Source organism: Coptis chinensis, chromosome 7, assembly GCF_015680905.1.
Source record: "Coptis chinensis isolate HL-2020 chromosome 7, ASM1568090v1, whole genome shotgun sequence".
NCBI classification, from domain to species: Eukaryota; Viridiplantae; Streptophyta; class Magnoliopsida; order Ranunculales; family Ranunculaceae; genus Coptis; species Coptis chinensis.
Window position 1 is genome coordinate 95,720,237 of NC_141462.1, and position 72,089 is coordinate 95,792,325.

Genomic DNA, 72,089 nt, shown 5'->3' on the forward strand with positions numbered 1-72,089 from the left:
AATGCTTTTGTCTTCTGAATTATTTGTTTACTATGTGGATTTAAAAAATTATGAAGCACAGAAGAAACAAAAGGATCGAGTGCAAACTCGAGATTCCTTTGAAAGGGTGGAAAGAGGGGAGTCGAGGTGTATGTTGTGCAAAGTAGTTCTTGATAGGGTGATTCATCACCTGCTCTAAGAAACTCATCGAATTCCTCATCTAGATTGGTCATATCCTCGTTACTATGATAGTCCTCTACATCTTTGAGAAAGTCATCTATCTCATCCTCATCCGTAATATGTGTATCGACTAGTGTAGGGATGGAAATGTTGGAGTCTGAACTTCCAAAGGAAAGAAATTTGGGCATATAATTATCATGGAACGTGTTGTTGAAATAATCTCGAGAAAAGCTCTCGATCATGCTAACCTCTCCATCCATAGACGAATCGGGTAACTGTGTCTTTGTTTTAAAACATTGACTTCAATAGCAAGATGGCCAAAAGACATGGACATTGAACCATGTGGCAATTAATGAGCGCATTGGCGGTTGCCGGGGAAAGGATGCCCTAAGATGATCGGACAGAGTCGTTAGCGACTTACGTATCGAGGATGACAAAATCAATGGGATAGTAAAAATCTCGAACTTTTACGAGAACATTTTCGGCGACGTACCACTTAAGATACTTAATAGACCCGATCGGCTAATTGCAACGCGTCATTTTAGTGGGTTGCATCTCGTCTAGACCTATTTGTCTATACAAATAAAGCGGGAGTAAGTTAACACTAGCCCCCAAGTCTAATAACGTGGTCGTCAGATAAGAATCTCCTAAGGTGCATTTATGATCTGGGGCGACCCGGGGTCTTTGTACTTAACAATTCCATTATGTTCGGATAGAGTTGGGAATTGTTCGTTAAAAGGTGTCTTTTGGTATATTGGTCTTACGCCTAGTAGTACACAACTCCTTAAGAAACTTAGCATGGTGTGGTAGCTTTTTAATAGCTTCGAGAAAGGGAAGGTTTATAGTTAGATTCTTGAAAACGTCCCTAATCTCCTCATAATTAGTATCCCTAGTTAACACGGCTAATTTTTGTGGAAACGGTGGTTTCTTTCTATATTTAGCAATAGTATCACCTGGATGTTTAACCGTGGCTTTCTGTTTCTTAGGTTGTGTTGTAACTAGTACCTCTACGGTGGTAGGCTCTTGATTTCTATTTCGATTATCTAGTAAAATAGCAGGTGTAGGGCTCTTGGTGGGGTACCTATAGGTATAGTTACTTTGTTATCAACCACTCTGCGAGCGTAAGAGTGGTGATGGCCTTTAGCTCACCTACATTTTCATATTCATTACTAGTATTATCGGTTACCTCAAAGGTCTGTACTTGTTGTTTTAGGATTAGGTATTTTCGTGACACGGAAACACACCTTTGGGTTGGGCTTTATCTTGAGCCAAATGTTGTTGGGTTAAATTATTAACGGATTGTAGAAATTTGTTGGTTAGATTGAGCCATGGTTTGGAAAAGTTTTGGCTCACTTGTATGAAGGTGTCAAGGCGATCCGTTGCCAGGCGTAGTAGTCACGGGTGGTGTGGTGGAACTATTTCACGTGAATTATTTATGGGTGGATTTTGGTAGTTATTATTTATTTAGGAACGATACCTCTATTAGCATTATAATTATTATAACTACCTTGACTTTGTGCTTGACCTTGTCGAGGTTGCACTTGGTTGCTATAATTATTAAAATTACCCTGACCCTGTCCGTGTCGTGGTGGAGCTTGATTAAAACTTTGTGTTGGCCTAACATATTGATTATTGTACCTTGGAGGTGTGACGTGTTGGTTATTTCTCCAACCAAAGTTGGGATTTTGTCTCTAAGGGGCGTTAGGTTCACTATTAATGGAACAAGCCTGTTCATAGGCTATAGGACAGTGGAAGTCGGGATGCTCAAGGCTCCAACAGAAACTACATGGATTTGAATTTACATTCATGACGGGAATAGGCTTTTGTTGAACCGAAATGGCCTCTACCTTTTTAGTGAGTGATTCAATTAAAGTTTTAAGCTCGAGATCGTGTTTAATTTCAAACATACCAGCGGCTTTAACTGTATTTGATGAACTAGCGGAGCGGTGGATATCGTCACTACCTGTAAGCACAAAAATGTGTACCTAAGTCTATGCAATTGCTTTTAGAGTCGCCACTAACTTTATTAAGGAAAAGTTGAGTAAAACCTATGTGAAGGACTAGCCCTCGAAACTAGATGATTATTGGGTTCGGGAGTCAAGGTACGATGTGGGAAGGTGTTAGGCACCCACAATCGCCTGGTAAAAACCAGCCTTACTTCTATTGAGGTGTAACGTGTTAAGATAGGCGCAACGAAGAAAGCTTGAAAAAATTAATCTATCAAGTTGGATGATCCTCACTAAATTATAAAAAACTAATAACTATATGCTATAATAAAAAAAAAAAAAATAACCTAATATGCAATGCTAAAGGAAATAAAAGAAAAAGGAAAGATGTCACCTGGTTTGGAATGTTGCCTCATACTTGATTGTAGATTGATTGATTGATTGATGATAAACTTCATCTTGAATTGACAACTGTGATTTTTGGATTGAAACAGGTGATTTGAGGAAAAAAACAACTTTTGGTGAAAAGAAGTTTCTACTCAAGATCGACAAGAAGAAAAAGAAGGATAAAATGAAGAACTAGAAGAAAAAAATGAAGAACACTAAAGAGAAAGGCTATTAGCTCTGAATAACTAGGTCCAGATTATTAACTCCGAATTCCTAGCTCTAGCTTGCTCTAGATTGATTTTTTATGGGTGAATGAGACCCATATTTATAGCTTTTTGGGATGGATTTCAATATGGTAATGAGTTTGATCCAATGGTCGAAAGTGTTGATGAAGAAAAATCCAATGGCTTGATCTCTTTACGGTTGCACCTCTCCTAAATCGGCCCTTGATTCAAGAGGTGGGATAAGGGTGCGATCTTGGCCCTTGGTTTTGGATATTTCAGATGGATTAGGGCAAAAAATCAAGCCCTACACGTCCTTAATGAGCCCATAATCGGGGTTTCCAAACTTGGCTCCAAAATGGCATATTCTCAGAATATTCTTGATTTTAGGGATCAAATCAAATCAAACAATTAAGGAAGGTTCTCTAGGTTTTGGAGGCTTGAAAATGGGCTAGAAACCCTAATAAAAGGTCCAACTCGAGCTGGATCCACAGTCCATGAGCACGGGTCCAAAATCCACAAAAGGCCCACTTTGACCATATTTTCAAAATCTGCAAATTCCCTTTTTGACGGGTCAAAATTAGGCAAACTCTTCTTCACAAAAATTGTTAACTAATCCATTAGGAAGGTCCATGAACTCTTAAAAATACCCTTGGGTCGAAATCTTACTCCAAAAAACGTTGCACTCAACAAAGTCGAACAAACAATGAAAAGCGGGATATGGCAAGATTAGGGTTTCCAAAATCCAAAAGGAACCTAGGCAAGCTTGTACTCATTTCGAAGGATTTTTCAAGGGGAATTCAAATATGAAATAATCTCATCCAAGAAAAAGAGGAAAAAAACGAGATTTGGGCTCCAAAGGGTTCGGGGGCATTTTGGTCATTTTCAACTCAAAACTTCTAAAGCAACGAAACTTGACCATAGCTAGAACATGATGAGGAGAGTCTAAAGACGCTAAAAGAAGATGAAAAGAAAGAAGTTTGATATAGAAATGAAGACTCTAGAAAGCAAATCACCTTATATGATCAAATTTAATTCAAGGCAAAATCGTGAATGAATTATGCCTGAGGTGCAAAAATGGGGTGTCTACAGTTGCCCCTCTTTGGCGGAGGTTGCTTGCAACTGAACGGCAAAGCCATGGAGACAAAACATTTTTGCCAAGCTCCAGCCAAAAGATCTCATGCAATTTTTGAAAATTCATTTGAAAAAAATATTTTTGAAATAGGGCTTTTCCCTAGATATTTGAAATCCTTGATTTTTTCAAGTTGTTTGTGAGGGCTTTAAAAATGATTGAATGTTGGTGGATGCATCGAACGGACTTATACCACGCAACATGGCAACTGGATTATCTGTGGAAGCATCGGACGGACTTATACCACAAGACAAAATATCAATGCTAGCGGAAGCATCGGACGGACTTACACCGCGTAACATGATATTGGTTGATTGAAAAATATTTTCTGAAAATGATGAACAACTTTTTTGAAATTAAGGGGCAATTTTTTTTTTAAAATCTAATATTTTCAAATTCATTTTGGAAAACTGGTGAAATTAAATGGATAGATCAATTCATTCATGATTTTGACTTGGATTAAAGATTCTCATATAATGGTGATAACCAAACACTGACGAAAGGAAAGACTCACCGGGGAGAGCAAGAAGATCCATTTGGGGATAGGAGATTCTAAAGAAGATGGGCGAAGACTAACACGAACAACTGGAAGGGAAGATAAGAGATGTGCTGGAGATGAAAGATGGATGCTGGGGATGATGATATTCAAGTTCAATCAATCAATCAATCAATTACGTTCAAGTACACTTGGGTTGGAAAAGACTGTCACTATGAGTTCAGGCTGATCCATCCGTGAAGGTCGATAAAACTAACATTGTTTACCATGAACAATTTTAATGTTGCACAAATGGAATTACCGAAATGATATTAATGATCAAGTGGTTGCCAATAGTGCGGTGGAAAAAAAGAGGTTTGATGAATATTTTCTCATACTGGAGGGTAAGAACCCCATGGTACTAATATTTATCATTTTTTATTTTGAAAAGTTTTTGGTTTTTTTTTTTTTTTCAAACTTGGTCAACTGTCAAAACTGGTCAAAATCGGGTCAACTGGTGAGAACCGGGTCAAACAGTTCAAACCCGGGTCAGTCTAGACCAACCGGGTCAACCTGGGCCAACCGGATCAAACGGGTCCAAAACTGGTTGAACAGGACCGAATGATGAAAAAAGGTAAGGGGCACCGACTTCCAATTCTGATGCTTGCACCGAATCATTTGATTTAGAAAAGCTGTTTCAAAAAAGGGAAGGAATCTTTATACGGTCAAACAACTTTGTCTTTTTCCAAAAACAAACATTTCTACTTAGTAAACCAAATGCGGACAAAACGAACAGTTTCACTTTTTGTAAACAAAATCCACCGACTTCTTAAACAAACAAGATCACATGTTATTTCTTATTGGATGGTCCAACCAAACCTATATAAACAGGACCAAAGGAGGAATAAACATACCTTGCCACCGTCCAGTGAAGAATAAAGTGATGGGAGAGCCGTACCTTAGATGTCCAGGAGAGAAGAAGCGATGGCACGCCACACCAGTAACCGTGCTAATGACATAACTCCAATGCACAAACCACGCCATGCTATGGTAACGCATTTTTTCTTTTCCTTTCGAACTAACAGTGATTCTTTGGGGCAACCTATAATGGAATCTCACTTACCTTATTCATCAATGGCAGCCTTGGCAGCCTTGCTCTCACGTGTTCTTGGCATTTAGCAACTGTAAACCTTGGAGACACTTTCTCGGCAAAGGTTAGACAATTTATTTCTCACTACACATATTACAATGGAGTGAAATATACATGATATGCATGAAGACAAATGCAACCATATTAGCGTGAATATGCATGAGTGGTTAGATTATGATGGATGTGCAGACCAAATTATTTGAATGCTATGTTAGTACAAAAAGTACATGGTTCAGTTACGATATATTGGCTTCAGAATTTTCTACGTGCTTGAAATCCTAGATTTTTCATCATAAGTCATCCAAAGCAAACCAAGTTTTTGAAAACAAATCATTTTTTTTTTTTTTTTTTTTGAAAACAATTTGGAAAACAATGGAAAACAAAACAATTTTTTATCCATAGAACAAGAAATACCACAAAATGATTAAATAACAAATGAAGGTGGGGAATGAATTACCGACAAGAAGATGAGCATGAAGGCGACCATTGGATAGAAGTCACGATCAAACTTGGCACCTATGAAGTAGATGATATTCTTGTCCCTTTGATTGCTTGACCTTCACAACAAAAACTTTCTTGAGCGACACCCAAACTTTCTTCCAAAATAGATTTTTTTTTTTTTGCCTTGAGTACTTCTCAACTAGGAGATATAGTGGACTTAGAGATCAAGAGTGGACTTTCATAGGACTATAATGTAGGCTTAGGTGATGGGCTCAGAAAGAAAGGATAGGATCAAAAAATTATTTTTGGAGTAGAACTTGTCATATAAAGGGAGGAGTAATTGGAATGATAGTAGTGAGATGATGATACGGATCCCAAATCTCAAATGACGCTGCCCCTTGTTTAGGTTTCCCATTTTGGACTAGTGTCGATCATTTTGTACAACTCTAAGCATTTTGAGCTATAACGGGGTTTTTTTTTTTTTTTTTTTAACCCCTTGCACTAGGAGTTTTTTTTTTTCTTCTATTTTTTTCGACACCTTCTTGGGATAAATAACATGGGGATAATTGTTTCGTAATCAAAGATGGATGGAATGATGCCCCTGGAATATGACAAGTTCTATAAAAATAGGTATGGGTAATCTATGGGTAGGCTAAAGATTTATTAGGCTTCCTAAAGGATATGGGCTTGTATTGTGGGAAGTAAAAGAATAGGCTAAGGCTCAAATGGGCTTCTGATGGTAGCATATGACATTAGGTGGGCTTATGAGGCTAAAAACAAAACGATCAAAGATGGCCGGTTCCATCGTCTCTCTAAGATTTCCACTATACTCTTCGTCTTAAAATAACCAAAGTTGGGTAAAAAGTAGTACCTCTTTAATTGGTCGGCATTGGTAGGATTTTCCATGTAGAATCTTCATAGTGAATTCACTGTTAGGTTCGAACTTTCTGGTTCATTGATTCCACTCTAGTCTGGATTCGCTTGCTCAGCTTTACTTGCAACAATCTGTCTCCATTGGTATCTAAGTCCCAGTAGAACATCAATGCTCTCCTTCATATATCTCGGCTCTCAAAAATGTTGATCGTAGATGAACTCCTCTTAGCATTTCGCTCGTTGATGTAGTCAGATTCGAGTCAGCTGACTTCTTTGATAGATAGCTCTCATGTTTTGATGGATGCAAATGGATGCTAATTATGCAATATAGAGTTTGCCCTCTCCACGGTAGGGTAGCTGGTTGGTTGATTGGCTAAGTAGCCGATTGATTGATGGAATGCGAGAATATTTCCCTTTTTGATAGGATAGTTGATCAAATGATGTTGTGGAGCTTTGTCCCTCCACAAGGGTAAATGCATAATATCTTGAATCTTGATGTTGATGTTGGTGATCTTAGACATTTGAAAAATCTTCTCAAACATAACCATTTGAACTTTCTTCCTCCTCAATTTCTCCTTCTCGGTGAGTGATTCTCTCATCTTCAAACAATGAAAATCATGCACCACCCTAAGATAATAGATTGTCATAGGTATGATCAACACTTCTATAGATTCCTTGTAATTTGATCGGGCTTCAACTTCGAGAGGGATCAAGGTTATACCAATCGCACATAATGTGGTCCATCCGTGGTGCCAAGGTTGATGGTCTTTGTCTCACACAATGACTAGTGTCAATCAATCCTCGATGCTCATGAGAAAGAATGGACTCAGCAGCCTTCATTGTCCATTCCTTCTTCATCATCGGGAGGGATCATAATAATCGCCACAAGTCATTCAATCATCTTGCACTAAGGTAAGTGGGTAAATTATATTATGTGGGATTTTGAAAACTTTTTAATTTTTTTTTGTTTTTTGAAATATCTGGATTTTTTTAGATTTTTGAAATATTTGATTTTTTTGGATTTTTTTGAAATATTTTTTTTTTTTTTTTTTTTTTTTTTTTTTTTTTTTTTTTTTTTTTTTTTTTTTTTTTATAAAAGAATAAAGCAAACTAATTGAGAGTAGAAAACTTATCTGTGCTAAGCAGCGGACCGGGATCAAATATAGGAGAGAAATTGATTCGGAACCCATCAACCAATGTTGTAGCTCCATGTATGAGTGATGAATTTTCTGAATGATGTGATTTCTCCATGAGCAACATATCAAACCTCGGACGTTATGTGATTTGTACGCCACACCCCTTGAGAAGTCAAGTTTCCATCCTGGGTCTAGTGCATGAATGTCATCAAAAACACATGAGTGCCTAGACGTGCCCCTAGCTTGAAAGTGATTGTGGTGGTTGAATGGCCATTTCATATGATCATGGTTGGTGGTGTTTCCCAACCTCTCCATTGTCAACTTACTTTGGGTTTGATGGCAGCTAGATCTTGAAGAGACAAACATAGAGTAGTCCCATTCACCAAATACCAATAAGGTCATTAGAAGAATAACCTGCCAGAATATTGCAATGGCAAATGACTTCGATTTTCTTGAGCTCGGCATCTGATCTTCCAAGTGTGAGGAAGATGTCAAGTCTTTGAGACTAGTAGTAAGACGCCCAAAATGCCTATCATCGAATCCGACTTAGCCATTATAAACCGGTCTCGAGAGAAAAGTATTGCAAAAGCATCATTATAGTCCTCTTCCTTGCATTCTAGTGAAGTGATCTTGATAGAGAAATGGAATCTTTTTCTTCATAAAAATAGCACAAAACATGTCAAAGAGCTCGATACCATAATCTTCTGAATCATCTATTGGGGATACGTTTTGAGAATCTCGGCCATCCGATTGAACGTAGACTTGGTAGACTTCTCAAGTACCATTTCTTGGACCTTTTTGGTCTTAACAAACTTAACTCACAAACCTTCAACCGTCGGAAAGAAGATGGGGAAGTATATACCTTATCTTTGGGCTTATCAAACTCCTTATCTAGAACATGCAACAAAGGTGGAGCCCGGTAATGGTGCCTTCTTAGTTGGTGATTCAAAGCAAATAGAGGTGCTACTTTTTCATCCAACGATATAGCCTTGGCCTTGGGCCTTGCTTGTTTTTGTGCCTTGTAATCTTTAATTGCATCTTGAAAATTGAACGGCTTGAAAAGCGACATGGCATTAACCTTGGATGCTTGCTCGAGTGGGGTAATGAATGAGGCCGGACTTTTCTTGATTGGGCTCTAATGTGTGAACTTCTCCATTATAGTATGGTAATGGATTTGTCACAACATTTGGAGCACCGAGATGTGATACATCAATTCTCCCTGATTCGATCAAATCTTGTATCGCATGCTTAAGAGCTCCACACTTTTCTGTAGGATGTCCAATAGACTGATGGAAATCACAATGTTTAGAAGCATCATACCAATATGGTGGTGGATTCGGAGGAGGCCTAGGCTGCAATGGTGTAACTAGGCCTTGCTGGATCAAAGCCTTGAGAATGACCGACAATGGGTACGGTAGCTCTGTGAACTGCCTCTGTGGCTTAGGGAACCCTCTATTTTGGTATCCTTGTTGTCTTGGAAGATATGCAATCTGATTGGAAGAAGGATGAGCTGTCACCTCTTCTTGGATCTGTGCGTGTGGTTGAGACTGTACTTGTGTGGCAACAGCGTTGGCTTCTTTGTTGTTCACCGTTACAGTGGGAGGCTTCTTCTTCTGCGGGTTAGATCCTGTAGACATTGAGCTGATGGGAGAAATATTGCCAGATGATAACCCATCTTCTATTTGTGATCCAGCGGCAACTAAGGCTTGATATGTCGGATGATAACTAGCACTTAGCCTGGTCGCATACTCTTGGTTCAAACTCTTCATAACCATCCTAATTTGCTCCTGTTCCGTGGGCCTATCAATGATTTGGGCCGCTTTTGTCCTCCATCTTGTAATGTACTCTGTAAAACTTTCATTCGGACCTTGCTTCAAAGCTTCAAGTTGCCTTCGGCCCATTTGGATGTTAGTGTTGTAAGAGAAGTGAGCACGAAAGCATTTACGGTTCGAGCCAAGTCTTGATTTTTTGCGTTCAAGTATTCATCCACCAAGTAAGGGCTGCACCCTTAAGACTCCTCTGGAATAGTTGAACCATTAGTTCCGCCCGATTCCCATCGGTTGTAGATAACTTGCATACATACGAATGTGGGCCTTTGGACAGCCGGTTCCCTCATATCGCTCCATCTTTGGAAATTCGAATCCATGTGGTACTCTGATCTGTGGATATGGACACAGATTATCAAGGTCCAGGTCTTCACCTTTCATCTTGGTCATTGCTTCTTTCAATTTCTTAATCTCCTCCATTACGGGGTCAACCGGTGGTTGGATTGGGTTTTGCGCTTGGTATTGGGGGTCGTAGTGTAGTGGTGGTTGTGGAGTTTGTGGAAAATAGGTTGGGGTTGGTAACATAAATGGGTTGGACATCATGGTTGTAGTTGGAATTTGGTTTGGGCTTTGAAAAGTTTGATGAGTGAACGGTTGAGGCATGTAGGTTGTGTTATCCTGAGGAAAAAATTGGGACGAAGTATGGGTTGACATGGGAACATGCAATTGGGTTGATCTATGTGTCGCATACGGAGTAGGTAATGAGGTTGGTAGAATGGTAGGGTTAGGACTAACCATGGGAGGTAGTGTGATACCTGGTTGTTGTGGTTGACCCAGACTTGGAGTTATTGCAAACTTTGACATCATCTTGAGAAACATCTTTTCCATCGCCTTCTCCATCAATTCCTCTTGACTGGTAGGGATTGACGATTCACCAGAATTACTTGTATGTGGACTTCGAATTTTCGCTGATAAAATTTGTCCCTCAGCTGGAGGTGCTGGTGGAGAACTTCCTTGTGGCACATACATCTGTGATGAAGATATAGGTGGCAGCGATAACTCTTGAGAAGAACCGTCTGGTAGATTCTCCATTTGAATCAGCGAATTAATGGTTGCACGAGATAACCTTAACCCTGGTCTTCTATTCCAACTAGCTTCTGGATAAGCCTTCTTCTTTCCTATCTTAACTGAAACACCTCAAAGAAAATGTAAGTCTGACTCTCTAGGGATGTCCCCAGCAGAGTCGCCAAAAACTGTAAGCACAAAAATGTGTACCTAAGTCTATGCAATTGCTTTTAGAGTCGCCACTAACTTTATTAAGGAAAAGTTGAGTAAAACCTATGTGAAGGACTAGCCCTCGAAACTAGATGATTATTGGGTTCGGGAGTCAAGGTACGATGTGGGAAGGTGTTAGGCACCCACAATCGCCGGTAAAACCAAAATTTTACTTCTATTGAGGTGTAACGTGTTAAGATAGGCAGACGAAGAAAGCTTGAAAAATTAATCTATCAAGTTGGATGATCCTCACTAAATTATAAAAAAACTAATAACTATATGCTATAATAAAACTAAAAAAATAACCTAATATGCAATGCTAAAGGAAATAAAAGAAAAAGGAAAGATGTCACCTGGTTTGGAATGTTGCCTCATACTTGATTGTAGATTGATTGATTGATTGATGATAAACTTCATCTTGAATTGACAACTGTGATTTTTGGATTGAAACAGGTGATTTGAGGAAAAAAACAACTTTTGGTGAAAAGAAGTTTCTACTCAAGATCGACAAGAAGAAAAGAAGGATAAAATGAAGAACTAGAAGAAAAAAATGAAGAACACTAAAAGAAGAAGGCTATTAGCTGAATAACTAGGTCCAGATTATTAACTCAATTCCTAGCTCTAGCTTGCTCTAGATTGATTTTTATGGGTGAATGAGACCCATATTTATAGCTTTTGGGATGGATTTCAATATGGTAATGAGTTTGATCCAATGGTCGAGTGTTGATGAAGAAAAATCCAATGGCTTGATCTCTTTCGGTTGCACCTCCTAAATCCGCCCTTGATTCAAGAGGTGGGATAAGGGTGCGATCTTGGCCCTTGGTTTTGGATATTTCAGATGGATTAGGCAAAAAAATCAAGCCCTACACGTCCTTAATGAGCCCATAATCGGGGTTTCCAAACTTGGCTCCAAAATGGCATATTCTCAGAATATTCTTGATTTTAGGGATCAAATCAAATCAAACAATTAAGGAAGGTTCTCTAGGTTTTTGGAGGCTTGAAAATGGGCTAGAAACCCTAATAAAAAGGTCCAACTCGAGCTGGATCCACAGTCCATGAGCACGGGTCCAAAATCCACAAAAAAGGCCCACTTTGACCATATTTTCAAATACTGCAAATTTCCTTTGACTGGGTCAAAATTAGGCAAACTCTTCTTCACAAAAATTGTTAACTAATCCATTAGGAAGGTCCATGAACTCTTAAAAATACCCTTGGGTCGAAATCTTACTCCAAAAAAAACGTTGCACTCAACAAAGTCGTAACAACCAATTTGAAAGCGGGATATGGCAAGATTAGGGTTTCCAAAATCCAAAAGGAACCTAGGCAAGCTTGTACTCATTTCGAAGGATTTTTCAAGGGGAATTCAAATATGAAATAATCTCATCCAAAGAAAGAGTGGAAAAACGAGATTTGGGCTCCAAAGGGTTCGCAGGGGCATTTTGGTCATTTTCAACTCAAAACTCAGAAAGCAACGAAACTTCAGCCATAGCTAGAACATGATGAGGAGAGTCTAAAGACGCTAAAAGAAGATGAAAAGAAAGAAGTTTGATATAGAAATGAAGACTCTAGAAAGCAAATCACCTTATATGATCAAATTTAATTCAAGGCAAAATCGTGAATGAATTATGCCTGAGGTGCAAAAATGGGGTGTCTACACTACCCCCAGTTGTTATTTCGCTTTAGTTTGATCCTCTAAAAATTTATAAGCCTCAGGAGGCTCCTTTGCTTAAGAAACTACCCCCATTCATTATATGTCAGGACTTCTTTATGGTGGTGTAGAAGTCCTTTGAAAAAGGCACGAACTAACGTGTCTTTCGCTAAGTTATGATGTGGACACTCTATAAGGAGATCGGTGAAGCGATTCCAAGCCTCACGAAAATGATTCATGAGGATTTTGTCGAAAGAAATGAATCTTGGAAAGCATCTCATCCGTCTTTAGGGGTGGGTAAAATGTTACATAAACGGTGAACAAGTTTAGCCCACGAGTCCACGAATTAGGTGCTTGGGCAAGTTAACCAAGGCGACGCCTTATCGGCTAAGGTGAAAGGGAATACCCTTAGTTTAATTTGTTCCGCACCAACCGTAGGATGGTGGAATGTTGTTAGGACTTGTTCAATCCTACGCGTGCCGATAAGGTTTTTCATGGTCTAATCCATGAAAACGGATAACAAATTAAAATATTTGGGGGATTCGAAATCCCCATCGGTCCGCTAGAACGATGCAAGATTTGGGGCTATCGCTCAAGGCTTTGTAGAAGTCGAGAGAGGAGTCTCTCTTCTTCGGGGCATTGTGTCGTGATGTGTGTGAAATAGTAGCTAGAGGTGTAGTGGGTGGTATACTAGATAGACTTGTTTGTTGACGTTGTTGTGTAATTACGTTCGTGTGTTTTGTTCGGCCGGACCTTAATCTCATACAAGGCTAAGACCAAATTTAGCTAAACACATCAACACTCCAAACAATTTCGATATACTAGTATAAACCTCTAACGAGGAGATCGCGAGGTGTGGAAGAAAGGAATACGATTAGGTCCTTGCTTCGCTTTATGAATAGCGTCTTGTTTACGCGTGTTAGGTGTATATAACAAGTTAGAACACTGAAAAACTTGAAAAATCAAAGTTCGAATCAAAAGCGTAGAAATCGAGGAAAAATCTAGCTTTAGCAGGGCGCGTAGAAGCGAGATGGCGCTCAGGTGTAACTTCAAGTTACGATGATTTAGATTTGGTCGCTCCCACATGGGGCGAAGTCGCACTCGATGTTCCAGCTTATGGGCCAGTGCGCTTCGGTGTAATTTCTCGCGGGACTTTTCAACGATGAAACGGAAACCCACAGTATGAATCAAACAAGGGTGGGTGGGTGAAATTGGACTTTAAGAAAAGTACTTATACTACAAAAACAATGCGAAAGTGAAACTAAGATGGCAGCGGCGCCATTTGATAAATCATAAAATTGAATAGTTTACCTAAGAAATGAACGATGAATTCAAAACGTAAGTAAACTAAAACTATCTTATGAGCCTATATTTATCAAAGTTTCTACTCTCAATCCTATGAGATATAGTGGAGTAGAGTGATTCGTTCCACTCCTAGTCCTTCCGCATGCTGTGTTCTCTACGTATAAGTATTCTTAACTCTAAAGTCTAATGAGAGATTTACGAAATGGCAACTAGACTACGATGCAACTACCCACAAGATGCAACTAGTCAATTATCAGAACAACTATGGGAATGCTACGTTGATTCGATGATAAGGAGTTAGAGGGGGGATTGATTCCACCTTAACTCGACTTAATCCTATTAACGACAGATTAATCGTCAGTAATCGAATTTGAACTACTTGAGAACAATATGGTTTCTCCTAATCCCTAATTACACATGACATTTCTACCAATTCATAACTAGTATGTGAACGATTAAACCCATTCTCATGGTGAACTAATCGTTTCTAGATTGGAAAGGAAATTACGACGACTTTACGATAATTGGAGTCAAGCTTTCATTAAGGCTTCTCAACCCCCTCAATGGAGGTTTAGCCGAGAATCATTACGCAATCATTTCCGATTAAATTAAAACTAAACATAATACAAAGAATTGAAATTTACTAATCTAAATTAAACAATAATTATAATCTAATTAATAACTAATAATTGAATAACAAGTAATAAATGAAATCAGGTCTAACACAATGTAAATGACAAGAATCGAAATTGACAAATAGCTATTTTATTTATCAAACTAATTAAGAACAATTGATTCTAAGAGTTTAATCTAAAACAAGAATTGGATTTGAAACTAAATTTAATTAATTAAAAACAATTAAATCTAGATCTAGAAGCTATTTTAATAGCTACTTTCTATTCTAAGCTACCTTTATTTTCTAACCTAACTATCTACCTTTAACAAAGAGTTAAGCTTTGGTTTTTATACTTTCAGATCCAAAAATTGTGCATGGGCTTGGAGCCATGTTTTGGGCCAGAGAATCAGGCCCAAAACCTAATTCTTTTCAAATCCAAAAAGGCCTCTGGTTGTAGTTGGCTTCAACAGACTTTTCGTCCACTTTTTCTCCTCTGATTGGATCAAGGCTTAGACCATTGGAAAGCTCTTTCCGAGCCGGTCGTTTTGACATAAGGTAGGCCCCATTCCGAGGTCTGAGTCCAAAGATATGGCCTTCGGAAGTTCTCACGACTTGGTCTTTGTTTTGCGCCCGCGTCGACTTTTCAGCTTTTGACCGGGCTTTAGAAAGGCTTTGTCTTCTTGAATCTTGGCCTTTAATCACGGAACTCCTTAGTAATCGACCTTTGCTCCTTTATCTCGCTAAAGTGGCACATATCTGCACATAATGGACTTTGAAGCCTGGAATGCATAAAAACACGTAATAAGTGTTAACTCTTTAACTCTTAATTATTACTCACATAATTGGTCTAAAAGTATTACTGTTACAGGGTTAAAACTACAGTTTTGGGCTCTTATCACTCTCCATTAAAAAAAAACTCACCATTAATAAAACCCTTCAACTTCATTTTGTTGTTTAATAATGAAAGTTTGATTGAAGTTTTGTAAGATTGTCTAATAAGCCACTTGAATAGCAAGGCGTTCCCAATCATACGAAAAAAGATAAGAAAAACACCGTTTTAAATGCAAAACTATACTTATCGAGACATTCTCATAACATATAACATAACTATATTTTAAGATTAGTTCAATGCATTTGCATCCAATTTTTGATTTTATGTTATTTATTTTTTGAGGTTACTTCAATGCAATTGCATCCAGTTTCTGATTTCTTGTTAATTATTTTTTGCAATTAGTTCAATGCATTCCAATTTCCAATTTTATGTTAATTATTCTTTGAAGTCAGTTCAATGCATTTGCATCCAGCATCTGATTTCCCGTTAATTATTCTTTGAAATTAGTTTAATACATTTGCATCCAGTTTATGATTTCTCGTTTATTATTTGATAAGGTTGCATTTGCATCTAGTTTCTGATTTCCCATTAATTATTGTTTGAGGTTAGTTCAATGAATTTGTATCCAATTTCCGATTTTTCGTTAATTATTTCTTGAGGTTAGTTCAATGCATATGCATCTAATTTTTTTTTAGATTAGTTTAGTGTAGTATTGTAGTTGCATCTGGTTTCCGATTTTCAGTTAATTATTTTTTAAGATTAGTTCTACACTTGCATTTGCATCATGTTTCTAATTTATAGTTAATTTTTTTAGGTCAGTTCAATACAGTTGCATCCAGTTTCTAATTTCTCGTTAATTTAATATCTAAGGGTTAGTTCAATGCATTTGCATCCAGTCTCTGATTTCCCCACAATTATTTTTTGATGTCAGTTCGATGTATTTGCATCCAAGTTTTGATTTCACGTTAATTATTATTATTATTTTTTCGATAACCAAACGTTAATTATTCTTTAAAGGTAGTTTAATGCAGTTCTATCCATATTTCGACTGTCCATTAATTACTTTTTAAGATTAGTTTAATGCTTGCATGTGCATCAAATTTTCAATTTTTCGTTAAATATTATTTGAGGTTAGTTCGATGTATTTGCATCTAGTTTTCTGTTTCCAGTTAATTATTCTTTGACGGTAGTTTCATGTAGTATTATATATATTTTAAAATATTTGTCATTATTGGTTTGCCTTTATTTATTTATTTATTTTTATTATATATTTTGTGATGTTATTTTTTGTATAATTTAATTTTCCACATGTATAGTAATTTGTTTTGGTTTGGTATATAATTTATTTAAGCCCAACTTCCACTTTAACTAAATCTATAGTTATATAATTTATTTAAGCCAACGTCCGCTTTAACTAAATCTCGTTATTCCACTAAAATTGGAAATTATAAAATTCATAAATTTAATTGGAATATGTCGTAATTATTGTGGCCGGAATTGTGGTTTTTGAAATTCTTAACTATGACTAAATGTCTAAATCGTACAGTGGATGACACATTAAATTGATCCAACTTTATTTTTTAGGCCCATATATATAATGCATACAATACAATTTTATTTGTCTTGGGTGTACATTGTGACTTATTTTATGATTCGTTGACTTTTTTATTTTTTTTCCAGTCACATGTGTGGTAAATGTTCAAGCAACTCAATTCATTTTAACCTTTGTTCTTTTATAGATTCATTGTCATTTTCTAGAAAGAAACTTTGTTATGTTAAATTTTATCTGAGATTAGTGTGGAAACTATTCTTTGTAGCGTAAGGGTTTTAGAAAAATCGTTTTTGGTTGAAACTACTGTTTTTAGCAATTTAGTTTTCTATCTCAATTTTTTTTCCGTAATTAGCTATATTATTTAGGAAAAGTTAGAGACTCTGTGAAACTTTAGATGAGATTGTTTCTTTATTTATATCCTATTTTTTCGTAATTAGTAATAGAGTTTAGAAAAAACTGGAGTCTCAATCTATGAGTGCTCTAAAAATTAGATTGGTGACGATATAACTATAATTGTTAGAAATTAAACCGATTTGGAGAGAACACCACACTAACTTAACATGTAGATTGAATCAATAAAAGAGAGAGAGAGAGAGAGAATTCTTATTTCTTGAGGTAAAAACTAAATGGGAGGAGGTTACCTTTATATACAACTAGGTAACCTCCTTTCTAAGATAAGGGATTAACGGGATAGGCAAGAAGAATGAGGATGATCATGATAAACATCAAGATAGAAGGTTATCGGGGATAAATACCAAGATAGAGGATTATCGGGATAACACATATCAATGGTGGGCATCCATATAAGCCCATGGATTTCATAACACTCCCCCTTGGATGTCCACCATTCTTGTGGAAATTATGGTGGATGCATCTTTTGTAGCATTCTTCTGGATGCTCTATAACTATCCAATGGCAGTTGCCTCATTAAAACCTTGCTAAGGAAAACCAGAGTGGGAAAAAACCAAAGCTAAGGAAAAAGAGTACAACATTACTTAGAATCATTGTGACTTGCTTAATACTGCCTCATTAAAACCTTTACTAGGAAAACCCAATTGGGATAAAACCTAGATAAGAAAAAAGAGTACAGTGCATATGTCCTGGGACACATTCTTCAGGATGCTCCCCCTGTTCAATTACTCCCTCTGATAAAGACAAGTCTTAATCTGCTTCTATTACTTGCTCGACCTTAATCTGCTTCTTCTTCTTAATCTGATGAGTGTAAAAGAATTTTGGCGCAATGTGTTTTGTCATGTCTCCTTTTATAAATCATTCTTGAATCTGGGCTATACAAGCTGGATTATCCTCATAAATAATGCTGGGAACACCTGTTATAGAAGGCAATTGACAAGAACTACGAATATGCCCAATTAATAACCTTAGCCATACACATTCGACTAGCTTCATGAAGAGCTAAAATTTCAGAGTGGTTAGAGAAAGTTGCCACTAAAGTTTGTTTAGTGCAATGCCAACAAATGGCAAAGATTACCACTAAGAAATACATACCGTTTGGGAGTGACCTTCCGAGGGTCGGATAGATAACCAAAGACTGCATAGCCAACTAGATCATAGTCATTAGTGGAACCATAAGAATAAAATAGTTTCATACAAGTTAATTCATAAAAATATCTCAATATGTGTTAGACATCATTCCGGTGTCTAAGTGTATGTGCACAATTATATCTTGATAAGAAACTAATAGAAAATGCAATGTATGATCTTGTGCACATATTGTGCTAGATACATAAATGCTTCAATATCACTCAAGTAGAGTAGTTTCAAGACCAAGAACTTCCTCATTGTTCTTCCTTTAGTCGAAATGGATTCTTATCCAAATCCAAGTTTCAAGACAACCATGTGCTTTGTCCATTTCATTTCAAAAATCTATAGTCGCTAGTTTTCTCCAATTCCTTAGGAGTCCCAATCAAGTTTGTACCAACCAAACTTGTGCTACTATATTGAATCCAACCTCGGATTTTACTATAAGTCCACACCATATTTTTCAAAGAGTTTAATTATGCTTTTAATAGCAAATTCGGATTGGCCAATCTTTCATTTGTCGACAAAATGTACACGTGGTTCATTTATTTTCATCATTGTCCTTTGATGTTCCAATAGCTATACCATAGCTAAATATGTCATCCATGACAAATGCTTTCCTATCCCACAATTCACCTGAACATGCATGGAATATTGAGATCGATCTCTTTATTTTCAGGTACCTGTGCCTCTCCATGGGCAACCATATATAGGCATTTCAGTGAATTTGGATATTTGCACATTATTTGTTTATGGAGCTCCAGCCATTACCTGGCTATTAGTTGGACAAGATGGTTTCTCAGTTCTCCTCTCCTAGGAGCTTTGGATCCTATAGGTCTACCACGCTTTTAGCGTATAGTAGATTCATTTGCCGCCATGTTTGGACCCCGTCCAAATGGAACATCAATTCTGGCTGGCACATTCATGGTTACTTTTACCATATCATTAAATACTTAGGCATTTTCTTTGCAACCGCTTGCAAGTGTATCATTCTCCTTATCTCTTAATGAGACAGAGGACGTGATCCAAGTTGCTTCACGTCGTTCCTTAGAGCAACCATTGCTCTTCTCCCCCTAACGACGGGAATACTATCTCATTAAATTGACAATTATGTAATACAGACTGTCTAAGTGAGCTTCTGGCTTCCAACGTTAGATATGATACACAATGTCTTTCTCATTTATGGGTATAGTCGACCAGACATATATCCATAATACTTTTCTCCATTTATATATCCATACATTTCAACATAAAGCAAAAGAAATTTGTAAAGATTGATACTAGTGCATTGTGATAGAATAAATTCAAAATAAGGAAATTCAAAATATTAACGACAGTCAAGGCTAGAGAAATTGATACTAGTGCATTGTGATAGAATAAATTAACGTAATTAGAGAATCACAGAATAATAACTAATACTGTCTAATTCCAATTCAAAATAATATTAGGAAAACAATAGTGACCATTACCTAATGAGGAAAAATCAAACTTAAAAACAAAAATAACTAAGTTGTCTACTAATAATTAGACAATTAATAATAAAATTTAGATCTTCTGGATCTAGTTTGGTAATGGTTTAAACATAGCATCAAATGCTTAATTACTGAGAGGTCGACCATCAACATCCTCGAAGAAATCATTACAATTCAAGGGTGTAATGTCCAATGGTATTCCAGTATCAAATCCTTCCACCACATTTGTCTCCAACTCCATGGCATTAACAGAAGTTCTGTATTTTTCTACTAGATGTGTCGGTGTACGACAAGTACGTGACCAATGCCCAGGTTCTCCACATCTATAGCAAGTGCTCTCGGAGTTCTGAGGATTTGAGTCCCTTTTATGCGGTGGAGCTGGCCACTTGTTCCAATTTCCCTTTTGTTGGTCATTAGTATTCCAATGGTCATTTTTTCTATGACCATTGCCATCTCTATAAGGATGATAACCTCGACCACCTCTCCCAGTATTTCTGCCTCTTCCACGCCCTCTCCCATGTCCTCTACCACGACTACCATTAGCTCGAAAGCTGGCATTGGCTTCTGGAATGGCCATTGACCCAGTTGGTCTGGAGTTGTGGTTCTTGATTAAAAGATTACTATTTTGCTCCCGCAACAAGGAGACATGTGATAAGATCGAATATTTGGAGAATCGCCTCTCTCTCGATATTCTTTGCTGCGGGGAGCACATTCGAGGCATGAAAGGTAGAAAGAGTTTTCTCTAACATCTGCTCATCAGTTACATTTTCACCACACAATTTCAACCGAGAAACTATATTAAACAAAGCAGAGTTGTATTCAGAAACTATTTTATAGTCTTGGAACCTCAGGTTGAGCCATTCATTTTGAGCATTTGGTAGTATGACCATCTTCTGGTGATCATATCTATCCTTCAGGGATTTCCAAAGACCTGCTGGGTCTTCCTCTGTTAGGTGCTCATTCTTTAAGTCATCATGAATATGATGACGTAGGAATATGAGAGCTGTGGCTTTTTCCTCTGGGCTCATTTCATTTCCTTCTTTAATAGCATCACCAAGTTTTTTAGATTGTAAATGGATCTTGGCATCCAACTGCCATGATAAATAATTGTCACCTCTAATTGAAAGAGCTTGAAAATCGAAGTTTAGTAAGATTTGACATCTTTTCGTAATCAGAATATAAATAAAATTTAGGCATTAATAACTAAATAAAGATAACCTCAAGAGTTTCATCATTGGTTTTGCCTTATATGCTTTATGTCTCCTAACTTCAGTAACATCAGTTACTTAACATACTTTAGTATAATTAGACTAACATTCTTTCACACGTACTTCTCCAAACATGCCTACCATACTATGCACAAATATAAATGGTTGACATCAACGATAGGTCATGCAAGTTAGTAAATCAAATCAGTGCATGTTACAAAAATAATCACGTCTGTTATCTTTATATACACGTCTGTTATCTGAAAATGATCACGTCTATTATCAAAGCATACAAGCATTATCATACTGCGGTGATAATCACGTAGCATTCAATCAATTCATATTATCATGGAAATTAAACTAACTTCCCCCTGGCCCTAGGCTAAAAGTGTAGGAGCAAATAAAGCAACATCAAGATCACAACAATTAATAATAAATAAAAAGAAAGACATTATGCACATATTCACTCTGTAACTCAGTAATGCTAATATAATATGGTTTCATAGGTGGATCAGAACCAAAGACTTGAGGTGGATCACGCCATTTCAGAAAAATGTTGCCGCGACAAGTTAGATTATTGATTCCATTAATAATTTTGGTTTCAAAATTAGTTGGATAGTGTATTAATTGCAAATGAATGAGTCAGTGGAAACAAGATCGCCATCCCTTTATACTCTAGATGGGAACACCACAAAGTACACAATGGGCATTCGAAGGATAAATAATGTGTTATGCTGAACGGATCTATATAATTGGGGTCACTAAGAAATCTTTTGTTCCAATATCCTAGGTTATACGTTAATGGTACACATAAAATTGGCACATACCAATGTAGACAAAATAGTAAAGTTAAATTCTACAGTAACGAATTTAATACCAAAATACGAATTTAAATTCAATAGTATCGATTACAATTTATAACAACAAGTTAAACACATACCTTTAATCGTAAGTAAAACACGTACCTTTAATCCAAAGCTAGAGACTATCGTGCTGATAACGTGTTAGAAATTAAACCGATTTGGAGAGAACACCACACTAACTTAACATGTAGATTGAATCAATAAAAGAGAGAGAGAGAGAGAGAATTCTTATTTCTTGAGGTAAAAACTAAATGGGAGGAGGTTACCTTTATATACAACTAGGTAACCTCCTTTCTAAGATAAGGGATTAACAGGATAGACAGTAAGAATGAGGATGATCATGATAAACATCAAGATAGAAGGTTATCAGGATAAATACCAAGATAGAGGATTATCAGGATAACACATATCAATGGTGGGCATCCATATAAGCCCATGGATTTCATAACAATAATATATATCTAAGGATTTGGAATTCTTTTTTTTTTCATAATTAGTCAAAGAGTTTTATAAATATTAGAGTGAATGCTCAAAAAATAGAGCCAATAGTGATATATATCTAAAGATATCTAAGGATTTAAGGATGATTTCAGGCCCTTCAAGTTTGGGCTTCCACGGGCCTCTTATCTGGGCTTGGATCAGAATTTGGGCTTCGGATTGAAACCCATGCAATTTCCTTCTTTCCTTCCATGTTCCTTCCCACTTTGAGTCTTTGACTGATTATCTCCAAATTTTAAAAAAGTAAATTTTGTTAACTGAAGATGAAGTATTTTTATATTCTTTACTTGTTAAAATTCCAAGTTGTGGATCGAAGGTGTTAAAAAATCTGAAAAATAGAATGAATAAAAGCAGTGTAATTATATTTGTGATTATTATATTCGTTGCACAAAGATCTGATGCTTCCTTTCTTTCCAAGATACGGAAAATGGCAGATGTTAATCCACAAGTGAACGAAACACACCAGGTAATTTTATTTATTATTTTAGTCTATACAATTTTCTATTATTTATTAATTTTAGTTATTAGAGAAGTGAGTAAAGTTTTTGTCTTTTTTTTTTTTATAGATTATACCTTCACCAGCGCCGATTGCAGAGAAAGAATTGAATCAGAATGGTATAAATAATAATAATATGACGTTACCTGAGGAGAGTCATGGTAAGGATAAGAATATTAAGGATGGGAATGAGGAAGAAGTCACTAATGAGAAATGTGAGGCTTCATCAATTAGCAGGTGCAGGGTTGAGGGGAAGATGACTGCTTGTGTCAAACGGTATGAAACAGGTGAGTTTCTTATTTTTAGCATTTTTGGTTATTTCTTGTGATTTTGATTAATGTTATTATAGCCAATTGTTTCATATCTTGTGACTATTTGTGAGGTTTATATTAACTATCACCTGCATTGTGGAGATGTTGACGACAAGTGGCACCCCCTTAGACATGTGATGGTGGGAATCTGTAATGGTTCAGCTGCAACGATTTTTTGCACTCCTCCAGATCAGCATTCGTTCCTAAAAATCTTTTCTTTTACGAGCCTTTTGTAAAAACCTAAGTCACATTGAAACTAAAACGAAGAGTAGGACACAGTGACACAACTATTTATAAGGAAACATATTATTCTTTGGTTACACAACTAATTCTTGCGCTCAAGACCTTACAAAGTGCCTCCTTACAAATAGATAACTTTGAAAGTGGCATATCATAGTTGTTTAGGGTATAGAAGAAACCCTATTTAGAAATCGTAAGCACAATGTGTCCGCGTGTCTGTGCGTCAGACACAGATTTTTTAAAGAATATGAAGTGTCCATGTTAGTTAGGTAAGGACCTATTTTGACAAGGGTGCATCGAGTAGGAAACTACGGCTAACCAATCTTGTATGGCTGCAATCAAGGTTGATGTGGTACTTGCCCCTTGTTAAGATTGCAATTTGTCAATTTGTGTACCACTTTCCATGTGTGTATTCTGAGATACTCTTGTATCTAGTTATATTGTATATTTATTCTAATACATACGGAAAAATCTCTAGGATGATGGAAGTTAACAATCCATATAATGTAAGAGTATATGTTACTTATTCAATTACTTGATACATCAAGTTAGTTTATGTTAATGATTTTAAGTCTTATAGTGTAGGATATAATATTTGAGCTCTATGCCATCTCTGTAACTTCATGCGGTTAGATAGAGCATCTTTAGTGAGATGTGGGTATTCAGATTGCATTGACTGGGATAGTCTGAGTCTTTCTGTCTCTTGGAGAGTTTGGACTCTATTCCTCCTGTGAGACCGAGTAGAGATTGTTGTATCTGGGCTATCGACAGTGGTGGGACTTGGGATATACTCCTCTACGTCTTTCCATTTTTCCCTTTGTTCTCACCTTCCAGCCTCACTTCGAGGAAATCCTCTCCCAAACTTTCCTAGCAATTACATTTGGAAATCCAAAGTTCCATCCCAAGTCTCTTTCTTCATGTGGTGTGCCGCTCAAACTAGAATACTTACCGTTGATAATCTTCTTAGGAGAACGAATTTGATCGGTAAGTTCTGTCCTCTTTGCATGTTAGCCGGGGAGCTGATTAGTCATATTATCATCCATTGTCAATATTCTGGGGAGGTGTGGTGTCAATTTGTCCACTTATCTGGGGTGGTGTGGGTAGTGCCTCAGTCGGTCCAGGAGTTGTTAGCTTCATGGGCTTAGAGAGGTCATTCTTCTTAGAGATGTAGATTTGGAGCATTAGATGTTTTGCTATTTTCTGGGGTCTTTGGCTAGAGAGGAATAAAAGACCACTTTAATTTGATGATAGATTTTCATCGATGGAGGAGTTTATTATTTCGATCAAAAGGATATGATAATTCATTGGCCGTAGATTTGGGATGAGTGGTGGATGCATCGTTTGCTTGGTTTGTGTTCCAATTGGAGTTTTTTTTATGAGAACTAGGTGGTGTCTTGCACTGCGTTGTACTTTTTGCTGGCTTCAGTTTAGTTTTCTTGTAGTAATCCTACACACTTCCTTTCCATGTTCTATTTCTTGATTATATGTAATATTTATCGACTTACACCAATAAAAGAAGTGATGCAATTTCTGACACATATACAAGGTATTCAATAAATGTTGTGAGTAGTGAACCTTTACATCCGATATATGTATAATATGCAATTGCATCATAAGTTCATACATCGGGATAAAAGACCTAAATAATTTCCACATCTCATTGCAAAAGGCCTACAGATGCCCTGTATATCCACCACTTAGCTCTTCATCTATTAAATACCAAATGCACAAGTAAGAGCCACTACTCAAATAAAAAATCAAAGGAAACCTCTCTTCAAGGAGTCCCAACTTCAAGAGGCACATCATCTTTATGAAGGCCGCGTCTTCATCTGTTAGAGTCCGGCCTCGAATCTGGCTCATCAAGAGAAAGATTTGCATCCCCAAGAATGTTGGCAACCTCTAGTTGAATCAAATGCATCTCCTCCAGTATCCCCTTTATGTTATGGAGATTAGATTGAATGTACTCCAAATCTTCAGCTTGTTGCAGTGTTGTTTTGATCCTTTTCAATGAATGGATGAAAGAATGTGTGCTCCAATTCCTCGCAAAACATGAGGAACAAGTTTGTCCTGGCAACTTCAAAGCTTATGTTTAGACTCGTCGCATTTGTGTGTCTTTGGTTTCAATGGAAAGAGTGCATATATGCATCCTTGTGTGCTTGATGGCTTTGTACTAGTTCCTGATTTGATTGGAGGACTCGTCGACAACAATGGTCATTGGCAAAAACAACTTGGAGTTAGAAGTTTAGGGTGACAATGGAAGCTCCATTGTACCTGGGCATGTTAAGGGTATTAAAGGATATCTTTGGCTTGTGTCTTCTTCTCTTGTTGTTTCTTTGTAATTGACTATGTTGTATTATTTCCTTGTAATGTAATCACTTACTAGGTACTAGGATAGCCTGGAGAACTTGTAAAGCCTTTAGACTTTGTACTCATCTACTTTAGCCCCTCTCATGATATATTGTGGAATCTGTTTGGGAGGGTTGTAATATTCTGGTAGGGGTTTGCCTAACCCTAAGCTTGATTCAGAAAAAAGAAAAGAAAATTTTAGGCTTGTCTGCATCAAGTATTGTGATACTTAGAAGATTTAAGCTTCTTAAGCATGGCCTCCAAAGCCTGGTTATTTGAGACAAATGGGCTTCCTCTAGAAGGTTGATGTGAAAAAAAAGGTGTTTGCCTAGGACAAAATATTAGCTGATTGTGGCATATGAGTATTTTTCTTAAGAATGATCTGTCCTACATGCATCACTTGACATTTTTGACGATCACCATGTTATGAGCTGTCTAGCAAAGTTCTACTAGGTAAGGATTTAACAGCAAGGGAAGATTCAATTCGAACTCTTTTGGACACATGCAAGTATATTAACCCACTTGTGGACAATTCCAGATCCCAACTAGATCAATCTGAAAGAATATTGTCAAAGGAAAAAGATTTGAGTGGTACATATGTGCTAAACTTGTTGGTTGGTGTGCCTAATACTGGTGCTCCTATCCTTTAAAGATGGATGATTACATCTTCGTTTGGATGAGTAATGATTTGTTGATTGATGATTTATTAGATGAATATCAAGAAATATGGCATGCATGGATGTACTACATCACATATGTGAAACTTTGAAGAAGAATGATACAGAGAACTTCAGGATAAAATCTGACAAGAAGCATTATAGATTTATAGTGAAGAAGGAGAAGTAAAATAGATCATAGATAATCCTAACTTAGTTAGAAACTATTTAGGACTCAAGCAATTAACCACAACTAGAATTGGATATACTTCAGCATGTATGTCCTACATCATGTATGTAAACCCATTTTATATCTTTTTACTTGTTAGCAAGAATTACTGAGCCTGTGTAATGCCTGATATGGCTTAATCATACGGGTGAGATAAGTGGCCCGAATTTGTTTTGCTACGTTGAGGTACAAACACGGGGTTGTCCTTAAATTTGGAACTAGAAAACTGTGTGGTCAGTGTAGCCTTTGCAGTGAGTTTTGGACTGGAAAAGATTGTGTGTGTGTGTGTGTTTTTTTTGGGGTGGGTGGGTGGGTGTCGATAAAGCCCTCAAAAGAAGGCCTTAAACATTTAAGGATCGGGCTGGGCCTCATCAAGCCTTTGAGGGGTGTTTGTGGCCTAGAGGTTGAAGCTTTAACCTGCCCATCAACACTTATCAAGTAGGTTTATATATATTTTTGTAATTTCTCTCATTATACCATTAATACATTAAAGAACACCAGAAAAAACACTTAAATCCCAAGTTTTCCATTGTATTATCAAATGGAATTTGTTGAAAATAATAGATTCATGTGATTTTAATTACTTTTTCAATAACTTATGAAACTTTCATATTTCTTTTGTGGGCTTAAGTAATTTGAGTAGTTTTGTGAAATTTTAATTATGAAGTGACACAAATTTATCATAACTATGTTTTTTTCTCTTTAACTTCATACTATTTAGTACATATTTCAAAAAGAAAATAAGCCCTCCAACCTGGCCCCTCACTCCCTCAGGACCGTCCAAGCCTTGTCAAGAGGGTTGGGGTTTGGGAATTTAAGCGTTGTCCCCGTTCGGCTCATTTAAGACCACTAAGGCCCTAATTTTTGAAGATTAATAACCCAACAAATCGCTTTTCTTTTTTCTGTTCTAACAGGGTCACAGGACTTGATGATTCTCATTCAGAATGATGGAGAAACTGTGTTGAATGTCAGTGTAATAGTCCCAGCATCTGTGGAAGTTTCAACAAAGCTAGTGGTGATTCCACAACACCAAGCCAAAAAGGTCCCTTTCTCTTTTCTTTTTCTTAAAAAAAAAAATTAAGCTGATCTGTTGACATACGTAATTTAGGTTGTGTTTGAATTCAAAAGTCGGATCTTTTAGCAATTCTGCTTGTTTGATTGAATGCACTATATATTTGACTGGTTTTCAAATAATAATAAAGAAAATAAATAAAGAAACACTGACTTGTAATATCAGTTTGCAACAATAATTTGAAGGGTTGTTGATAACTTGATACTCAACTCCCAGCTTTTTAGAAGTCCAACTGCTCACCAATTAAAGTTTCAACTCCTCAAATCATGAGTTGAGATACATAAATATGTGCGGCTCTAAGTTGTGCCGTTTACAAAGGAAGCTGAACGAATTTTCAAGCACAATCCTTGAAAGTTAGGGTTTCTGTTTGAAACGCAACCTTACTTGCATCATTTGTAATTTCTGGGGCAAATGGTAATTGGTGTGGAATCCGTATTCTTAGCATGTTTGGATGTTTTATCATGAAAGAAAATCCATCTCAAATTTTTTGAGAACAATGCCTGTGGGTGGTCTACAGTAAGCCACTTTGTTCAAAGGGATTACCCTTAGTTCATACCAGTGGCCTGTACTCCAGTAACAAGTAACAACAATGCAAAAGAGTATGATTAATCTTTTGGCACTGTCTCCGCAACGTAAAGTATTAACTTTGTTCGCCCCATGTCATCAAAAGGGTCATTAAATTAATTTTTGGTTATCCAGTCATTTCATTATGGTAAAAATTAAAAAATCAAGCTTGGTTTTCTTCTTGTGTTTGTTTTTGCAGATCAATGCTTCTACTACTGTTGGGAAAGCTCAGAAAATTACATTAAATACTAATCCGGGTGGCTGTGTGCTTAACACTGGAGTTATCGTATCTGAAGGTAACTTTTTCCAAAGGATTCCTTCGTATGCCAACCTTGTGACTCCCACGTACGGTGCATACTTCATAATCTTGGTCGCTCTGGTTGTTGGAGGGACGTGGGGTTGCTGCATGCTTAGGAAGAAAAGGCGACGCGGCACTGGTGAAGTTCCATATCAGGAGCTTGAGATGGCATTGCCAGAATCAGCATCAGCAGTCAATGTGGATGCAGCTGAAGGTTGGGATGAGGGTTGGGATGAGGACTGGGATCAGGAGAGGGCGGTTAAGTCACCAGGACATGTAGGGAATCTTTCTGCAAATGGCCTCACTTCAAGGTCCACAAATAGAGATGGGTGGGAAAATGATTGGGATGATTAGACAAGTAGAGAGAAAAGTAAAAAAGAGTTTTGCAGAAATGAAAAAAGAATAAAAGGAAAAATTGAATATAGTATTGGTGGGGGGAGTATTGGCTCCCTGAAAGGGAAGCAATTTAGGGAAAAGAAATTTGTGTAAATAAAAGAGTGCAATGAGTTGCAGGAAGTTAGCGTTTTGTTTTGTAATCTTGTTTTTAGGTATAATATGTGATACCTGATAGAAACAAAGTCGATTTGAGGTTGGTGTTGCCAATGAAGAAATGAGGGGATTTCGTAAAGTGCAAATCTGTAAGTGTGTTTAGAAATGTTTGTTCCCTGCAGTTTTGAGTTTTGAGCTCTTTTTCCGTAGAGGACTAATCACTGTAAACTTTTTGTAGAGCTTGAGTAGATATTCTAAGTATTAGCAGTTTCGAACAATTCCTAATGTGGTTGATGATTCACTCTCTCTATGTTTAGTTCTTTACCTATTCTAGTGCTGCTCAATTATATTTTGTGCATGACTAATAATAGTATGAAGTCAGCAAAATGAAACCGAAATTATGTACTTAAAACGGGTAAATGTATAGTAATCAAAATGCGGAAGAGTCTAAGACCATGTTTGTACGCCTATATGCTATTTTGTCATAACCCTTCTTGTCAACGATTCAGACCAGTTAGGTTAAAATTATATATCATCAAATTGTCATTAGCTGAGTGTTGTTTTACAATTTTAAAATTGTCCTAGTCGCTTCAACTCTTTGATAGAAGCACGAGGTGGTCTAGTCAGGCCTGTTTCAAACAATTCAATCTGCTCTGGTGTAGTGGTGTAATGATTATGATATTTTCTGAGTGTCATGCAACTATATAGAACCACCAACCGATGAATCAAAGCTACATCACTATCCTTGAAATCTTATAAAGCTGCACACTCCACTACTTTCTGCTTTCCTTTCTGTCTGACATGTAGTTTGTATTAGATCAAGTTTGTTTTCTTCCCTTTTCCCCTATGGGGATGGGGATTGCGATGCAGTGTGCAATGTTCCCCATACAATTCCTACATATGCTTCCAGCATGCTGCGTGCTTAGTGAAAGTTGTGAGATATAATTCTGTCTCTCAAAGACCAGCTCGCTTGCATTGCTCTTAATCTATATATTCATGTTTAGGCAAATCTTCATCAATATATTGTTTGATGCGTAAGCTTCAATACTAAATTATTTTATTATTGTTTGATGCGTAAGCTTCAATACTAAATCATGTTATGGATAGTTAATTTTTTTGCAAGAGCAGTTTTCGAAGTTCAAAGTTTGTCCAAGAGCATTATAAAACAAGGTTGTTACTCCAATGATCAAAGACATTTATGTTCTTTTCCTAAAGGCTAAGCTCTTGAGGACCCATGTGCTGATTGATGCCTTGGTCCATTCCTGATTCCTCCATTAATAAGGTTCCTTTGGGCCACGATCATTTTATTTAAAACTTGCCTCTGTAACTGTTATATATCAGTAGATAACTGATTGCAGTGTGTAGGCTATGATACTTCATTGCAGTTTTTATAATGTGAAAATATTCTGAGCCCTGTTCTTAGCAACTGATGATGTTATAGTAAACAATACTGGAGAGCAATTAAGACACTCTTCTCTTCAACGTTATAGGAGAAAGCATAATGAGTAATTAAAGGGATAGAAAAAAGAGCATCATTATCACAGGACATGTGAAGGCAAAATAGCTAACAGAAAAGAATACTTATTTCATTTGCATTCGGTGTTACCTTTTTATTTGCATTCTTTTGCGACAACATCAAATGCTGTAATATTCTATTCTCTTGCCATCACTTTCTTTGATGAAAACAGATTCTTCTTAATATTTTTGTTTGCATTGACCCCCGCCCTTTTAGTATTGTATTCTCACACTCATGTCTGATTGCTTCACTCCGACTGGGCAGCTGAGAATCTCACATTCTTCAAAAACCTTCACTCCCTTTTGACTTAAAAAAAGCATCATATACTCTTTCCTTTGTTTATATACCTGACAGTAAGATATGGAAATAACCTCTTCATCTGATATGTTTTATACATGTGTCTTTTCCTTTTCTTACATGGAATATATATATATATATATATATATATATATATAAATTAATGAAAATATGTCCAAAATGGATTTTTCTCCTTGTTTTACTTTTATTTACATGTGTGTACATGCATGTTTGATGTTTCCTGTCGTAGCTGGGGACAAAAGTTTATGCATAATGCTAATTCAACAAACAACACAATGAGAAACATAGTTTCTTAATTGGTGACAAGAACTGAAAGCTCAAAAAAGAGCTTGCCCATGAATTCTAAGATACGAATAAGCGGTTGGGGACCATCTAATTGATTTTACAGCTGGAAATGTAAATCACTAAATCCTGACTCAACTGTTACATCGAAAGGCACATACAGTTTCATGGAACATTAGTTTTAATAGAGTTCCATGTATTAGCAGAAAATACAGAAATGGTCGAGGAAAATACTGACATAAGTGAAACTTTCGGGCTTTTGATTTGCCGGGTTTCGAAAATGTTTAAGTCATGACCATAAGCAGTTTCTGGTGTAATAGATTGGGCAGAAACAAACAATACTTATAGTCCAAAATCACTCTTTGATTGTGTAATTGTTGGTGGTTTCCTATAAAGGTTTTATTTAAAAAACCTGCATAGTAATGATATGTCCCAATCCAGTTATCCAACAACGATTTTGGTTTTCTCTCCATTTTGCAACTCATAGATGTTCTCCATGTCCAGACATGTAGCTACAATTCCTTTTTCTATAATCCCAACACGAATAACAGTTGTCAATATAGTTGTCTCTCGAGTGAGATAACTACAATGTTTGGTGTGTAAAGGTGTTGTTCAGCAAAAGCGTGCAAGTGAGTGGGGCTAGCACTTCCTGTTCTCTATTCGATCTTTTTATTGTTTTTCTAATATTTTGGGGTGTAAGGATGTGTGGTGAACAATTCATTGCTCTAAAGCATGCCCTGTCTTGTGAAAAGTGTTAATGCTGATTTGAGTGTGAATGAACACTTTGGTAGTGCGACTGTGCCACAAAGTTGAAAGAGATAGAACACCACAACTGTCATACCTGCACTGTGGCCAGTACAGCTGCTTTGTCCATATAATTGTTGTTCCTCGAAGGTAAATACATAAGATGCTGAGAGCCTGGATTGGAGGGTAGGACCCCTAAGACTGGTCCACAATCCTCTTACTTGCAGAGTGGAATTGAAGCACATTTGCAGACATTGGTTGAACTTTGAACGTTAAATCAGGGTGATAACTGATTGCCTTATATGCGTAAAGCCATCTCGGGGATATCACATCCTTGGGGATGAACAGACTTGAGAAAAATACAGTCATCGAGGGTGGAAGTTGATCAAGACCACAGGCTAAAAAGGACACAGTAGCACGTCCAGCTAATAAATCACTTTTAGAGTTTTAGATCACTTTCTGGCATGGGACTCTCTTATGATTGAGTAACGCGTGATGGGCAAGAAGTCCCAACCACCCGTTGCATTTTGTCTAATTATGATGAACCGAAGAATATTTCTTACCAAAAAACAAAAAAAGACTATTTGATACTCACCAGGAACAGTTAAAATTAAACAAACCAACAAAAATTATCAAATGAAGCAAGTCTCGTTCAAAAAGAACATTAGAACTTTTATATGAAAAGGGATCACAAGTTGAAACCCGGTGAAGATGAATCCGGTCATATGACAGTAGCTAAAAAAAAGATGAGCAAAATAAAGCCTACAGACAGAAAGTGGTAAAAGAAAACAAACCTCATAAAAATGGAAGAAAAACAGAAAAAATCGTCAACAATGGAATTTTGTCGTTCTTCCTTGTAAATTAGTGAAAAGAAAACCGGATTCGTCTTCGCCGGAAAGCCGTTAACCTATGCCTTGTCATCTTGTTCTTCCTATAACTTAAAAGCTTAAGTTCATTGCAACTCCTCCTGACCTTCTGAAGGACATCTGATAAGTTCCAATATGTTGACTACCTCTCCCATGTCTGGCCGGTTTGATGGAACTTGAGACGTACAGATTAATCCCAATTTCATCACTGGAATTGCCTCCTCTGCTGGGAAGGTACCCTGGAGCCTAGCATCCACACATTCCTCCACCCTCCCTTCTTCTAAAGCCCCTCTCACCATGTCACAAAGCACCACAACGTCATCCTCCATATACTCCACAGGCCGCTTCCCTGTCACAACTTCTAACACCAAGACACCAAACCCATACACATCACACTTTTCTGTTATTTTCACAGTTCTGCAAGCAAATTCAGGAGCCATGTACCCCAGTGCGCTTTGGATTTTGCTGCTGAGAACATAACGGTCTAGCATCGGAAGTAGTCTTGCCAGGCCGAAATCTCCAACCTTTGGTTCCCCAGAGCTGTCAATCAGGACATTGCTTGATTTAAGATTGTAATGTATTACATTCATTTGGTGCAAGTGAGCCAGGCTCTTTGCTGTCCCAAGAATAATGTTGAATCTGTCATGCCATGAGAGGATATTTTCACTTGGTCCTTCATGGAGATGCTTGTACAAACTCCCACAAGGGACAAATTCATAAATGAGGAGCTGTAATGACTGCGTCCAATAATATCCTTCAAGCATCACCAGATTCCTGTGCCGGATCTTCCCAAGCTTCTTAACCTCTCTCTCAAACTCTTCTTGAGACTTGACCAGACTTGAAACTGTCAGCTTCTTGATAGCAACTGGCTGTCCATCTCGAAGAACGGTTTTGTAAACAGCTCCAAACCCACCACGTCCAAGCTCGCAATCCTTGTTGAGAAGTGCATGAGCCCCAGCACTAAAGTCAGGGTCACCCGAGAACATGACAAGCTTGCCCGAGTTAGCATCAGTAGTAGGAGAACGACTGAAGTCGTCACCACCTGATAATGCAAGAGCTGCGGCAGAGCGGGAAGTGGATGATCGCACATGGAGGTTGAGTACAGTGACAGCAATCACACCGAGAGCAATGACGACAGCAGCACCAATTGCAATTAATGCTGAAATGCTAAATATAATTTTCTTGTGGCGGAGGTTTGGTGAAAAAGAACCAGAACTAGATGAGTCAGACGTGGTATTAGGATCCAGAACAATGGGCTTAGGAAGAACTGCAGGACAAGAACGGTTAGCTACAGATCCACAGAGGGATGGATTATCCGATATAGACGAGGGAGAGATAAGGTTGAAGAACCCGCCAGCAGGTAGTTCGCCTTGGAGGTGGTTGTGGGAGATATTAAAAGAGAGGAGGTGTGGGAGATTGGCTAGTTGTTTCGGTAAGCTTCCACTGAGATTGTTTACGGAGAAGTCTACATATTGGAGGTTGGTCAGGTTTGCAATAGCTGCGGGGATTGGACCTGCAAGTTTATTCTGTGCCAGGATCCTAGTAAACAAAAACGAGAAATTTTGTTAAAATGATTGGGGCTCTTAATTTCCAAGTCAGTGAAATGAAAAACAAATACGAATAAAAAAAACATACGAATATACCCAGTGTATATAAATAAAAGTGAAGGAACTGAGGTTGTCAGTAACTCTATATGGGGGGAAAAAATCTGGTAAACGTTGATAATACTGATGCCAGCATATTAAAAGTCTGATCATTCTCTTGCATATTGGAACGATGCCAGCATGCTGATAAGCTGGTTCAGGTTTCAGTAATTGTTCATACATGTAACGGTCCAATGTTACCCTTTACTCAATTAACGATGATAACATTAGTTTTATCAAATGTTTTAGGTGCATAGTTTAGCTCCAAATAAACCTAAAATACAACCTCAAATGTGATAGCAGTGAGCAGCAAGTAAGTACTAGTATTGCAGCATGAAAGAGAGAAGGGAAGAGAGCTTACAGAGACGTTAGAGATGAGCATTTTCCAATCTGCACAGGAAGATTTCCAGCTAGATGGTTGTTCTGCAATTTAAGCTCCTTTAAGAACACTGCTCCTCCAATTTGTGAAGGGATGCTCCCATTTAATTGATTTTCACTTAAGTCAAGAACATTGACAGCCCTCAGTTCACCTATACTTGTGGGAATAGCACCGCCAAGAGAGTTCCTTGACATATTCAAGGACAACAAGCTGGTAAAAACACCAATATCCCATGGAATTTCACCTAAGATGGCATTGCCAGACAAGTCCAAGACTTGAAGCTTCTGATACGACGCCTTCATTGATGGTGAAGACGGGTTCTCTATGGTCCCACTTAAACTGTTCTCCGACAGTAAAATAGTCTGCAATCCTAGACCGAAAATCCATCCCGGAAGATCACCTGTCAATGAATTCCTGCTAAAATCTACGGCTGAAAGGCTTGGGCAGTTGGTTATCGACTCTGGAAGAACCCCATTAAAAGTGTTCTTAGATAAATTCAAAACCTGAAGTGACTGAAGGTTTCCCATTGTATCTGGAATCTTCCCCAAGAAACCATTGCCTGAAAGATCCAAAATCTGAAGGTTTGTTAGTCCTCCAATCCACGCCGGGAGTTCTCCCACAAGCAAATTCCCATGTAAATCTAGATAACTGCAACTGGAAAGCTTCTGCATTGAATCAGGAAGACTCCCAGACAGTGAATTCTTGCTGAAATCAAGTACTTTCAATAGCGAACAACCTCCAATATCATCTGGCAATGGCCCAGTAAACCGATTCTTCTGCAAACTAATTGCTCTCAAGTTAAGCAAACCTTGAATCCCTTTTGGAATCTCACCATCAAGCATATTATCCGATAAATCAAGTGATCTAAGGCCATTCAAAGACCAGACTCCAGCAGGCAATGGGCCGGATAACTGATTCGATGAAAAATTAACACCAGCAAGTGTTGAGCATGAGCTCAAACTACTCGGGATCTGCCCCGACAACTGGTTTTTCGCAAACGAAACAGCTCTCAAGTACCTACATTGTCTGAAAAACTCATCTGGAATTGTTCCGGACAAGCTATTCTCACTGAGATCAATGACTCTTAGATCCTCCAAGCTAGCAAGCTTTGGATTCACCGTCCCCGTAAAATTGTTCTTAGCTAGTGATAATCTTCTAAGAAACTGTAACTGAATAAGTCCCCTACCGATCCGCCCCGACAACGAAAAGCCATCAAGAACAAGCTCCGAAACACGGTTATTCCTCGGGTTACATTTCACACCAACCCAGTTACATGGATTCTCATCATCCTCATTCCATGAAGTAAGTTTCAAGTTTGGATCTTTAAGGTCAGCTTTAAACACTATTAACCCAAGAACATCATCATTAAGTGCTGAACCCACTGAACTAACTAAACCTGGAGCTAATACAAGTATCACAAATAGACTCATCACAACTAGTTTCCTCATTTCTAGGTGTCACTCAAGAGATTCAAACAAACTGCTTCCCACCCATTTCTATTAATGCCAACTGTTTAGCCTCACAGATCAAAATTTTGGTTTTTTTTGTATACAAGAAGAATAAAGTTACTCCCTTTTTCCAACACTGAGAAAATCAACAAGTTATGAGATGAAAAAAGTATCACATTTGTTAAAAAAAAAAACTCACCTTTGAGAAGAGTATAGCTACCGAGATATAAGATGGTGAAATGCCGGTACAAAAGTTATTGAATCTCGGACTGTCTTCTCATCTCATTAAAGAAAGAGCAGAAGAAGCATTTTGAGTAGTTGTCTGAAAAGAGAGTGAGTGACTTGAGTTTATATTTACAGCGAAACATAATAATCAGGTACATGTGCAGCTTGCTCTCTTTATTGCAATATATATATATATTTTTTTTTATTTTTTTTTTATTTTTTTTGTATACGTGGTATAGTCAAATGGGAATCTGATGTGGATGACAGGTGGAATTTGGACAGTGGTTCTTTTTGACATTTGAGGCAAGGACCGTTATTATGGAGAAAAATGAGTGCGTGAACTACTATATTATACTATATGTCAATACCCCTGGAATTCGTGGAATTTACAGAGTTCATCATTGCAGAAGATGCAAAATTTATTCAGTATTAAGAATAATTTTTGTGTATTCTATATTATTGAACAGCATGATCAAGGCTTCAATGCAAAGATAAAATGATTGATTAAATATGTGGTAAAGTATGTTTAAGGTGTTTACCAACCTTGGAAAAAGAAACGAAAAAAAATGTTTTTCATTATATTGGATATGATGATGGGACAAGGTGGGCCTAAGTAATATTTTTTGATGCATTTTCAAGATACCAGCACCAATTAGTTGCAACAATCGGAATAATTGACACACATGATCGCGTTGTTGACAGTGGACACCTTAAAGGAAATAGTTGGAACTTGGAACTTGCAAGTGTGATAAAGATCTGGTACCGATTATAGTTCGTGATTCCGAACGGAATCTCTCAAATATTTCAATTTTTTAAGAATATATATATTGATATAAGAGCCGAAAAATACAAATTTTTATTTTTGTTCAAAATAGGCCCGAAATTCTAGTTTTTGGAGCTGTTGGAATTCCAACAACTCTGAAAATCCTGTACTATTGGTTGCAATATAGGGGCATCAAAAATTTAGAAAAAATAATAATTAGAATGGAAGTGGCACTCAAGAGGGTATAATGGCAAGTTTGGCAAATGAAGAGAGAGAAAGGGGTGAGTTGAGGAAGATATAAGATGGAAGCTGCAACAGAAATTAATTAAGGAGTGGAAGGTAGGCCGGTAGGGATAATAAAGAAGGAAAAGCAGAGAGAGGTAGTGGCAGTGTGTGCAGAGATACTTTTGCTTTTACTTAAATTCCATTGAATGAGGGACCTGGGACCTTACACAACTCCTTTATTACTTCCTTTTTGCTAGCGCTTGCCTTCTTAAATATATATGCCTTGGTAAATGCAGATTCACTGTTCCCCCAAGTCTCTGCAGCAGTGCAGCCCTCATTCCTTCTCAAATTTGAACTTTTTTTTGGCTCACAATTTAAATTGACTTGGAATTGTGTTACCACTTACCAGGCAAAGCATGAACGACTTGCAGCACTGCAGCTTAGGCTAAAATTGCATTTTGGTGTCGATTACCCGAACTTTTGGCCCTTCAATTGTAAACAAATTGCTGAAACGTATGCATCGGTATACAATGTTAAGTACGTATAAATGTTAAATGAGTACGTTGATACAATCCAATTTGTTTAGCATAGGGCAAATTGGAAGTAACAGACAAGAACAAGGATGACTGAATGAGATATCAATTTCACCATTTGGGGCAATTATATTATACTATTGAAAAAATCAGAAAAACAAACTATAGGATATATTCTAGGACCACCGTTAGATATAATTTGTCCTTCTCTATGGAACTACGCTTGTGACTTGTTCTAGGGGTGTGCATAAAACCATTCAAACCGTCTAAACTGAACCAAATCATATGAGTTGGGTTAGTTATCCGTCTTGATTTGGTTTGGTTTGGTTTAAAAAATTAAAAAACCAACAAAATCAGTTTGGTCGATGGTTTTTAGAATTAAAAACCAAATATAACAGAACCGAACCATAAGATTATCAAAATTATTAAAAAAATATATTTTTACTTATAGTTTATTCTATTATTCTTCAATAATATTCGATCCGGTTACGGTTAATTGAAAAAATAGTGGCTTAGATTGGTTTACGATTTTGCATAAATAAGTCGGTTTGGTTAACCATAGTGTAATGGTTCGGTTTTTATAACACCTAACCCGATAAGTTCAGTTCAAATATCAGTTTCAAACCAAAACCAAAACCAAACCGACCCGACCCAGGCACACCCCTAACTTGTTATATTCCAGTTGTCTAATGTGAAATCTCCCTTTCTCTCATATCATTGGGTTTGACTTCTTATTAGTTCTCAAATACGTACTTCAAGGAGTTCAAGCTCACAGCCTTTGTAATGTCAATTTTCCCGAACGGCCATCCTGCTAAACTTTGAACGTTAACCATGTGCCTCCACCTACTATGCGGATTGCCAAGTTATAACTTCTTGGTCCTCTGATCTATGGGCCAGAGCGTCTCTTTTTGGGACCATTGATGTTATTATTTTTTATTTATATATATATAGATATTGATGTTATTATTAGTTTCTCATTCTACACCACCAAAGTCCAAAAAATTCCCGATATTTCGTTGAGCAAGTGTTATACTGTTATGTGTTGTACGTTTTGAACCTATCTCCTTTCTTCATTTTGCCTCTGAACCTAAACAAATAAACAATGTCTTCATAATTTGCAATATATATGAAATTTATGAATATATCAACAATTAATATTAGAAAACCAGGATTCTGATATATTTTATCGAAAAAAATGACTCCGATATATCAGTAGAAATCTATATTTTAGGGAGATCTCTATTTTAGGCCTTGCGTACCATGATTCTGGATTTCTGGATTGAGATGCACAACAAATGCTGGATTGGACTTGTGGATTGCGCCCAGTACCAAAATGTCAGCGTAAGTGTTGGGACTTCCGAAAAAATGGAATCTGACTTGGTAGACTTGCTTGATAAATTCCCATGCTTAGAAATTCCGCACTTCTCGAGATAAAAAATAAAATATGATAAGGTAATTAAAAGACAGTAAAACGACACTCCCTGCACACTTCTTTTTTAACCTTTTCACCAAATATCGAGAAATTCGTGTCCTTCTGTCACGAAACTCACGTTTGAATTGGCGTTTCCCCACTTTTTTTTTTTTTTTTTTTTGGGTTTGATAATCAAATATTTTATTAATATCAACAAAAGATTATATTTGCATTGTCATGCTTCACACCTTTGACTTGGATCATAAACACAAAATTTGTGTCAGTGCATTATAAACTTTGTAGCCAGTAATCCAATGGTTAAGCTACATGTTTATGCAGAGTTTGCAAATGGGTTGCACCTGAGAATGTCCATGGATGGTCGTCCTTTTGGGTTGACCACATTCCTATTTCTTGCACATATACTTTGCTTGATTTCCGAAGCAACTAATGCTAATCCTTTTGCATCAATAATCTAGATGTGTGGATTTTTACTACATTTTTACCTAGGATCTGATGTTGAAATTGATGGGGAATGGCTGCATTCTTTTTTGGGATAAGAGTTGTTTACGTATCAAGTTTCTTGAGTGAATTTGAATCAAGTCTTACGTAGTTCATCTCTCTCTATTTATAAGTGTATTTCTCTTTGATACACAAAGTTAGATCTTTTTGTTTCTTTTTCGTTTTTATGTTTGTCATGTCAATTACTAGTGAAAGTGTGAGCGAGGAACTGTTATTAGAGTCGAGAGAGACAACTGTTAGTGATAGAGACGGTGGTGTTAGCACTACACCATTTGGGTGATTTTGTAACGCACATAATTTTGACATTCTAACGGTTTCTAACCGTTAGTAGTGTGCTAACGGTAGGTAAGCGTAAGCAATCATAGTTTTCCGTTTGTGAATATCGAACAATTAGTTTAATTATTTTCTTACGGTATACTAACACATGCTTTACCATTTGGAAAGCGTCAAAAATTAGAAATAAAATAAAAAAGAAACATAATTCCAAAGCTAAAGCCTAATGAGTCTGAAGCCCATGCTCATCTCCCTCTCATCAGTTTATCAAATAAAGGGCTGCTCAAATCATGACCGCTATGTCTTATAGATAAAGGTTCTTTCTTTATTCTGATCATCTCTCTTTTCTTCTTTATTTGTTTAGACATTGTGAAAATCTGGATTTTTTTCGTCTTCCTTTTCGTTTAAATTCTCGTTTTTGTTTTTGCATACTTAGGGTTTTAGAGGATGTGTTGGAAAACGAATTACTGTGTTTATGATAAGAACTATCGATTTTGTCGCTCAAATTTTCAATTTTGGAATTAAGGTTTTGTGTTAGTTGTTGAAGAGCTCTAAGTTTTCTTCTTAACTGCCATAAATCTTGTTTTGTTTTGATCTCTTAGTCAGACAAAACACTTACCAGAGTTGTTTAATTTTAATATACTTGGTTTCAAATTTTTTTTCCTCTGTCCGTTTTGATTTTGATTTGGTGTTGTTGCTGATCTTTTATGATTGCAGGTCAGCTACTGATCATTGCTAAATATTGAAGGGCTTTTCTTTGAGAAGTGGAACCTTGGTGAAAAGTTTAAAATTTTCTACCCATCCTCCACGGTGGGTATCTTCTAAACTTAATGGTATGTGGTTGGCCGAGTTTATGAATGTATGTTATTAGATTCAGTGATGATTATTTTATTAAAGATTTTTCATATCATTTAATGATAAGATTTTTATTTTCAAGCTTATATTTTGATTGAAATATTTGGTTACAAATTCATATTTGATTGGGGTTACTTAATCATATATTTTGATAGATTTTGCTTAATGCAATTTTGATTGGGGATACTTATTTAAATTTATGAGCGGATTGTTCTCCCTTTACATCTGCAACATGTTTAATGATTTGACTCAAATGTGTTTTCTAGATGCTTAACTTGTGCCAGATAATGTGCTTCACATTCTATGTGTTTAGGTCATAAAAGTGAGGCTGTAATTACTTTTGACTCGTCTAGTTAATTCCTTATGAAAGCTAACACTTGAAATGAGAGAGTTAATTAATGGAGTGATGGAGAAGATGGTGATGGGGTTGCCTATATGGTGTTTTTCAGCCTTTGTAGGTGGAAGGGATCCATCTGAATGAAACCGTAGTATTGTATGTTGGGTTTGAATTTAGGCATTAAGTCGTGGCCAAAGTAAGTGCTTTCATATTTGTTTTCTTTCACTTAGTCAAGTATTGATTCATGGCTCATGTAGTTAGATCTAACTTTATTTTTTGTTCCTAGAGTTGGGGTTATACCCCAAAAGCAGTTCCACCCCAAAATCCTTTCCATTGAAATTCTGGAAATAGAGTTCACTTTGCCTAAATTGCTTCTTCTCTTAAGCTTGTGTGTTTTACACTTCTTTAATGTGGAACAATTACTACACCAGAATTCAAGAAATAGGACACACTCTTAAGACTATATACCCCGTCTTAAATTAAGAACGATAATTGCCGTCTTAAATTGTCTTAACCCGTCGCAGTTGTTTTTCAAGTTGACTAAGGTTATTTCAAGGACATTAGTTTTAGTCCCAAATCTGAGGCGAGACAAGTTGTCTTTTCTGGTTTGGTGACCGTCGTAGATGATTTTTCGAGAGAAGGTGATTGCCCACGCCCAATATATCAATATCCCCCTTGATGGTTTCATTATCCGCCCAATATTTCTTTCTTTCATAACCCTAACCTAGTGTAAAAGGAAATTTAGACTTTGGTGGGAATGATTTGACAGTAAGAGCTGCATCTCTCTCAAAATCGGCAAGAGTTGCATCTCTCTCAAGTTTTGGTAACCCCCTCATCTCTCTCTCTTTTATCAATTTTCGTTTTAGTTCACTACCTCAATTTCTGAACTCAAATTTTTGTTTTTTGTTTCAATATAACAAAAGTTTTTAGCTGAAGTGTTGAAGTGGTTTGTAGTTTCGCACTAAAAAAAATGGAGTCTTGTGAGCGAAAGGAAGCAAAGAACGTTAGGACTTTGCATCGACGGACGAGCGTTAGACGGTCGATTGTGGAGCTGTTGCTTATTGCTCCACTTCTCATTAGGTCTTTTATTCATATAAATTCAATAACACAAATGAACTATTGGAATGTTGTAATGAGTTTGTTAAACATTTGGTGTACAGGTGTCACATTGGAATGAACATAAAGAAGAATGTGAAAGATTAGAACAACAAATGAGACGTGTCGATGTCTTACATGATTTCCCGTTTACATTCTCTAAGGAAGCAACGGTCCAGGTAATTATATGATCATGTGATTGAGCACACACACTTGTTATGGATTGGATTAATTTTTTAATTTTTTGTTATGTCTGTAGTAGATATGTGAAAAGAGGAGGAGTCGTTCGTTTCTTATGGATAGGAGTCTCCATAAAGTAGGAATGTGGAAATACGAGTGTAATTGCTCGGGGTCAAGTTCATCTTGTTATTCAAGGTTGGTTAACAATTCTTATCGTTCTGTTTATTCACATGGATTTGTACATTTAATGTTTACAACAAGTTTATGAACATGAATGGGCATCCTTAATGGCGTAGTTGCATGTACCATCTGTCATTGCCGTATGGTGATTACTTTAGGATGGAATGGGAAAGTGGGAACTGTAGTCTGAACGAATGCCAAAGTTGGAGCAATATTCTAGTATAAGTAAACACTAGTGAAATGTAGACGGAGCTCAAATCATATAAATAACAAGGAAAGTTAACTTCATGATAGCTTGAAACAACAAGAGTTAATCATATCTTATCACTTAGGCATTTTCTCTAGGTTATTTTAATGGACTTGCTCTCAGTTTTTATCACTGAGTTGAGAATTTCACCAATCCAAATGTCAACTATTCATAGAGTTTCATGGAATCCATACACACCGTGAAGAATGTCCACTTGTACTAGCTTTAGGCAAGGACATCATTTGTGTATTTTTGTTTAGTTTTTAAAGTAGGATTTGGTGGATTTGTTTTATGAGAATTGATTCAAAGCACCTTTTGAAGAAGCTGTAAGCACCGCAATTTTGAACAATATTTTTTCCTTTTGTATTTGGACCACCATTTTGGTGAGATGGAGGGAGACAAAATCACTCTGAGGCCGGGTGATGAAGGGACTTAGGGACTGGCAATGCGGACAAATATCCATAATGTCTTTGTTTTAGAACAGGAGGAGAAATGATTGGTAGCATTTTGTAAAATCAAAAGAACATCAGGTTTTCATTTAGTTCAAAAAATCAATATTTTATTGACCATGTATTAGATTAAGAAATTAAGAAAAGCTTTTTACCCGGTGGTTCTGATCATACCCACCCATGAGAGAAACTATGGCTCGACCTCACTTTGCCTCGTCTAGTGCTCCCACATGCCCCGCATTACTTTTATGTTTGATGTCTATAAACACAGTACCACTAATATTTGATGCACTCATGGTCTCTTTTTCAAGTTAGTCACGCCAAGCAGTTTTAAAGAAACTATCATAAGCAAATGTATTGATCAAATAAATGGGGTACGCATTGTTGGAGGATATGAAAATACAAATGTGTACACATTTCCTCATGGGGACTATATCTAGAGTGTTAGAAGATTTGTCATATACATCTAATTTTATTTCTTCCCTTGTATTCACAAGTGTTATTATATTGGTAGGGTTGATGATGAGTGGAGCCTTCCACAGTGACTCATGCCCCTGCTGTGGTATATTTTATCTCTTACTTTTTCTATGGTTCTGTCACAAATAACATGTTAATTTATTTTTGAAATAAATATCTAGAACCAGTAATTCCAATCTCAATACAGTTGAGATGTTAGAAGGACTACTATAAATGGAGGTCTCTCCCACTACATTCACCTATTGCGTTGTTACTTCATTGGGTACGGGATTCCTTAGTTTAGTAGTTCAAACATGAGAGCCATTAAAAATTTATTGTTATTTTTTTTTTCACTTGACTATTCTTCATTATTTGCATATGGATCTTTTGTTTACTATAGACTCATAGATTTGATTTTGATTAAGTAAATGTTTGTTGCTTTCTTGGGTTTTAATTCAGTAAAAGTGTATATATACTGCAGACTAGAGACTATCACGTGTCACGTTCTTCATATACCCACACACACACACACACATATATATATATATATACAAGATTTATATTCTTTTGATTGGTAACTATCCTTGTTTTGATATTCAGTCCAAGTAAGTTGTCCTTCTTTTAAGAGCGTGTGGATTAAAAGCAGTTTTAAGGCCATACAGCGTTATGTGGTGACCATATATAGTTTTATTAAACCCTTGCACAATAAGCGATCTTCAACCTGCAGCCTTTAACTCAAGCTCCTCACTAGATCTGACTGTCTTTGGCTTTTACTTTCTTAACTCCTATTTTCCGGTTTGGCAACATCGCTGGCGCCATTCCTTTGGAGTGGTGGCTAGGACGTGGAGCCCCCTTGGATCCTTATTTGAAAGGCTTATTAGTAAGTTTTCTCCAAAAGGAACTAAAGCCGTGCGACTAAAAAGTCGCGCCTGATGAGTCGTGGAGACTCAGACATGTACCAAGCTAACTTATCATATTGAAATTACTCGTTGCTGGTTGTTTCTCTTTGTTAACTACTCGTTAACTTATCATATTGAAATCCATTTGACACCATCCCAAACTAATCCAAGGAAACAACTCATGAGACATTTTTTTTTTTTTTTGCTAAGGGTAATTGTATTAAAAAGAAAAATTTTGAAGTACAAAAAATTTCGTAGTACAAAGAACTCATGAGACATTCTATTTTCTATATGAGATGTTATACTTTTTATGTGTCGACATCCATTATTAATTCTCATAGTTCATCTAATTGAGGTGAGGCTATATTCTTGTAGCGATCTATCGAGATTATGTGGCAAAAGTTTTCTTACATTTGCTAATCGGACCTAATCAAAGGAAGGCTAAACATGTATTTAGGGGTTTTACTTTTTTTTGGGCAATTAGATATTTTATTTTTAAATTAAATATCATTGTTTCTATTCCTAATGTTTCCAGGACATATAGTTGATTGGGCATTTACAATAGCCTTTAATCCGATGTTTGATCCGTTACTTAAGGCATCGCGAGAGGCAACCAATCTTTGGAATTAAGGTATCCCATTTCTTTCTGATCTTTGCATACAATTCTACATTGGTTGATAATGTTTGATCTTGCAATGAATTCTTCTTGAACACTTAAAGAATCATCTCATCCTTGCATATTTAGTTACTTAATTAATGTTACATAAAAAAAAGCAACTAACATTTCAATATATAAAACCTTAGCCACTCAACCCATTTCTGTTTTATATGTTTTAGATGTATCACTGCACAATGAATGCATATATGAACTTGGAATTAGTATGTAGTGCCTTTTCTTCTTCCAGTTTCTAGCTCTGAAAGTAAACTGCATTGCATATTCTAGTATTATGGATGGTAATTATTAAGGTTAATGACAACAATATGCTCATGTGTCGTAATTTATTCTGCTCTACATTAATGTCCATACATCATATCTGTTATGTGGTGTTTCTCTTATATCCTGAAGGAAGCTGAAATAGATATAGGTTTGTGTGATGTCGGCGCTGCAATAATCCAGGAGGTCATGGAGTCATATGAGGTTGAAATAAATGGAAAGATCTTTCAAGGTACAGTTGTTATGTTTGGAGATTGTTACTATACATTTCTAGTCGTTTATAGTAGATTTAAAATCTTAATGCTTTTATTACTTGCACTATGTATTTGGATGCTATTATGATGATACTTGGTGTAGTGCTTTTTTTTCTTGGATCATTGAGCTGATTTTAGCTTTTCTTAAGGGAACTATTTAAAAACCAATAATGATGCATACATAGAAATTATGTATTATCGGTGGCGGTGATTTGCAGATGAAAGTTTTCGGGGAAAAGAAATCCAAGCATGGCATGGTGAGTATATTATTCTATGTAGAGACTTTGATTTAGATTGACCTTGTACTTGCATAATCATGAATAGGCTAGCATGATAGTGTCATTTCTTTGGTGTAATTATTTTGTGGGTTTTGACTGAGCAAGCATGGTTTGAACTTTGTCTTTGATCAAGTGAATGTCTTTGGTTCGACTTTTTTGTGTTGATTAATTTGGTTTTTGTGTTATGTCTACCCTATGAAACTAACTTGGTTAAAGGTAAAAGTAATGTTAAATGTAGTTATTGTGTATAATCGCGTATATGTTACTTTAGTTATTTTGTTATAGGAATAAGGAACTAAAATGCCTCCGAGTGAGGAACTAGCTTTAGCGTTCCGGAACGTAGATGTAGAGCAACAACAGGAGACCTAGCAGTTAATGAAAGGTAAGGTCCTTGTGTGGTTTTCTTTCGTTTCATATGTGACAATTGTATGCGGATGTTGGAATATTCACGAGTTTTGTTTTGGAAGATAGGTATGTGAGTAGTGTGAAAGTATGATGTATATATATTCGAAGTGTGGTATCTCTGATTGAAACTAATAGAGGTGTATAACACTGATATAAGTGGAAGTGATGTATATATTGTTTTCATTTTAATTTTGGTATATAATTTATGGTGTCTTTTTTATTCGAGGATTGGTTATTTGACTTAACTGGCATTGGTTGAGATGGTTAAGTAGCTGGTTCTATGAATCAATATATATTTGAGTAGTTGGGTTTACAACTGAGGTATGAGGTTTTAATATATGTTATGGAAGTATATTATTTGATTTTCAGGTTATGACAGGATTTATATCTATGAAATGTTGAAAATACAAAGGAGACTCTGCCGAAATTTTTATGTCTTTCGTCAAGGTGTCTGACAAGGTTATAGGATTTTGGGGCGTTACATAAACTTTCATGTCTATACTATGCTTCTATTGCTACTAGTCTGCTATCATACTCTCTTTTCTGAATTCCGTAGTTTAAGTATAAGGAGCTACTACTTAAGAATAGGATATAAGTATATATCTATACATATTTGTTTTCTATTGCCTGACTATCTTTTATTTATTTTTATTGGTGTATATGATAAAAGGGACTTTTCTGATGATACCATCCCAAAGTTATCCCCTGATGCTTGCAACTACTGAAGGTGGGATATCTGTACAAATGACGTTTGAGAGCTTGAGTTTAAAACAAGTCCCATTTATTGGAAAACAATGTGTATTTCATTCGTGGCAAGTCCTATTTATGAAAAAAGTTTTGGTGATGTTATTTTAATAAAAGATTATGTGATTGGATGTACTTGTGAGATTTCTTGTTTATGTTATGGACGATTGCAGAATACCCAATAAGTGGGGGCATCTTTATACAGGTTCAGTAGTCTCCCAAAAATGGTGGTTTTGGGGAAAATTATTTTTTTTACATATGGAATAGTTTTGTAACGGTATAAAACCGTAACGAATCTTTGCAATGAGTAACACTTACGAAGCAGCAAAACCGTTACCAAAAGAAAATTAACCGTTACAAATTTTATAAATCAGTAACACAAAAAAGCGTTACTAACTTTATAAAACCGTTACAAAAGAGTAACACAATTGAGCAAAGAAAACCGTTAGCAAATATTTTTAGTTATGGAAAAAACCGTTACAATAAATAATTATGTAACGGTTCTAAACCGTTATGAATATTAATAACGAATTAGCAACGCCCAAACTGTGATGCAAAAAAACTGTTACAAATATTTTTAGTAACGGTTTTTGACCGTTAGGTATGTCCTATTTTGGTATAGTGTAGGGCGTGTAGTGGAGATGAGGCGTCATCGTCTTCGTCGTTAGGGACGATAGCTGAGGAGGTGGGACCTAGGTCTGTAGGAAATATTGTTGATCTGAGGGGGAGTTTGGTTGGGTGAACTCCGATCTGACGATATACGACCTGAGTGGAGAGAGAAATGTATTTGGCTTGGATTACGTTCCTCGAGATGGGGTGTTGTGGTTTGTTATGGCCAATTGAAGGCTGGGATGAGGTTACCGTTCTCAAGTCTTACTGTGGAGGTTTTGAACTTTTGTGGGAAAACCCCTTGACAGTTCGTGGGGAATAGTTTGAGAGTTTTTCATATGTTGGATTTGTTGAATGATAGGGGCTATAACATCATCTATTTATCGAATGTGCTTGAGTATTTTTCGGTGAAGAGGTCGTCTGTTATGAATTTTAGTTTGTAGGTGTTAAGGGATAAATTTGTTATGATTGTGGGTGTGAGTAAGGAGGATTGGGGCGTAGGCCCTTACTGGTTGTGGGTAATTATTGTCCTTCTCATTGGGAGTTGACGAATTGTACTATAAAATGGGATGGTAGGTCGTTATGTTATAGGTCGTAGTGTATGTAGGGTAGTTGATATTTAGAACGTTCTGACATTTTTATTTTGTTTTGCAGAGGTTGCTATTTGTGGGCGTACGAACACCGGAGCTATAGAAGAGTTTGCTTGTTTGAGTTGGGAGGAGAAACGATCTGTCTTAGGAGAGGTTGCGCATTACTTCAAGAAACGCATATAACACCCGGCTATTTCTATTTATTATTTTTATAATATATGATTAATATTAATAATAAGAATAAATAAAATAAAATAAATAGGATAAAGATTAGTGGAGAGAGAGGAAACGTGGGAAAAAAGGATAAACCCTCTTCCCTGTTTTCGGGGATTTTGAAAAAAATAAACACAGAGAGGAGTTCACACGGAAAGTTTTATACAGAGAAGAAAGAAGAAGAAATGGGGATTTGTGCACTTCTTATCTAGCTTTGGATCGGATTTTTGGCGTTCTGTTCTATATTTTTTCTGCAGGATACGAGAGGTGAGTAGATACTGTTATCTTTCACTGAAATTATCGACATTCACATTACTACGTATGTTAGAACTATGTATGTTAGTCTATTTAAAATTTGCTTATTCTGTCCAAACATAAGTTTCTGTGTAAGTTACGATTTCTGTCGAAACCATGAGGTTCTGTTTTTATTCACGAGTAACAGTTGAAACAAACATTTATTTGGGGGGGGGGGAGGGGGGGGGGGGTTTAAATGTTTGAATGGGTTGATTTTTATTTGATTGATCGTATTGGGTTGTGTTGTGTGAACTGTCGATTTGAATTCTTTGAAACTGCTGGTTTGTTTAGGATGTGAAATCTGATCGGTTGGTTATTGGTTGGATGTGATACGTGGGTTAATATTTAGGGGGTGTTATTGAAGCTCCGAAGGTGTGTCAATGGCATCGATGGAGAGTTTTGGGGAAAATCTATTTGGTTGTTTTTGGTTTAATTAAAGTTGTAGAGTTTTTTATTTGGATTAAAATCGATGGATTTATGGTGGTTAGAGTTTGGTGTTTGATTGTGGCTGATCGGTGAAAGCTTTGGGCAGGACAGTAATGGAGTCGAACTCAGTTTTGGGATGTGAGGGGAATCGAGTTTTGGTTATGTCTAGGGGTTCAAAATCGAACTATTTTGGTGGTGGTGAGTGGGAGTTGTGGTGGCTAATTCGGTGGCGGTGTGAGATGTTGAGGAAGAAGAAGGAGACTACGATCTAGTGCTCCAGGGCTTCTATTTCTTTTAGTTGGGCTTGGGCCAAAATAGAACTGGTGGGCTTGAGTTTGTTTTTAAGTTATAAGACTTTTAGTCTTAAGTTTTGTTTGAGTTGGGCTTGGGCCGAAATATAAACATGTGGGCTTAAGTTTTGTTTAAGATGGGCTTTGGGTGAGAGTTTGTTTTTGGGCCGAATCTGTGCCTGGTTTGGAATCAAGTTTTCACATAGTTGATTCAAACTCTTGCCAAAACATGAAAAAGTGGTTTTTCTTAGTCTTCTTTCCAACGCAATTGGCCTCGTCGCATTCCGAGGTCTGTGGAGGTAGATATGGTGTCTGGAAGTTTGGTTGAGAGAAAGCAGTGCATCAGAAATCAGTTTCTGCGCACTGTTTTAAGTCCAATTTTAATTTAGTTAGAGTTTGAACTATATTTTTATGAAAACATAAAAAAGTAAGATTTGGAAGTCTGATTTCTATTCCCATTGCCCTCATTGGATTCCGAGGTTGTGGAATTAATTATGGTGTCTGGAAGTTTGACTGGCATAAAATAGTGCGTTAGAAATCAGTTTATGCATATTGTGTTTGAGCTTAATTAGTTTTCGATTATTTAGAATGAGATTGAGTATTTTTGTAAAACATAAGAAAGTAAGTTCTGTGTGTTAGATTTTCAACGCAAAAAGCCTCGATGCATTTGGACACATGTAGAAAGCGTTGTGTCATTAAGAAAATAATCCGTCATAAATCTAGTTTGCTAAAAATTAGTATTTTTACCAAGTTTGAACTATTTTTACTCCGAGATAGAATGACATTGGGACTTCGAGTTCTACATGAAAAAGTAAATATATCTATTATAGTTTTCAAATAATCAGGTGATGTATCATTTGGATGGCTATAGGAAACGTTATTGTTTTGGCAAGTTACCTAGATAACCTACCATGTTTTCTTTTTAGGGGAGCTCTAGTTAACTTTTCTTATTGTAATGAAATAAATGATTTTACTTAGACATATGAGTGTCTTGAATCTTGATTGCTTAATTTTACATTTGTATTATATTCCAAGTACAATTGTTGCATATACACTAAATGTTAGTATAGATTTATGTTATATCACGTGATATGTTACATTAAAGTTTGTGTTTAATATATATATATATATATATATATATATATATATATATATATATATATATATATATATATATATATATATATATATATATAATTGAGGAATGAAAGGGAAATAAAGTATGCAACCTTAAAGCATGAATTCGTATTGTTCTTTGACTTTAACTATGTGGCTGACAGGAACGAACTACGAATGTTTGATTCCAATCTTGAAAGATTTAGATACGTAGGCAGCTTTGAACAAAATTGCAGCCACTATATTATATATTAGTTATTAGTTATTAGTTATTATGATAACTATATGTGTACAATGTTAGTACTTAATTGTGTACGTGATTGTGGTTGTTTAAAATGTATTCACGAGACATTTAACTAATGCGTTATTCCTGATTGAACATTTTGATATCAATGATTTATATAATTGATAATTAGCTAGGTGAGTTGATTAGTTATTGTGTTTGAAATATTTAGTAATGATTCTATTGTTTGAGATGATATTTGTTTTGTAATGAAAATATTATAATAAATGAGAACTCTTGAGTGTTAAAATCCAGTGTAAAAGTGTTCGGTGAAAATTTAATATGTCGCCCACATCTTTAGATCTCTCCACGCCTCTTTAATGAAAAGAAATAAAAGGAAATATTTATAACTAATGATGTTATGTGAAAAGCCGCCTTAGAGAGAAACTACGACATTCGCCTTACGGTCGGGTGTATTCTTTGAGTGTACGAGAATGTAGGTCTGAATTCCTTGAATGTGGCAAAAATGACCTAAAGTATTCATTGAATGTGCCATGAATGACCTGTTAGTGTTATAATGGGTATTCCTTAAATGTGGCGAGAATGACTTAAGGTATTCATTGAATGTGCCATTAATGACCTGATATTTTGTTATGCCCAAAAGAGGCTTTGTGTATGTGCATGGATGTGACACCCGAAACCCAACACACATCCCGAGGACGTGGAATGAATCTCGAGGCGGTCGCTATCCCGATTCTACCGAAATTTCGGCAGAGTTTTCTTTGTTTAATCGACATTCGTAAACCCTAAAACCTGTCATAAACCTGTCATAACCAGGAAATCCTAAACTATAACCTTCCAACAACCATATATATACAAACCAACATTCTAAACAACATTATATACATCCACCTACTGTTTAAGTGTAACTGCTACTCAAATACATCAAGTATTACATCAAAATGAGCGAAGCTCTCTCTATATATACAACCAAAATGACTAGACTATCTCTATACAACCCAAAATACTTAACTTGACTCTGTCCTCATCAAGCATAAGGGAATCCTCCCAAATCCCCATAACCATCATCGCTAGGGTTAGGAAAAGCCTCCTCCTTGAATCGCTCGTCTGAAATGTTAAGTAGGATGAGCAACAACTATGCCCAAGAGAAACGCATTACATAACCAATAAATAGTCTACTTATAGAAAACATTTAAAACATCGGGGTTTCTATATTAGTATTCAAATATTGTGACTATGTATATATACATCACTAACTAGCGTAAATCATCTCGACATGCTTCATTGATATACAAAATAGAGTTTTTCACAATCATCATAACAACTATTGTGGGCGTGATCCTATTAGAATGGTGAGGGTACGACCGGGTACTTAGCCCGATCCGCAGGCAAATCTCGGTTCAATACTTTCCAGTGTGAACCATGCACCGTTGTTTTCCTGATTTTACCGGCAGGGAGCTGAAATGTCGTTGTTGTGTTCGTACACACAAAATCCCCAAAGCTTTTAGGGCTCAGGTGGGCCATGTGACCACGACCCCCATATGGGCTGTCACCTAACTTACGGTGGTCAACCGTTCGACGAATCGGAGGCGCCAGGGATCGACACACATCCGGGGAGTGGACTAACTCTCACTCCTCGCGTCTAAACCTCATCGAGGTAACATGTAACTCCACACAAGCTAATCACCATACAACGTGACACGTACAAACATGGTTATCTAGAAAAATTGAAAAGGAATTCCCGGACTACATCCAGTGATGCATCCCTTTAAAGGTGGCCCACCACCTCGAAAGGTGTACACCACCGTTGGAATCCTAGAGCGAACTGCCGTCTCCGGAAATACGACAACAGTTCCTTTTTTATAGGAATTCACAATTCATTTTCTAAATCCCCTCGTGATAAGCATAGTAATATATATATACTCGTATTACCGGTTATTTCCAAATACTATAGATACATATTTAGTTTTTCTTTTAAAACTGTTGGTCCTGTATGTGTGAGTTCCTGGATTTCCCCATCGATCACATACAACCTATGACTCCCAAACGGGCCAATCATAGTAAATGACAACCGATGATTCCCAAACGGCGAATCATCGTAAATAACAACGAAACTCTATCCCGGGGACAATCCAGAACCTCACCCATATTTACAAACAACCGGGTAATCCTTACCCGCATTACAAAATCACTCTCTCTGTCTCATTACAGAGACAAGAGACGAGAACCCTTCCCAAAACCAGTTTTTCTCTTTTAACAAAGAAAACAAATCTCCGCTACCCCGATTTTACCAAAAACCCATTTCACACGAAAACTATCTATATATATAGTTTATAGCGAGGAAATACAGTGCAAAACATGAATATCATATATACATGCATGGTTGATATGCAACTATCTATTTCCTATTTAAACAATTCAAATCATGCATGAAAATAAGCAGACCATATATTGGTATGTAGGTTCCTACCTTAGCAAGCTCCGTTCTCCTCAAGCCCACTTAACCGAATCCACTCGAGATCACTCCTATAACACCAGATGTATACGTCGGTCGTTAGAGTTTATCAAACTAACAAGGAAATTCTTATCTACGAAAGTCGAGAAGAATCTCGACGTTAATAATTTGGTTTCGGTTAAATTTTCATCTAACTACCGTTAACAGAGCTACAGGCCATTTCTGGCACTGATACTCTGACAGTCTCCGCGGCCTTTATGTCAATACTACTCCTATCAATTCTACTAACGATTAAGATTTTTCCCAACTCCAACTACAAACAAATTCCACTCTTCAATTCACCTTAAATCTAGAAATAATTACGAGGTATTCCTTATCAATCGTTCATCAATCGACCTAATCCTAAACAAGTATATAACTAACATAAACTTCTCTAAAATAGAGTGAATATTTATAATTCTTACCGAGTCAGTAAGAACAGCTCCTTAGCTAGCTGCTCCACCGATATCGCTCAACTCAATCTTCTCCAAACAAGCTACTGCCGACATTCAACAACCAATTTCAATTATTATTATTTTTTTCAATACATCACAATCCCATCCAAATTTCAACACTCCAACCATAATAACTTCATTAATGAATGGGTGCGAATTTACTCTAATACATATAACCTTAGAATCATTGCTTTTAAAATTCCCAGACCTATAAAACAAAGTATAGAACTAAAGAATATCAAAATCTCTTACCAAATCAGTAAGAATTCTTCATTTAGCTTTCTTCTCGGCTGATTTCGTTAAGCCATCACCTCTCCAAATAGCTACTGTCGAATTATACAATCACCCCATTCAAATATCTTCAGTAACACATCAAATCCATTGAAATGAGTTTAAAACTATTTGTTTGAAACAAAATTACTCACCTTTCGCGGAAAACACGACTCAATTCAAATAAATTTTTGAATCTCCACACTCGCGTTTACTGTTGTTAAGGATTGGGTGTTTGAATTGAGGTTTTTAATCACTGAAATTGGATGAATTTGGGTTTCTCTCTCCTAGGGTTTAAGAGATTGGGCGAAATTGGAGAGAAATTTGGTTTCGCGATTTTGGTTTGGCCGATTTTTTTTTTTTTTTTGTTTCGTGCGTTTTTGGTTTAGTGCGATACGGGGTGTTTTTTTTTTCTTGTTTCGCGATTTCGTTCTATTTGGGCCAATATATTTAGGCCCAAGCCCAATATATTCCAATTAAGCTTAAGGTCCTAATACTCCTAACCACTAACTCATTTGACGTCGCGTCGTAATTATTTTTCCGGCCCATCCCGCTAAATTTAATCTTCTATATTCTATCTTACCGCAAGCTATAACAATAACCCACTCATGCGTGTAAGCTGTTAACTCGTGCCAGCTTCGAACGCAGAAAACCGCTAACCGACATTTTTGGTCAAATTTTCGTATAAGATTTGCTTATCTAACGGGGCTTAGGAGTCGGAGTTAAGTTTCCTTAAGTTACGTACATTTGAAATATAAACCCGACGACCAATTTACATAAACGACCCTAGATTTAATATGAAATTTACAAAAATACCCTTAATAATAATTCAGGACTTTACAATGGAAAGCCTAGAGATGGATGTGACTCACAAGTTACGAGTTTACAAGATGAAAATATGTTTCTTGGAGGAGATATCCCCGCTTGGGACATATGTCTTATAGTGGTACTCGGTGTGAGTGAGGCACACGGATATGTGTGATTTGGCAAATGTGTAAAGTCAAATCGTGGAGTAGGAACTAAAGGTTGGGATGTGTCTTTTAATAAATGAGTCAACGAGATAATTAATAAGCAAAGTAAAATATTAATTTTACATGTGATGGAGTTATTGCATATGAATATTTATATATTATGATGCATATGATTTCTTATGAGAAATGTTTATGTGGTTTGTGTGAGTTGATACTCACAAGGGATGAATGTACTCCCTGGTTGTGACTTTTTCCTCGTTCTCATAAGTAAACGAGTGATATTAAAATAAAATATTGATTTTACGTATGACTGAGTTATTACATATGAATATTTATGTATTATGATGTACATGATTTCTTATGAGAAATATATACGTGGTTTGTGTGAGTTGATACTCACAAGGGATGAATGTACTCCTTGGTTGTGGTATTTTCCTCGTTCTCATAAGTAGACAAGTGGTTTTTAAGAAAAATATTGGCTTTAAGTATGAGTGCGTTGTTGGATATGATTGGTGATATATTATGATATGATACATATAATTTCTTATGAAAGAATGTGAATATGGTTAGTGTGATATGAATGTTAGTTAATACTGGTGAGATATTATGATATGATGGATATGGTGATGTGATATGAATGTTAGTTAATATTGGTGATATATTATGATATAATAAATATAGTGGTGTGACATGAATGTTAATATTGGCGATATATTATGCCAGATTATATATACCCATGATGGTTGCAGTGAGAATAAAATAGATGTATACTATAAATGGTTACGTTTGGAAAATCTAACTTTTTTTTGCAGGAGGGTAGAACTTATTAACTTTTATGCAGAGACGTTGTCCTACCCTAAGACGGCGTGCTAGCTTAAAGGTAAAGTGTATCAAACTCATATTTAAATAAGTTATCATATGTGTATGTAATAAGTGAAATGTAAGTAGTAATTATATTGTGAGTTATTTTGGAAAGTGAGAATGATGAATACTGTTATATGAGATTTCTTGAAAATGTATATTTTGGGGTTAAAATCTTACTTGGGAAGAAACTGCACGCCATTTTGAGAATACGGAACTAAATTGTCTTCCAAGTTGAAATGATTGTAATAACATATTTCTTGGTTTGAAAGATTGAACATATTGCTATATTATTTTATATTTTTAGTTTTACTCATACCAGCAAATTCAGTTTGTTAACCCATGTTTGATTTGTTTTGCAACGTGGGTGTGTTCTTGGAAACATAGATGGTGGAGTGTAGTGGATGAGGACACGTGATTTGGATTGCTCTTGGAGTTTTCTGGTTTAAGTTTTTATGAAGTGTACGGTTTTGTTTTGAGACAAATATAATAGAGCTGGTTAGTTTCTTTGTAGTTTAATAATATGATTGAAGGTCCGTTTTGGTTTTAAATTTGATCTCAGATTTTAATATCGTGATTTATAATATGTTATTAGGGTCATTTCATCCTGAGTTTTCAGATGATTGAATAAGGCGACAATTGAGATAATTATATCTTGGATAATTCCCTATTTTAAATTTTCTAGAAATTTGGGGTGTGACAAACGCAGAGGTGAGAAAATCAACCGGAAGAAGGTTGAGCAAAAGAAGAGGGACCGAAGACATCTCTGACTCTAGCTCGGATACTGAGATAGATCGAGAAGATCAAAGAAGGGGGCCTGTTTCTGGAGCAAGAAATGTTGGTGTGGGCTCTGGTAACCGTTCTTTGGGTAGACGACCTGTGGAGCGGGGTGAGAGTGATAAGGGTGGACGTGGAAGTGGGAGTGCTGGGGGGAGTCAGGGAGGTGGTGATGCTCCCGCTCCATTTCTTTGAGCCTCGGTTGAAGAGGTGAACTGAATATGGCGAAAGCCCGAGAGGTGGCTAAGAGACGCCGACTGAAGTCTGAGGAACGACCTGTTATGTTGGAAGGTCGTACTTCATCAGGTCGGGCTCCTTTAAAAAGGATGAATATGAATGAGCTGGCAGTTGATGTCGGTGTTACTAATGCTAGGGGCAAGAAGAAAGCTAGTGACACCGAAGCTAACTACCCAAAAATATAAAGGGTCTGGCAGTACATTCCAAGGTGATGAGGCTGGTAAGTTTGACGTTCTGGATAGGACGGTCACCTATCTCGATCCCAGTGAGTGGGCTAACGCTGCTGGTGAAGAATAAAGACTGCAGTTTCAAGTCTTCACTGGTTGTGAATGGACTGCTAGAGATTATTGTTCTTGATTGGGACAGGAACGCGCTGGAGACTGGAAAGGATCTGGAGGCAAATCTGAAAGACATAGATCGCTCGATCTATTTTGTAAGTATCTTTCCGATCTAAGCTTTGTTTTGTGTTTTGTGTTATTGATTTTTGACTTATTTTGTTGGTTTGTCAGGTTTTTGCTATATATAGGAAGTTGAAAGAGATGGTAGTTATTTCTGACTTGTACAAGAAGGAGCTGGAGGTTGCCAAGGAGGCTTATGATAAACTGGTGGCTATGCAAGAGGTTGAACGAGCTGAAGTGGTGGGGTTAAGGGCTCAGGTCGGTGACTTGGCTAGGAAGGTGGCTTTATTGCAGCCATCTATTAACTTTTCAAGGGTGGAGGTAGCGCATTGGATTGCTGAGAGCAAATAATCGCAGGCCATTGTTGAACGAGCAAGAAATGTTGGTGTGGGCTCTGGTAACCGTTCTTTGGGTAGACGGCTGTGGAGGGGGGTGAGAGTGATAAGGGTGGACGTGGAAGTGGGAGTGCTTGGGGAGTCAGGGAGGTGGTGATGCTCCCGCTCCATTTTGCAGGCCTCAGTTGAAGAGGTGAACTGAATGTGGCAAGCCTGAGGTGGCTAAGAGGACGCGACCTGAAGTCTGAGGAACAACTGTTATGTTGGAAGGTCGTACTTCATCAGGTCGGGCTCCTTTAAAAAGGATGAATATGAATGAGCTGGCAGTTGATGTCGGTGTTACTAATGCTAGGGGCAAGAAGAAAGCTAGTGACACTGAGCCAACTACCCAAAAATATAAAGGGTCTAGCAGTACGTTCCAAGGTGATGAGGCTGGTAAGTTTGACGTTCTGGATAAGACGGTCACCTATCTCGATCCCAGTGAGTGGGCTGACGCGGCTGATGAAGAATAAAGACTGCAGTTTCAAGTCTTCACTGGTTGCGAATGGACTGCTGGAAAGGATCTGGAGGCAAATCTGAAAGACATAGATCGCTCGATCTATTTTGTAAGTATCTTTCCGATCTAAGCTTTGTTTTGTGTTTTGTGTTTTGTGTTATTGATTTTTGACTTATTTTGTTGGTTTGTCAGGTTTTGGCTATATATAGGAAGTTGAAAGAGATGGCAGTTATTTCTGACTTGTACAAGAAGGAGCTAGAGGTTGCCAAGGAGGCTTATGATAAACTGGTGGCTATGCAAGAGGTTGAACGAGCTGAAGTGGTGGGGTTGGGGGCTCAGGTAGGTGACTTGGCTAGGAAGGTGGCTTTATTGCAACCATCTATTAACTTTTCAAGGGTGGAGGTAGCGCATTGGATTGCTGAGAGCAAATAATCGCAGACCATTGTTGAACGAGCTCAGAAAGAGTACAACGACCTGGTTGATCTGGTAGAGAGCGGTGATGTCTACATTATAGTGGATGATTATATGGAACTAGAACGTAAGTACAAAACCTTGAAAAGGTCTGTCGAAAGTGGGGTTGTAGCAGTAACTGTGGAAAGTATTACTGCAGATGCTAGTAGACGATCTGATCTGCCTACCGACCTGAGTGTTGCACCAGCTGCCGAACCAACTAAGGATGTTGCTTCTGAAGTGCTTGATGCAATTGGTAATCTAGCTGGTGGCTCTGTTAGTGAAGAGGGTTGCAATCTGGACCCCTTAAATGTGGAGAATTTGTCTTGTGTCAACTAATTTTGTTCTTCTTGTGATATATTTGATGGTGGGTGAATTTATTGAACTATTTTTGTTGCTAATACTGATAACTGCAATTTTTTATGGCGATGCTGAGGTCATTTTTCTAGGATAACTTGGGGGCTTCTAGTATCTAACCGACTTTGTAGTAAGTAAAATAGTTAAATTACTTATTTGTTTTGAAACGAGATTATCTGTGAATTTGGAATGAATGTGATTGCTTCCCTTGGTTCTTGTTTTGTTATTTGACGACCTGTCCTGCATAGTAGTAAATTCGACGACCTGTCATATTTTGGTAGATTGATGCTTTTAGGTCGTCAGTATTTTTTGTACAACTGATAGATGCGTGTAGTTAACACCTAGGTTTCTTCATGTTCTTAGGTGTGTGTGGGTTGATGGAGTGGTTTCTTTTGGGGGAACTTTTTATTGATTTTTTACTGATAATTAGCCTTTGAGTGGTAATTATAGTAGAGTCAAATTTAATCCTTTCAAAGGCCTTAAGTTGACTTGTGGTTATTTTGGGGGTATCTTAGATTGGATTTGACTGATAATTAGCCTTTGCGTGGCAATTATAGTTAAATCGTGCTTAACCCTGGTGTTGGTGTTAAGTTAATTTGTGGTTCTTTTGGGGGACCGTGGATTGGATTTGATTGATAATTAGCCTTTGCGTGGTAATTAAAGTTGAGTTGTTCTTAACCCTGGCATTGGTGTCAGGTCAGTTACTTTGATATCCCAGATCGGGCAGTGAGTGCAAGATGCGTTATACTCATGTAATGCAAGGAGAACACTTATACACGAAATGTTGATGAAATTTTATTCATATTAATTGATACATCTGGAGAAAAATTATTGGTAAAAGCACTTGAGTAAAGATGTACATTCCAAGGTCAGGGAAACACATCCAGTAAGCTCCATTTCTAACGAATTTATAAACTATGTATGGGCCTTTCCAAGTTGGGTCAAGCTTGGCTGGTGCTAAGGTCCTTTTGAGGACTAGGTCGCCAACTTGGAAAGATCTTGGGATGACCTTCTTATTGTAAGATCGTTGAATGGTTTGGTGCTACCGAGCTAGGGATATTACAGCAATTTCACTGCGCTCTTCTTGGAGGTAAACTTCTTTGGATAAGATGTTGTCGTTTTCTCCTAATTCGACGATGTCAGAACGTGTAGTTGTGATTGTAAATTCTGATGGTATTACTGCTTCTATTCTGAAGCAAAGTGTGAAAGAAGACTCGTTGGTACTCGTTCTAGTTGTTGTTCTGTATGCTCATAAAATGTTCTCGAGTTATTCTGGACATTGGCTTTTTTGCTCTCCAACTTCTTTTGGAGATTCTCTTTAATGGATTTGTTTGTGGCCTCTGCTTGGCCATTTCTTTGCGCGTATCTAGGTGTAGAAAATGCTTGGGTGATGCGCCACTTTTGTAGGAATACCTTGACTTGTGTGCCAGCAAATTGGGTTCCGTTGTCCATGATGAGGGTGTGGGGTAGACCATATATTGTGATAATATTGGTCTATATGAAGTTGATGACGTGGACTTCCTTAACTTGAACAAGTAGGATCGCCTTAACCCATTTGGTGAAGTAATCTGTTGCAGCCGGGACGTATTTGAGTCCTATTTTCTTTTGTAGGATAAATGGTCCCATGATGTCTAGCCCCCCACATATGAAAAGGTCACGGGCTGGTTATATTAATCAACTCCCGTGCTGGACTTAGGTGGTTGTGACCAAATGTTTGACATTGGTGGCATTTGAAAACATACTTCTTTGCCCCGAATCCCCGATGTGCATGCCTGACCAATAATATCCTTGAGCGATTGTTTTATGAGCCAGAGATCTTGCTCCTGCATGTTGTCACATTCGCCTTTGGGAATTCCATTAAAGATGAATTGGCCTTCGCGTGGAGTTATGCACCTTAGGTAGGGGTCCTCCTGTGGATTTGCGAAACAACCGTCCATTGATCACGGTGTATCTAGGAGCGCGAAATTGTATGGCACGAGCATTCCTTGCCTTTGCTGGGAGCTCGCTATGTAAGATAAATTTCAGAAATGGGCCTATCCACGATTAGGTGATCTCTTCTTCGATTGAGGGTTGGAAGTCCGTGAGGCTGTTGACACTTTCATGTTGGTAGTTGGACCTCTCTAGGATGTCAATGTAAACTGTTCTGGGACATGCATCTTAGGTTTTGAAGCTAAGAAAGTCAGGTTGTCTGCATGTCTGTTATTCTCTCGGGGAATATGTTCTAAGGAGAATGTTGTGAACGAGCTGATTATATCATTAACGACCTGAGCGTACTTGGCTAAGTTTGTTTCATTTGTCACATACTCTTTGGTGATCTGTTTGACGATTAGTTGTGAGTCAATGTAAGCTTTGAACTTTCGGACTTGTACGTAATTGTTGTGTCATGCAGAGGCCTGTGATTAACGCTTCATATTCTGCTTCATTGTTGGATGTTGCAAAATCGATCTTTATTGACTTTTGTAGTTGGGTTCCTTCTGGTGAAGTTAACACAGCCCCCAGTCCATTACCGATGTTGTTGCAAGCTCCATTTACATAGAGGTGTCATGTGTCTGGGGTGGTTGGTTGATGGAGTGAAGTAATGGGCTCGGGTTCCCAGTTAATATCTTCGACGGGGAAGTCAGCAAGAAAGTCGACAACGACCTGCCCTTTGTGAGATGTTCTGGGAAAAATTTGATGTGATGTTCTCTGAGTTCTTCAGCCCAATTGGCCATGCAGGCTGTTTTGTTGATAGAACTCAAGACCTGCTTGATGAGTACATCTATTAAGACCTTGATGCCATGAGCCTGGAAGTATGGTCGAAACTTGCGAGCAAAGTATAACAAAGATAACATTGTTTTCTCAATTGGAGAGTAATATTTTTCTGAATCTGCCAATGTCTTGCTGGTGAAATAGACTAGTTTTTCGATTCCCTTGCTTTCGTGAAAGAGGACCAAGCTGATGGTAAAATCAGTAGTCGCAAGGTAAAGCCCCATTGTTTCTCCTTCATTTGGTTTAGACAAGACGGGCGGAGTTGATAGGTAAGCCTTCAGGTCGTTAAAAGCTTTGTGGCATTCGTCTGTCCATGTGAATGTTGTGCCCTTCTTTAGTATTTGCAGGAACAGTCTGAATTTGTCAGATGTACGGGAGATAAATCTGTTGAGGGCTGAAACCATGCCAGATAGCTTGTGTATTTGTTGTTTGGAAGTTGGTTCTGGAATTTAAAGGAGAGCTCGTATTTGTTCTGGGTTTGCTTCAATGCGTCTTTGTGAAACGAGGTATCCTAAGAATTTCCTAAGGCTACCCCAAATACGCATTTTGCTGGGTTGAGCTTCATCTTGTTTTGGCGCAATCTTTCAAAGGCTTCTTGCAAGTGAGAAATGTAGTCGCTAGCCTTTACAATTTTGACTATCATGTCGTCTATGTAGACTTCCATAGTGTCGCCCAGCATGTCTTTGAACATTTTTGTGACAAGTCTCTAGTAGGTCGCTTTGGCGTCCTTAAAGCCGAATGGTAGGACATTGTAGCAGAACGTTCCTTGTTCGGTTATGAAGGACGTCTTTTCCTGGTCCTCTTCTGCAAGTGGTATATGATTGTATCCGCTGATAAGAGCCCAAAACTGTAGTTTTAACCCCTTAACAATCGTACTTTTAGACCAATTATGTGAATAATAAGTAAGAGTTAATATTGATTACGTGTTTTTATGCATTTCAGGCTTCAAAGTCCATTATGTGCCAGAAATGTGCCACTTTAGCGAGATAAAGGAGCAAAGGTCGGTTGCTAAGGAGTTCTGTGATTAAAGGCCAATTTTCAAGAAGACAAAGCCTTTGTAAAGCCCGGTCAAAAGCTGAAAAGTCAAAGTCCACTTGGGAAACTTGATTGCACAAAGTCGTGACTTCCGAAGACCATATCTTTGGACTCGGACATCGAATTGGGCCTACCTTATGTCAAAACGACCGGCTCGAAAAAGAGCTTTCCAATGGTCCAAGACTTGGCCCAATAAAAGGAGCAAAAGTGGACGAAATATCTGTCGAAGCCAACTACAGCTGAAGAGCCCATTTTGGACTAAAGAAATTGGGTTTTGGGCCCGATTTTCCGGCCCAAAACATGGCTCCAAGCCCATGCACGATTTTGGATCTGAAAGTATAAAACAAAAGCTTGACTCTTTGTTAATGGTAGTTAGGTTAGGAAGTTAATGTTAATGGAGTTTAGGGTTAGAAAAAGATAGATCTAGATTAGTTTTTAGATCTAGATCTAGTTTTTACATTCATTCAATTAGTTAGTTTAGAATCATATTTTAGTTTTTAGAATAAAGTAGTAGTTCTTCATTTCAATTTAGATTATTGCTTAAATTCTTATTTAGATTTAGTTGTCTTAAATTCATAATTAGTTATTCACAATCTTAGTTCTAAATTAGTTTTAATTTCGGTTTAATTTAATTATGTCTTATTGTTATTATTGTTCTTGTGTTGGGAATGGTAGTATAGAAGTTTCACATCAATCATTACTCTCACATTGTTCTTTTGTGTCGAGTAGTTGAATTCTAATTAAGTCTAGAGAGTTAAGAGTGGAGCGAATCCTTACTCATTATATTGCATGATTATGTTTTGAGAGTAAGAAGAATTGATTTAAAGCGTAAAAGCGGTGGGATTTAATTATTAGTGTTGTTAACATTAATATTTAGGATTCTACTATTTTTACGGTTATCAAATGGCGCCCGCTGCCATCTTAATCTCATTCAAGACAAAATTCAATTGCTTGAATCAAGGGAAATCCCCATTCTCTACCCACCCCACCCTTTTAATTTTTTTCATTCTTATTTCTTGAATTTTCGGGCTGTTCCTTTGTTTTCAGGGCATAGGGGCTTGGATTCACAGCGAAAAACACTGCGGTGAAGGTATTTCTAAATTTTTGAAAATTCTGAAAATTTTCATACATAACATTTAATGTGTTGTTGATTTACTGGAATATTTTCAGATTTTTCAAAGTTGGTTTACCTTGTGAAAAAAATACGATCTTTACAGTGCTGCATTTCAGTTTTCACACCGTATGTTCTTGAAAAACAGACGAGTAAGGTTACTTAGGGAGTTCTAAAAATTCTATAATTTTTACAGGAGTATCTATCCTAAGTCAGGAGTTTGTAGTAAAAATTTGACGAGTTTTTGATTTGTTTTGACCACCTAAATAGTAGAGTATTTCCAGTGTGTTCCTGCAGTGTTGCAAACACTTAATATCTGGAACACCAGCCGATAAGGAGAGGTTGTAGAACTCCAATTGCTTTAAAATTTTTACAGGAACAAGTAGGATCTGTCAGGAGTCTCCAGTAAAAATTTGGCAATTTTTGACTTTGTTTTGATGGGTTAACCATTCGGTTGTTTGTATTGTATCCAAAAACTGTTTTGCAAACTTTGCAGGGCAGTAGAGGGAATTTCATAGCTTCGATTGATCTGAAATTGTACAGGCTACTTGATAGATGTCTTAGCAAATTACTGTAAAAATTTCAAATTTTTTGGAGTACGATAAAAGGCCTAAAACTCGAAAACCCTGAAGCGCTTGACCAGCGCCCAAACCCGGCGACCGCGCCAAAAAACGGACATTCGAAAAAACAGAGGGCACCCGCGCCCTCGAAGGAAAATTCAGCGTGAATAGCCCAATTTTCACGGGTTAGTTCAAATTTCTATTTCTTCAAGTTATTCATTGTTTCTAACTTATTAAATACACTGAGATCGCGTATACAAAGCTATTTATTCAAAACGCGTAGCAAGGAGGCATTCAGGTACTCTTTCTTCCACTCCTCGCCTCTTTTGTCAAAGGAGTTTTAATTCTAGTATAATCGGGCTTGTTTTTGTAAAAATAAATACAACCGCCTATCTAGAATTTCACACACTACACTTGCATCAATGGCTAAAGAACAAGAGACTCCCTCTCTCGATTTTTATAAAGCCCTAAGCGATGGCCCTAAGTAGGTGCATCGTTCTTTCTGCAGGGACCTAGTGGGGGATTTTTGAATCCCCTAATATATTTAACTTGTTACCGGGTTTTCATGGTTTAGACCCGAGAAGCCTTACCAAAGACATCGTAGGATAGACCAAGCTCTCACTATATTCCATCATCCTAGCGTAAGTTTGGATCAAGTTAAACTTAGGGTGTTTCCTTTCACCCCTAGCCGACAATCGACGTCTTGGTTAAGCGCCCAAGCGCCAAACTCTCAGTAGACTCATGGGCTCAACTTGTTCAATTGTTCATGGAACAATTTTACCCACCACTAAAGGCGGATGAAATGCTTCACAAGATTCATTTCTTTGACTAGAATCCTCATGAATCCTTTTTGAGGAGGCACGGAATCGTTTCAGCGATCTTCTCGTTGAATGCCCGCATCATAATCTTGCGAAAGACACGCTTGTTCGTGTTTTCTTCAAGGGGCTTTCACATTATCATAAGGAGGTTCTAGATATCATGACTGGGGGTAGTTTTCTTAGTAAAGGAGCCTTGGAGGCTTATAAATTCTTAGAAGATCAATCTAAGAAGAACAACAATTGGGGAGGTAGCGATTCCTCCCGCTCCTCTCCTTCTTCTCTTGAGGGTTAAACATGATCCCGAGCTTAAAACTCTTATCGATGCCCTCACTAAAAGGTAGATGTCATCTCGTTCAACAACAACCCACTCCGGTCATGAACATTAACTCTACTTCGTTGTAATGTGCATTTGTAGTCTTGAGCATTCCGACTTCTATCATTCCTCTTGTCTATGCACAAACACCACCACAACCATCACACTTCAACCCGGTTAACTTCAACATCAAGGATAAAGGGAACTTAGGTGACCAGAATAGAGGTTTAGTACCCATAACCCGGAACTATCAACATCAAGACATGAGCGGCTCAACAAGCTTTAATTCCAATACAACCATCTACGGACAAAGTAGTAGTGACTTTGTTGGAGAAACAAAATCAAATTATGCAACAAAACTCGACTTGATGAAAGATCGGATGATCAAAACTCTAATATGATGAAACAAAGCGATACAAATGATGCGGTCTTTGTGCCAAAAGGTTATTGACATGTCTTCTAACCAAAATAATAACCAAACCCGGCGTGTTTCCAAGTCAGCGGTGCCTAATCCTAAGTCGACAAACACCGCCTTTGAAATAAAGCGATTATTTACTATAATGGTAATATAAACCAAAGGGGACTTCTGGTGCAGTCACTACCGCCGTTCGGTAGTAGTTGTAACCAAGTGACTATGCCTAAAGATTACCCACAAACTAAAAATGATACCATACCAAATACTATAATAGAAACCGAAGACCACAATTTGTAGAATTACCCGGTTAAACCCATGACCAAAAGGAAAACATTACAAGACCCAATAATAGAAAGTGAAGACCTACACACGTAGAGGTTCCAATATAGACACCTAGATGGAAAAGCGGCTAGAGATAAAGCAAAAAGACTAATAATACTTTTATCCCTTCTACTCAAAAAGGGCGACAATTTTGATGAGATTAGGGAAGTGTTTAAAATTTGACTATAAACCTACCTTTTCTAGAAGCTATAAAAAGTCTACTGGACACGCTAAGTTTCTAAAAGAGTTGTGCACCAAGAAGAGGAAAACCAACATACCCACGAAGCATTCTTAAGCTGAATAATATCACTCTTTATCCGACATACTTGAATTGTTAAGTACAAGGACCCTGAATTAGATCTCTAATCGTACAATGCACCTTAGGTAATACCTTCATAACAACTGCTTTATTAGACACGGGGCGAGTGTTAACTTACTCCCTTTTTATTTATATAAACAACTAGGTCTAACAAAACTTCAACCAACCAAAATGATTTTGCAGTTAGCCCGATCGTTCTATTAAGTATCCGAGGGTGTAGTTGAAAATATTCTCATTAAAGTTCGGGATTTTTACTATCCGGCCGACTTTGTTATTCTTGACACGAAGTTGCTCATGATTCCATTCCCATCATCTTAGGCGTTCTTTCTTGGCGGCCGTCAATGCCCAAATCAATTGTCGGGATGGCTCAATGACTCTTTCTTTTGGAAATCTTTCGTAGAAGTTAACATGTTTAGACAAAAACAGGGGACAACTAGGTTTTTTGTAGAAGGGGAAGTGAAGTCCATTGAGAGTTTTGTACCTCACATTAGTGCGGGTGACACTTTAGTCCCCACACTAGTAGACCCCTCTTATGGAAGAAGACAAGGATCTGATTTCTACTCCCTAGACATAGATAACATCAAGGAGGATTTCCTTCGACTTTTTGCAACCCTTCTTTCGCCTCGAAGTTCTCTCCTATTGACATCCATTCATCTCTTGATGCCATGGCCGAAAGAAGAATTTTTAAGCCCTCTATCCCGGTGATTCTTCTTACCCACCTATTGAGGAATATCTTGCATATCTCAAGGCCTCGATGATATAGACCTAAGAACACTAGTTGAACACCATTCACCCACTTCACATCCTCATGTCACTCATTCACCTTCCATCGCGAATGTTCCTCGCCCTCTACCTTTTCAAAGAACCATTGAGTTTGTACTTGACCTTGGCGTTTCTCCTATGCTTCATAACTATCTAAAACCAAGCTGGTGAAGAAGTAACACCCAAGGACAAGCCACGACACTTTTTCATTTTTTCCATTTTTTTCCTTCTCAAAATTATCCACATCCTACATATCTTCCACAACCATCAATTTTCTCCGCTCATTTACTTGGCATCCCCCTTCAGGAGGAGGACAAAGAAGAAACTGTATGCTTTCGATTAGGTTTTAGATCTATAAGGCTTTGCTCTCATTCCACTAAAATTTCGTCATATGAAATCTTGGTGCTTAATTACGTTTGATGGTGCATTCCATGTTAATTATTTGTGGAAAGACCCACAACTTTTCGATTGTTGATATATGGTAAACTGCATTTTTAATACATATATATTAGATTAAGTCTAGGGAATCGACTTTAAAAGACTCAAGTTTCGTACAATAGCAACTTTCTGGAATATAGGCCAAACAAAATTTTCAAACTTAAAAGAGTTTTCCAATTTTGTTTGGGGGTGTATATTTTGGTATTCATTTCAAATCATGTTGCCACCCTAAGCCTGTCATATGTTTACTCAGTAGAGTTTGTGTTAGTTAGTGCGTACCGGTTTAATTGTGTTTCATATTATCATATCATCTTTACAATATTTACATTCTGAGTGCTTTGCCAATTTTTGCCACATTTCTATGGTAAATTCTTTCCTTATCTCTTTACACTTTGAGGACAAAGCGTTTGATTGTTTGGGGGTGGGATAGAAACATTGCAAAAATTAGACACTTTTAGGATGTAAATTACGCACTTTTATTTATAAAATGTTAAAAATTATAAAAATTAGTTAGTTACATAATTTAATTGTGCTATTGAATTGTTTCATGAACCCCCTTCTCCCAAATTGTTTGGGGGTGGTATAGAAACACGATGTAAATGTTAAGCACATATTAGGTTGTATATTACGTATTATTTGTCTTAAAAATAATAAAAATAAAAAGTTTATGCTATACACTTAGGAATATTTGTATTGTTTCTTTCTCTATGCTCTTAATAATCTAGAAGTCTCACATAGCTTTTGCATTAGAATAGTTTTTATAAACTTAGGTTAATATGTAGGTAATAATCTTTGTATCTATCTATAAATATATTACATGAGTATCTATGATTGTTTGGCAGTAAATTTCTGAAATCTAGGCTAGAGTACTTATTATACAAATCCTGTGAGAATATAGCCTAAAAGCCTTATATGAGTGAAACATTTGAGAAATGACACAAAGGGAGAAGTATATTCCAAAAGAGAAATCACGTCCACTTGCTTGACCACTATACCATGTCCTAAGAGAGAATTTAGGCCCTTTTTGGATCGATATAGCTAGAAATTCTGACCTAAGTATATTTTCCGCTAGTAATAATCGAGCCTTTCATTAGCCCTTTCATAAACCACAAATCCTTTACCCTGTTACAAAACAAAATAAAATAAAAAAAAATTCAACCTACCCAATTTAGATAAGTCCGAGAATAGAATAAGGAAGAAAGAAGAAAGAGAAAACGTATGTAAACAAAAGTTAGTTAATTGCTCTACAGAAAATAAAGAAAATAAGTTTCCATCCAAAGAAAAGAAAAATAAAAATAGAAATAAAATAAAAACTCTAAAAAAATATAATAAAAGGAGTCAAAAGCCAAAGAAAAAAAATATATATGGCTAAGGATGGAAACAAAGTGTATAAGCAAAAGTAAATAACAATGTTTTCTCTAGTTACATAATATGAAGACTCTATTATCTCAGACTTGTCCCTTTTGAATATCCATTTCCTTCCTTCTTAAACCATCTCCTAATCCCCGCAACACCTAATAAAGACCTCTAGCTCAATTAAGAATAGGTTAGTGGGATAGTAAAGTCTTGAGATATGTTTGATCAATTTTCGCTTCCTTGTGTGTCATTGAGATTGTAAGGTAAAGTATGCCCATCGCATTGCTGGAGTAAGCAAAACTTGAGTGGAAAAATTAGAGTGATTTTTGTCTTGACTTTTATGTGAGAACCTACTTGGGGACGCTTATTCTAAAGTTTGAGAAATGGACACATACTGCATTTCATAGCATTACTCATTGTATATATGTTTATTCGTAGATGATTGATTATTATGCATATATTAGCTTAGGTTTCAACATGATTATTACGTATTCATTGCTAGTAAGATGTATAGATAATTGAGACATAAATAAGGAAACAATAGTTTTATTTCTTAGTCGGTGTAGTATAGATGAAGTTTGTGAGTACCTTCACTTTGGAAAACTCTCACGAGGCTATAACTCGTCCCACTAGGAATTCCTAATGGTTTAAGGCCTTGTTGCATATGGTTGATGCAATCGCATTTCAGTAAAGCGAAAGTAGATAGAACTCCATTTTTGGTCACTTATTCTAATTTCTCATCTTTGCTTGAGGACAAGCAAAATGCTGTTTTGGGGGTGGTTTGATAAGAGCCCAAAACTGTAGTTTTACCTTAACCCCTTAACAATCGCACTTTTTAGACCAATTATGTGAATAATAAGTAAGAGTTAATATTAATTACGTGTTTTATGCATTTCGGGCTTCAAAGTCCATTATGTGCGAGAAATGTGCCACTTTAGCGAGATAAAGGAGCAAAAGGTCGGTTGCTAAGGAGTTCTGTGATTAAAGGCCAATTTTCAAGAAGCCAAAGCCTTTGTAAAGCCCGGTCAAAAGCTGAAAAGTCAAAGTCCACGCGGGCAGAAACAATGCACAAAGTCAGCAGAACTTCTGAAGACCATATCTTTGGACTCAGACCTCAGAATTAGGCCTACCTTATGTCAAAACGACCGGCTCGAAAAGAGCTTTCCAATGGTCCAAACCTTGGCTCAATCAGAGGAGCAGAAGTGGACGAAACATCTGTCGAAGCCAACTACAGCTGAAGAACCCATTTTGGACTAAAGAAATTGGGTTTTGGGCCCGATTTTCCGGCCCAAAATATGGCTCCAAGCCCATGCACGATTTTTGGATCTGAAAGTATAAAAACAAAAGCTTGACTCTTTGTTAATGGCAATTAGGTTAGGAAGCTAATGTTAATGGAGTTTAGGGTTAGAAAAAGATAGATCTAGATTAGTTTTTAGATCTAGATCTAGTTTTTTTACATTCATTCAATTAGTTAGTTTAGAATCATATTTTAGTTTTTAGAATAAAGTAGTAGTTATTCATTTCAATTTAGATTATTGCTTAAATTCTTATTTAGATTTAGTTGTCTTAAATTCATAATTACTTATTCACAATCTTAGTTCTAAATTAGTTTTAATTTCAGTTTAATTTAATTATGTCTTATTGTTATTATTGTTCTTGTGTTGGGAATGGTAGTATAGAAATTTCACATCAATCATTACTCTCACATTGTTCTTTGTATGGAGTAGTTGAATTCTAATTAAGTCTAGAGAGTTAAGAGTGGAACGAATCCTTACTCATTATATTGCATGATTATGTTTTGAGAGTAAGAAGAATTGATTTAAACGTAAGAATGGTAGGATTTCGTATTAGTGTTGTTAACATTAATATTTAGGATTCTATTATTTTTACGGGTTATCATCCGCTATATACGTCTATGAATGATAAAATTTCATGACCGCAAATTTGGTCTACCAGTATGTAAATCCTGGGTAGGGAGAAGCTGTCTTTTGGGCAATGCTTGTTGACGTTGGTGAAATCGATGCAGAGTCATACTTGACCATTTTTCTTAGGAATGGCTACAATGTTAGCTAACCAGGTCGGGTATTTGACCTCTCTAATAAGTCCAACCTTTCTGAGCTTTTCTATCTCTTCATTGATAGCTTTTTGAAATTTAAGTGCTAGTTTCGAGATCGTTGTTTGATAGGCTTTATAGTTGGATCTACATTTAATTTGTGGCAAGCGACCTGAGGGTCGATTCTGGCGTATCGATATACGACCAAGCACTTTATTGAGAGATAGAAAATTGACAAGTTGCTCCTTGAGCTTGGGGTCTAAATCAGGCCCTACATAAACAAATTTTGGGTCATCATTTGTGC

At 37.0% G+C, this 72,089-nt stretch overlaps 2 protein-coding genes, 1 long non-coding RNA gene and 1 pseudogene across 3 annotated transcripts; 2 read left to right on the forward strand and 2 right to left on the reverse strand.

Annotated features, from left to right (window-relative positions):
• The first annotated feature begins 5,404 nt into the window (after positions 1-5,404).
• Positions 5,405-11,480, forward strand: LOC147490251 (uncharacterized). The gene is made up of 2 exons (XR_015202498.1): positions 5,405-5,534; positions 11,415-11,480. It is a non-coding gene; the product is annotated as an uncharacterized LOC147490251 (long non-coding RNA).
• Positions 11,481-20,400: 8,920 nt separating this feature from the next.
• On the reverse strand, positions 20,401-21,122 carry LOC147490252 (uncharacterized; annotated as a pseudogene).
• A 1,528-nt stretch (positions 21,123-22,650) lies between these two features.
• LOC147490253 (uncharacterized) lies at positions 22,651-29,473 on the forward strand. The gene is made up of 4 exons (XM_086572390.1): positions 22,651-22,960; positions 23,061-23,277; positions 27,687-27,814; positions 28,608-29,473. The coding sequence occupies exons 1-4, from the start codon at positions 22,835-22,837 to the stop codon at positions 29,058-29,060; spliced, it is 924 nt and encodes a 307-aa protein (XP_086428516.1). The 5' UTR covers positions 22,651-22,834; the 3' UTR covers positions 29,061-29,473.
• A 3,233-nt stretch (positions 29,474-32,706) lies between these two features.
• LOC147490254 (putative LRR receptor-like serine/threonine-protein kinase IRK) lies at positions 32,707-36,767 on the reverse strand. Its single transcript, XM_086571447.1, has 2 exons — positions 34,926-36,767; positions 32,707-34,460 (listed from the first exon to the last, which is right to left on the reverse strand). Exons 1-2 carry the CDS (start codon positions 36,389-36,391, stop codon positions 33,008-33,010), a joined length of 2,919 nt encoding a protein of 972 aa, XP_086427573.1. The 5' UTR covers positions 36,392-36,767; the 3' UTR covers positions 32,707-33,007.
• Positions 36,768-72,089: the final 35,322 nt, after the last annotated feature.

Coding starts and splice junctions, on each gene's coding strand:
- LOC147490253 (XM_086572390.1), top strand. CDS start 22,835: ATGAATAAAAGCAGTGTAATTATATTTGTGATTATTATATTCGTTGCA. Junction 23,278..27,686: donor TGTCAAACGGTATGAAACAG/GTGAGTTTCTTA, acceptor CTGTTCTAACAG/GGTCACAGGACTTGATGATT. Junction 27,815..28,607: donor CACAACACCAAGCCAAAAAG/GTCCCTTTCTCT, acceptor TTGTTTTTGCAG/ATCAATGCTTCTACTACTGT.
- LOC147490254 (XM_086571447.1), bottom strand. CDS start 36,391: ATGAGGAAACTAGTTGTGATGAGTCTATTTGTGATACTTGTATTAGCT. Junction 34,461..34,925: donor TGCTCATCTCTAACGTCTCT/GTAAGCTCTCTT, acceptor TTTGTTTACTAG/GATCCTGGCACAGAATAAAC.